The sequence below is a fragment of the Panthera tigris genome, chromosome D2, assembly GCF_018350195.1.
Source record: "Panthera tigris isolate Pti1 chromosome D2, P.tigris_Pti1_mat1.1, whole genome shotgun sequence".
Lineage (NCBI taxonomy): Eukaryota > Metazoa > Chordata > Mammalia > Carnivora > Felidae > Panthera > Panthera tigris.
The window spans coordinates 48,051,777-48,122,477 of NC_056670.1; the positions used below are offsets into that span (position 1 = coordinate 48,051,777).

General features: G+C 50.7%; 1 protein-coding gene across 2 annotated transcripts; it reads left to right on the forward strand.

The window, feature by feature from the left end:
• The first annotated feature begins 20,271 nt into the window (after nucleotides 1–20,271).
• On the forward strand, nucleotides 20,272–35,284 carry CXCL12 (C-X-C motif chemokine ligand 12). 2 transcript variants are annotated; one of them, XM_042960656.1, is made up of 4 exons: nucleotides 20,272–20,394; nucleotides 24,421–24,538; nucleotides 26,656–26,742; nucleotides 31,988–35,284. In XM_042960656.1, the coding sequence occupies exons 1-4, from the start codon at nucleotides 20,334–20,336 to the stop codon at nucleotides 32,001–32,003; spliced, it is 282 nt and encodes a 93-aa protein (XP_042816590.1). In that variant the 5' UTR covers nucleotides 20,272–20,333; the 3' UTR covers nucleotides 32,004–35,284. The 2 variants fall into 2 exon arrangements, with proteins under 2 accessions (XP_042816590.1, XP_042816589.1); XM_042960655.1 differs by lacking the exon at nucleotides 31,988–35,284 and adding an exon at nucleotides 29,409–29,990.
• The last annotated feature ends 35,417 nt before the right edge of the window (nucleotides 35,285–70,701 follow it).

Here is a 70,701-nt window from a genome sequence, read left to right on the forward strand (position 1 = left end):
TGAAAGAAAAAATTGGAAATAAAGATTTTTATCCAACATGTGAAGTGGCACAATATTATTTGAAAGTGAAGTTGGAAAATTTTAAAATGTGTATTGTAAACCCTAATGCAACCACTAAAATATTTTTAAAGCACACACACACACACATACACAGACACACACACACACACACACACACACATTTTATTTATTTATTTATTTATTTATTTATTTTTCAATATATGAAATTTATTGTCAAATTGGTTTCCATACATCACCCAGTGCTCATCCCAAAAGGTGCCCTCCTCTATACCCATCACCCACCCACCCCTCCCTCCCACCTCCCATCATCCCTCAGTTTGTTCTCAGTTTTTAACAGTCTCTTATGCTTTGGCTCTCTTCCACTCTAACCTCTTTTTTTTTTTCCTTCCCCTCCCCCATGGGTTTCTGTTAAGCTTCTCAGGATCCACATAAGAGTGAAACCATATGGTATCTGTCTTTCTCTGTATGGCTTATTTCACTTAGCATCACACTCTCCAGTTCCATCCATGTTGCTACAAAGGGCCATATTTCGTTCTTTCTCATTGCCATGTAGTACTCCATTGTGTATATAAACCACAATTGCTTTATCCATTCATCAGTTGATGGACATTTAGGCTCTTTCCATAATTTGGCTATTGTTGAGAGTGCTGCTATAAACATTGGGGTACAAGTGCCCCTATGCATCAGTACTCCTGTATCCCTTGGGTAAATTCCTAGCAGTGCTATTGCTGGGTCCTGGGGTAGGTCTATTTTAAATGTTTTGAGGAACCTCCACACTGTTTTCCAGAGTGGCTGCACCAATTTGCATTCCCACCACCAGTGCAAGAGGGTTCCCGTTTCCCCACATCCTCGCCAGCATCTATAGTCTCCTGATTTGTTCATTTTGGCCACTCTGACTGGCGTGAGGTGATATCTGAGTGCACACACACACATTTTAATAGGAGAGATAAAATAGAAAAATAGACGAGGTGAAGGTTTCTTTCAACTCAGTCTCAAAAGGCATGGGAGGAACCAGAAGTAGGAGGGAACCACTTGGTTAAATGCAAGTGTGTCCCTTAAAGATCAGTGTCCACAACCGCCTTTTTCCCTTAGCTTATATAAAAATCAGTACTTACTTATGTTACTACAGAAGTCATCTACTGATAGAATACTTTCTCTGAACAATTTCCATGATCTTTCTGTTCTGTAGCTGGTCCTTCAAGTCTATCATGGCCAAGTGCTTATAAAATGCCTGACATACTAGGTAAAACTCTGTTGACCAAAACAAAGCCTACATGCTGTAGGAGGTTTATTAACAATAAATTAAATCATTCTTAACATTATATGTTAGTTGGTGGCATTTATATTTTTAATCCATCTTTTGCTTCTCATAAATGAAAAACGATAAAACAGGGAAATAGACGTGGACAAAATTATCTTCCTACTGATGCAACATTAAATCCTGTAAATTCATGAACTCATTGATGGTTCATGACCACAGAAAGAGAGAGAAGAAAAAGAAAGTTCTTTCTTTGGCAGCGTTTTTCAGGATTATTGAAATAGAATTTAAAAGTCGTCTCTCAAACGGAGACCATCAATTTATTTTAGAAAAAAATGGATATCCATTTTCAGGAGATTAAATACCATCAAAAGGATGGGCCGTTTACATGCAGCCAAGACGCTGACTCTATCATAATGAGAATCTGGAACTCTGGTCACCATGCAAGCCATACTGAAATTTCAATACCTTCACCAAAAGAAGGAAAGTTCTCATGAGAAACCAAACTGGAAGCACTAAAATACAATCATGCAACTGTAAATTTTCACATGGAAACCACTTCTCCAGATGGTTGAGGCTCTTGAGGACAGCATTATGGCTCCAGAGGCTAATTTACTGTCTATATGAACTTGAAAACGGTTCTTCTTCAGTGAAAGTTAAACTTTCCATTCTGAACATCGGCCATTAATTACTTCTCCCAAGGAATTCCTGGACTTTTTCATAATAAAATCAAGATCACAAGAAAACACACCCTAAATGTTTTTAAATGTTTGTTTTAAAGAAGAAAAACTTTCCTTTTTTTGGAAAAAAAAAAAAAGGCTTTCTTTTTATAGTGAGGCGTTTTAAAATTTTTTATTAGTTTTAAATAAAAATGATATGTATTTAAGGTGTACAACATGATGTTTTAATAGACATATACATAATGAAATGATATAGTCACAATAATTAAACACATCCAACTTCTTCGCAGTTACCACTTATTGGATATGTGTGCTAGGAACATCTGAGACCCACGCTCAGTAAATTTCAGGTATACAAGACTGCGATATTGTCACCATGTTGTATATTACATCTCTAAAACTCATTCGTCCTACATAACTTGAACGCTGTACCCTTTGACCTAGTTTCCCATTGCCCCCACCTCCCCTGTTCCTGGCAACCACCATTCTACTCTTGCCTTCTACGAATTCAACTATTTAAAAAGATTCCACATACAAGTGAGATCATGCCTGTGTCTCTCTGTGTCTGGCTTATTTCATTTAACATAATGTCCTCCAGGTTCTCTTCCCCAAACAGTACTATTGGCTACAATAAAGATGAAAGTTAAACAAAGGATCAGAGGGTCCAAATGGGGCATTTATAACAAAGAAAGTGCATGCGGACTGGCAGGTAACAAGTGTGACGGGGATTCAGAACCTGACCGTCAGTTGTCTGTGCTACAGATCAGAGGCTTCCATTTATGAGTCCATCCTGCACCCCGGTGAGGTTTGTACCCCACAAACACTCCTGGCTCCCCTCCTGCCTTGACGGGCACTAGGGCAGGTGCTAGAGCCCCAGACATGAAAAAGACACTCCTCTTGCTTCGAAGAGTCCCATCTTGGAGAAGAAGACAGATTCAGAAGTAATTAAAGATGGCATTTTAAGGAAATTTTGCCAAGCCTCTGGCACCATATTTTTCAAATGAACCAAAGAACCCGATCTAGAAAAAAAGGGGAAATAATCGTCCACACAGGACTAGGCAAGTCTCATCTCATTCCACAGTCTCTTCAGACTAGCCCTCAGATACAGCATGGTTGGGACTGAGCTCAGGGACAGAGGGCATCACGAAACAAGCCACCCCAGGATAGCGCTTGTCTGCACAAGGGAAAAGCACTGTCAACGTCCCTAGTGCTGGAGGCCACAAGGACCGACAGCTGGTGCTCCTTTGAGACTGGAGGGTCAACCCCATTTTGGCTCCTCTTATCTAATGCCAATCTGCGTGGGCAGAGAGGGGCTAAAGACAAACTTGTTACCAAGGAGGGTTTTTATTTTCTGTCAACAGATTTCACAGGAGGGGTGAGGTCAGGAGACACCTAAATTTATAACAATAGATCACAGTTGACTTGCTGGAGGAAAAAAAAAATGCTGAAGTCAAATCATAGAAAGTTCTTGAGTCACAAGGCATTTTTCTAATTTGACTTCACATTGTTTTGAATCTTATATCATGATAATATATCTACTTTATTATTTTAAATTATACCATAAGACTAAAAACTAACTATATCCCTTCCTAATTCCTGGCGTTGGTTTTGAGGTGGAAGAACACAGACCATTGTTCAAAAGATAGAGGAAAAATTAAAAACACCCAGGAAACATTTAAACTGACCACCAAAGTTTTGTCTTACAGCAATAAATAAAATGTATAGACCTAACTCATAAAATAAAAGCTATCAGCACAGAGCCCACTTTAAATCCTGTCTTCCTCTCTCTGCCCCTCCCCTACTTGCTCTCAATCTCTCTCTCTCTCAAAACAAATAAATAAAAACTTCAAAAAAAAAAAAAAAGAAAAAGAAGAAGAAAAGGAAAAGGAAAAGGAAAAGGAAAGAAAAGGAAAGAAAAGAAAAGGAAAGAAAAGAAAAGCTATAAGTCAGGGCCAAAACAAAGTAATTCAAAATCACATGCATTCTACAAAAATATATAATTAAAATAAAAGAACTTAGAAAGATTGAAAGTAAAAAGAAGAGCAAAAATATTCCAGTTCAATGTACATAAATAGAAATCTGAGTGTTAGCATCATACATAGTTACACTCAGAGGATTATGTCATAGAAATATTGAATTGTATTCAATAAAAAAATGCTGTACTCAACATAAGTATTCAACATAAAAATATAAATATTTTATAATGATTGGTTGTCCATTTGATTTACAGTAAAAATAGAGCTGTCAAAAACTTACATTTATTAAATATTTAATATTAATAGAAATTAAAATCAAATTGAAATTTAAAATTAAATTAAAAGAAAAAAAAGAATTAAAAGAAATTAAAAGAAAAAGCCAGAACAAACAAAAGAATAAATTTGGCAAAACACAAAATCACTAGAAGACTTTACTGTTGCTCTTACTTAATTCTGTATGTCAAGAAACTAAGGATGAGTAAAATATACAGAATCCAAATAATGTAATTTATTTAATTGATTATGTGTAACACACATATGTTTACATAAACACATGTACTTAATTTATATATGACCGTGTCTCCATACCTTGTAAACAAAAAGTTTACCGCCTTTTCTATGGCCCATTTTGCTTATATTATTTCACAAAGAAAATCTCAAATAAAAAATGAAAACTAGCAAAAGCCACCTGCCATAACATCAATAGAGTTGAATTAGAAACACCTATAACGAACATTTAGTCATTACCTGTAACAAGGAACAATTTTGTAATTTTAAAAGCCCTTCCCTAAAATAATACTGTGCTCAAAATAGAACTTAAGGTAGATCAAGAAACTTCCTAAAACTAGCACTCCTTGTTAAAATATTTGGGATACAGTTAAAACTGTATCATAGAAAAACCTGTAGCCATTAACATGTGTAGTAATAAATATGACGATAGAAACAAGTGAATTAAGAATTCTATTTAAAAAATCCCAAAAAAATTAAAGTCGCTAAAAAGAATATTAAACATAGCATCATAAGCAACTTAAGAAATTAAAACATAAAAGCAGCATACAATTGATCCTGGTACAAAAGGTGGATCTTTGGGAGGAAGGAGAATAGAAATAGAATAGAATAGGATAGAGTAGAGTAGAATAGGATAGAATAGAATAGAATAGAATATTGACTAACCCTGTTAAGAAAAACAAAAACTAATTAAAGAAAAAGGAAGAAGGAGGCAAGGGAGGAAAAAGGGAAAGAAACAGTAAGACAAAGCACAAATAACCAACTTTGGGAGTAAAAATGCGCTGCTGTTTCATGCACTGAAGGTATCCCACCTATGGGAAAAGATGGTGGTAAATGAAAAAAAATGGTTATTTCGTAGACTTGCTGCCATGTTTGTATGAGTGCAGGCAACACAGAATTATACAAACATATTCATGACTTGAAAACCTGGATAAAGGGGCGCCTGCGTGGTTCAGTCGGTTAAGCAAACGACTTCAGCTCAGGTCACGATCTCGCGGTCTGCGAGTTCGAGCCCCGCGTCGGGGTCTGGGCTGATGGCTCAGAGCCTGGAGCCTGCTTCCGATTCTGTGTCTCCCTCTCTCTCTGCCCCTCCCCCGTTCATGCTGTGTCTCTCTCTGTCTCAAAAATAAATAAACGTTAAAAAAATTAAAATAAAAAAACCTGGATAAAATATCCTCTTTCCTAGAAAAATACAAATGATCAACATGGACTCCAGAAGAGATAAGAAAAGCCTAAAGAGCAAACCAGAACAATTGTCAAAGAACCGCACCCTGTAGAGTACCTGGTCCAAACATTTTTCTGGATGCACTGAATTTAAACTGATCCAGAGTTTAGACAGAGGGAGGAAAAAGTCTCTCAATTATTTTTTGGAAAGCTAACATAATTCTGACATCAAAACCTAAAGGAGACAGCCCCGAGAAAGAAAACTGCAGAAAATCCCCACAATATTAACACATAAGCCCTAAATGAAGTATTCATTTAAGTAAGAATGTGTACATGAGAAACGGAACAACACGCTAATGCCCAGCCAATTTTGTGAGCATCTTGCTTGGTCATTGGGTCCAAGTCTGTTTCTGATGCTGAGGGCAGGATTTCATCTGAAGGGACTGGGAGGTCCCGCTCACCATCATGAAGCAAGAGTGAGTACTCAAGAGAAGCCCAGGACCGAGGGCCTTCGGGGACAAAACGACAAAGTGTGGCCAAGCTTGGCATGCTTGCAGAGGGTGGGCTGGGAGCAAGAGTTAGGTGCCTAGGCAGGGTCTCTAGGCTAGCGTGGGTCTGAGAGGTTGGATGCCCCTGTGGAATGGTTTTGGGACTCTGCAGTAAGGCAGAGGTAAGGGCTGAGACCCCGTCTCAGGTGCAGCGGGGACTGAGGAACGGAGGTACAGGAGGGTGTTGGGGACCACAGTGGCCTGGGGTAGACAGAACCCTCCTCCAAGCAGGAAAAGCCAGGGGGCTGGCTCACAGCTCCTGAGCATGCAGATTTATCTTAGACAGCTGCAGGGCACTTGGGAGGGAAAAAAAAAAGTATAAAAGGTGAAAACATCAAAGTAGCCTCAAAGGACAAAAAGAACTGTGCCATGTTTCACGGGTTGCCAAGTCTCTTTGCAGCTTTCAGCCTGTTTCTTATCAAGGTTTGGACAATGACCACCCCCAGGGACAGGCCTCAGGGAGGCTGGGAAGTTACTGGAGTACACATCTCCCCTTCTCTGCTTCCTGGCCTTCTCCCCCCTAACCTCCACTATGCCCCCCACGCTATGACGGGTCACAAAATAAGCCACATGCCAGACCCCAGCCTCCTCTCCAGGCCAAGCTGTCCCTGCTGTTGGGGCTTCCCACCCCAAAGTCCAGCCCAGCCTGAGTGCATCCAGCTCAGGAACACCCCAGGGTCCCCCAAACCTATCAAAGCTGTGGTATTGCCTCTCCTCTTTGTCCCTCTGCTTTTTGCCACATTTAACTCCATGGATTCCGCATCCTCCTCAAGGCCCTGGAGAAAGTGATTTGTGTGAATGAAGAGGTAAACCAAGAAGGTTATATGGCAGAGCATGATTGATTCCCTGGGGCTTTATTGTAATAACTTTAATCTTCTGGAACTCATCTGGTATGAATTTAGGAACCGTGCGGCATTTCGCTAAAATTCCCCCTTAATGCAACCCTCGCTCTGCGAGCCTTGGTGGTTACAGTTTGCCATGTTTATGATTTGGCCCCAGGCCCCCTTATTAATGGGCCTTGAAAAGAGGGTGTGGAATGTGTAGGCGTCTTTAGTTGTGCTTTTCTTGGGGAGGAAACAAACAGAAATATCTACCTTGAAGCACTTCTGGGCTCTGCCTTCCTTGAAAGAGAAGTAAATCAACTTGTGTTTCCCAGGCGCCATTGGGTAGAAAAGTGTCTGGCACCTGAAAGGTCTCTGAGCTCCTGGTGTTTGCAGATCAGAAGAGGGGGCGAGATTTCTGAAGTCTTTATGGCAAGAAACTCAGGTACTTCCACTGGTTGGTTAAAAAAAAAAAAAGGCCATAGGTTTTGGGGACCGGTTGCCTCTACTTTATGTATTTCTCGTGGTCAAATCTGACCCATAAAGGACATCAGGAGATCTGGGTCAGATCCTGTCCCCCAGCAAATCTGTCACCCCATCTCTCTCCCTACATCCATCCCTAAGTCAATTCAACAATGGCCTTACAGAAGGGTCCCCTGTGCAGTGTATCCACTGGGTATTGGGGTATCAAGATCGGGAAAGCAGAGCTGTACCCCGGTAATTGCAAGGTAGCTTCTGAGCTTCACATTCAACGCCTCCTCTCCAAAACCGCCTGCCTGCGAATGACAATAGGCGCTGCATTCGTGGGATGAGGGGTCCATGACTCGTTACCCTCTCCAGCCAGAGGGCATTTGTAAATAAGTAGAAAACAAGCAAACGGAGACCTGCCCTTGTAACCTTGATGAAGCTGTGTGGTGGCCAGCCAAGATGGTAAGAATCGTGACAGCTCAAGGCGCAGCGTGCACACCATTTCACAGTTTACAGGGCACTTTCACATCTACCTACCTATTCCTTGCAGGGAACAGCTTCTGTCAGCTCTGTTTGTGAGGACATCGGCTCAGCACTGTGCAGTGACCTTCCCCGGCACACAGGAGGAGCTGCTGCCTCATAGAGGCAGGGAGTGGGACCCTCACAGGCTTCAGTCAGACAGCCCAGATTTTAATCCCGGCCACTCACCAGCTCTAGGGTCGGTTACTAACGTCTCCTAAGCCCATTTCTTTCTGGGGTTAACAAGTGGCCATAAAATTGCCTGCTTTGTGGAGCTCATGTGTCAATTAAAGTAGATAATGTATGCCTATTTCCCAGGAGGGCGCCCGCCCGCATGTAATAGATGCTCAATAAACCTACAATCAACTCCTCACTTCTTCCCACTGCTGTCTCATGCACTGAAGGTATCCCACCTATGGGAAAAGACAGTGGTGACCGGAAGAAAATGGTTATTTCATAGACTTGCTGGCCGTGTCGGTATGAGTGCCGGCGACACTCAGAGCTGGCTCTTGGGGCGCCTGGTGGCTGGTGTCATCCGTGCCCTCCTTGTCTGGCACTGTCTCCTGTGTGCTCAGAATTAAGTGGCCCTTTGGAAACTGGAGCTTCCAAACTCCGCAAAGCATGCAGGTGAGCTTCTCCCCAACACCACTCTACTCACCCTGGGTCTTGCCAGGCCATTTGGCCCAGAGGAAGGGCATTATTGTCTCTGACCAGACGTGCTGAGTATCCTGTTAGGTTTTGAAGAAATCCAGCAGTGAGGCAACGGGATGGGGGAAAACCAGCGGGGAAAGCCTAAGTCAGATTCTGATCCTGGCCAGCTCCCTGCTTCTGCTTTTGCTGGTGCCTTCTCAGGGCCTGGGTCTCATCTGCATTGCAGCAGCCGGGGCAGGAAGGGAGTGGGAGGGAGCTAAGAGGCAAGGACCCTCCAGCAGGATCAGGACAGCAGCCACACAACCCAGATCTGTTGCTCCCTGGCTGAACCGCTGTCACCGGGATCCCCGGGATTCCCAGGGGCCTGGACCTCCCTCGAGCAGCTGGGGTGGGACCTCAGCGGCTCTCCAGGGGCAACAGAGGCCAGTGAGCACTCCCAGCCCGTTCTCCTTGCTGCTACTTACCTCTCCCTGCCCAGACTGTGCTCCAAGACCAGACCCAGGGGCAAAACATGGGAGGGGGACCAAATCCCCTTCTACTGAGTTACTGCTTCTCTCGCACTTCAAATATGGGAAAGGGGAGAGAAAGGGAGAGAGAAACATCTAGTCTTCCCTGGGGCAAGTCCACCCCTCCCTTCCTTGGTCTATTCACAAGAACCAGTAAATTCCCCCACCTTGGCCTGAGTTAATTCATTTGGGTTTTAGTCACTTGTGACTCTAAAAATGACTAATACAAAAACCCTTGCAGAAGGTTTGACATTCTGCTCTAACGAGCTGGTGGAATTTTTACATCCCTGCTGTTTTCTTCTTTCTTTCTTTCTTTCTTTCTTTCTTTCTTTCTTTCTTTCTTTTTCTTTTCTTTTCTTTTCTTTTTCTTAAAGTAGGCTTCATGCCCAGCGCAGAGCCCAGCGCAGGGCTTGAACTCAGGACCCTGAGATCAAGACCTGAGCTGAGATCAAGAGTCAGTTGCTTAACCCACTGAGCCACCGAATTCCCCCCCCCCTGCTGTTTTCATTATAAAAGTTTCAACTTACATTTCATCGTAAACCCCACCAAACCAATAACCTGAAAGGTGTCCCATAAAATTCCACTGGTACCCTGAGGTTTCACCGAGGACCTATCTCCCTGGCTGGTCCTAGGTGGCTGCCACCCCCAGGAGCCACCTGTGGGCCTGGATGGATTCCTCCCCCAGCCCCCATCCAGTGACTTAACTGGCTAGGTTCCTCTTCTAACACAAAACTCTTCCTAGATGTGGCTTGGCGAGGCGAAGGGACGGACTATAATAAATGCCGTGATGGGACAGCAGGTCCCCCTTTGGACCTGAAGGACTTGTTTCTCTCAAGTGCTGGGAGTGCCACTGGCTGATGGCCACCTGTCAGCCACCCCATCAGAAGCTGCCCTCTGCTGGAGAAAAGCAGCCTTGCCCAGGGTTCTGCCTCTTCCCATAAGGGGCACTCGCTGCAATGCTGAGTGCCTCTCATCCCCCCTTGGCCGTGATCTGAGCTGAACCTACCATCTGTTAAGTAGTTCCCTTGGTCCTGCAGTGGTCCTCGTAGTGCCAGGCCAGACGGGAGACGTGGAGGGGACCAGCACGGGAGGTCAAGGTTCTTTCCTGGGGCACACTCCGTGTTGCTACCCACGGGTGGCGCTCTCCTCTGCGGAGCCCGGGGTGGAGAGCAGGCAGGGGGAGGTGTGACTGGTGGACCGCCATCGACTCCAGTTCCTTCTTTTTGCTTATCTGCAAACTAAACACATCTACAATCTGTCAACCTGGGGAGGTGGAGGTCAAACGTTGCACACATGAAGCATTTCAGCCTGAATAAACAAGTTCCTTTTGTGTGTTGGTCCCCTGTCATTCCCAGAATCAATCCGGCTGTTGACAGCCGGGGCTACCTCCTGGCCCCAGGTGTACTCGGGGGCAAGGGCAGGCACACACCCGGGCTGGGTGAGTGAGGCCTTAGAGGGAGGTCCCTGCACTTGCTGGGGGATGGAGGGCAGAACAGGTGGCCGGCCGGCCTCCCCCAGCCTGGCCCTGCCCTCACTGCTCTCCCTGGGATCCTGGGATTGGAAGGAAGATTGTCCCCGGGAGGCCAACTGATGGAGACACACACAGGCACCCTCTTCCTCCTACTGTGATGAGGTTCCCAGAAATGCACTCCCTCCCTGGACCTCAGCGGGGGCTCCATGCCCCTAAGCTTCCTTCTGTCCCCCCTACCTCCCCTCCCCCTTCCCTAATGCTCCTGGATAGAGACAATGTACCTTCCATTTCCATCTCCCATCACATCCTAGGTGGGCAGACAGGCCAGTTCTCACTAAAACCGCGTTTGCCCAAATCCCAGGGGTTGACGCTTACGGGAAAATAAGCTCCCATTTAAAAGCCTGTTAAGGGGCCAAGCTGAGAACAGCAAAGGGTGGAAGTGAGCAGTGTGGGCTCAAAATCTGTTTTCCTTGACATCAGACCCGGGGACTGAGTGTATGCAGTCACCTGTGTAGGGGCGCCTGAGCAGCTCAGTCGGTTAAGCGTCTGACTTTGGCTCAGGTCATGATCTCCCAGTTTGTGAGTTCGAGCCCCACGTCGGGCTCTGCGCTGACAGCTCCGAGCCTGGAGCCTGCTTTGGATTCTGTGTCTCCCTCTCTCTCTGCCCCTCCCCGGCTCATGCTCTCTCTCTCTCTCTCTCTCAAAAATAAATACACATTAAAAATATTTTTTTTAAAAACCTGCCTGTGTTAAGAGTGACGCGGTAGGCAGTGACTGTTGGGGGTGAATTGTTTTTCCAGTGTCTTGTTAAGGACAAATCTACTGGGGGACCCAGCAGGTGCACCTTCACCTTTGAATGAGCTGCTGTTCCTGACAGCACCCCTAGCCCTTTAGAGGTCATGCAGACGACAGAACAACAGGCCCCAGGACACCTGAGCAATGTCCCTTGAGTCTCCGAGTCCTGGACTCCTCCATAAAATGAGGAGGAGAGCCCCTGCCTGGCCACAGTTCAGTGGGAGAGACAAATGCACCTGAGTGCTGCTTCGTAAACCAACAAGAGCTATAAACCGGGAAAGACGTAAAATAATAATATTAGCAAAGTATTATTAGTGCGGTGCTTTTGAATTATTCTGTTCTAAGAACCTGGCATCTGGGTTCATGACCTCAGTCATGAGGATTCCAGGTCTGCTAAGGCGTGGTCAAGGGAGTCCGTCTTCAGGAGCCCAGAAAGCCATGCCTGGAGCCACCTGGGAAGGTGTTGGTAAGCATGGAACAGTGGGAGCCTTCCAGGATGCCTGGCCTATGACCCGCACTGTAGCTCCCAGCCAGCCTGAACCTCTGACGCTCTGCAGACCCCAGAGCAGACCGTGGACGTAGTTCCAAGGGACCCAGTCCTCATTCTGGTCTTTATAGTCCACTGTTCTATAGATTGATTAAACTGCCTCTTCTTGGCTCTCCAGAGAGCCAAAGAGAGACTTTACAGACCACTATTGCACACCAGCAGATGCACCCCGCAGAGGGTCAGAGGGTCGGGAGGGAGCAGGCCCTTCTGCATCCAAAGCGAGCAAAGACCAAGCACTTCCACATCTAGATCGGGGGCGGGGGGGAAGAAGGGGAACATGCAGGCCATGTCTTGAGCTTGGGCAAGTCCCTTCACTCTCCAGTTTGGTGCTTCGTCCCTGGGAAAGGATGCCTGTTCTCCTAAATTAGAGCTCTGATTTCCCTTCAGACTTTGAGATCTTTGTCAGGGCTCACGGACTCCATCTACCGAAGTTGCATGAGACAGTCATCCAGCCAAGCCTACCATCACCGCATAGGGGTATATCAAACAGGATGGGTGTCTCGAGAGCTCTGGGACAAAATACAGCTGACAACTGCACAAACCAGTGGCATTGTTGGACCAGGTACAAACGGAGGCCATCAGTCTCTGCGGACAGTGGCCTGGGTGTGTGCAGACCCTCACCCCATCCGGCCAAGACGGTACAATGTGCTTTTCTTGGCGCGCACGGGGCAGGGGTGCCTGACTCCTCCTGAGTTATGAGCGCTCAGGGTTTGGACTTCCTGCTCAAAAGCTCAACTCCAGTCAACTGGTAGACAGAATTATACCCACACTGACCTGCTGAAGAAGCCGCAGAAGTAAATATTGCCTCGGGTCAGAGCCGCTCCTGGAATCTCAGAAGTTTGGTGAAAGCTGCGGAGGCAGGGGTAATACATCACCACCGCCCGCCTCTGTTTACAACCGGGTAATGCCTTTTATGACTGCCTCTCTCTAGCCTGAATATTTGTTTTATTGCCCCTGTAGGGAGATTTTTCCATTTGGCAAAAATCTTCAGATGGTTTTAGTCATGTTAACAACCGCTCATTAAATGCAGAGGAGTAAACAGAGAAATAAAGGTTCATTTCTTTGCTATTTTGTCTTTCTTTTCCTTTTCTTTCTTTCTTTCTTTCTTTCTTTCTTTCTTTCTTTCTTTCTTTTTTTTGTAACCTTATGGAAGAAAATTATGAAATGAACGATAGGGGGTAAAGAGTGTTCACATGTTGCTCTCGGCTCCTTCCTGGGTGGGCATTCCCCAGGAAGCCCGCCCTGCTTTTCCGAGAGGTCATGCCTTCAGCGAGGGGAAAGCAAAGGTTTCAATCTGTTTCAAGGTGAGGGCTGGCTGGGTGATCTCTGGATTTGGGGCCCTTGATGCTTGATTATTCTTCCCCTGTGGCCCAGGAAGCAGAAGGCGCATCTGCTTCTGGCAGAAAAGGCATCTCAGGGCTAGAGCACATGGAAAGGATCGGTGGGGAGTGGTTGAAGGGGACGCCAGGTGGATGCGGGGTGGACATTTGGCTGGCTGGCTGGCTGACTGGCTGGCTGGAGAGATGGATGGATGGATTGGTGGGTGGATGGGTGAATGGATGGGTGGGTGGATGTTGGACAGAGGAAGGGATAGATGAGTAGGTGTTGAAAAGGTAGATGATGGGGGCGCCTGGGTGGCGCAGTCGGTTAAGCGTCCGACTTCAGCCAGGTCACGATCTCGTGGTCTGTGAGTTCGAGCCCCGCGTCAGGCTCTGGGCTGATGGCTTGGAGCCTGGAGCCTGTTTCCGATTCTGTGTCTCCCTCTCTCTCTGCCCCTCCCCCGTTCATGCTCTGTCTCTCTCTGTCCCAAAAATAAATTAAAAAAAAAAAAAAAAAAAGAAAAGGTAGATGATGGATGGATGGATGGATGGATGGAAGGAAAGTTGGATTACAGATTTATGAAGGAAGTATAGTACCCCTTGGTGGCACAGCCTAGGGCTCTGAGGCAAAACTTGGGTACTCTCCAGAGAAAAAGGGAGCATAAGTGATCAGACAACCTGGCTGCAAACATAGAAACTTCAGTCTGGGACCCTAAGAAGAAAAAGATTTCTTAGAAGCGGGAAGCCAGTGAGACGTCATGGATGAAGCCAGAGCTCCCAGCGGACATCCTGGATTTGCACTGCCAAAGAAAAAGAGAAACAAATTTACAAATTCTTTGTTGGATAAACTGTCCCCAACAAAACTACCTTTTAACCTCCCCAGTGGGCTTCTGAGCAGTGGGTCTGAAGGACGGGCACCTCTAAGGTGCCGAGCCATTCTCCCCAGCTGAGTCCAGCCCCCACTTGCAACCCCTGGGCCTGGCTGCCAGCAGGGCCTGCCTTCGCACTTGGCCTTGAAAGCCACTCTGAGCAGCCTCCGTGTGCGGTCTTGTCCGGTTCATCTGTGCTTCGAGACTACAGACTCCCAGCCACGGGGAGGTAAGGTGGAGAAAAAAGTACAAGTCCCTCCAATGGACAAGGAGGGCCAGCGAGACTGGAATCCTGGCTTCTCTGACCAGGGGACCAGCTGTGCAGGCAGCAGGCCCAGAGCCTCCTCCATGACCCACAGCGGGGCTCGGCCTCTTTTCCCATCTGCACATCCCCCCAGAGCAGGATACCGCTCATGCGATGCTCGCTCCTGAGATGACGGCTCCTCACAGCCCCCCACCCTCTCCCCATGCCACCGAAAACAGAAGGAGCTGGGCTTCACATACCTGCGCCTGGGCCAGTGGAAGAGGAGGGCTGGTGATGCTGGGGAGAAAGCTCGTCTCTTTTTGCCTCAGGCATGACCAGACTGTTTCTGGAAAATCAGGGTTGGGGCTAATGTGGTATTAAAATACTCATGGCAGGGGCGCCTGGGTGGCTCAGTCAGTTAAAGCGTCCGACTCCTGATTTCGCTCAGGTCATGATCTCATGGTTGTGAGATCGAGCCCCTGCTTGGGATTCTCTCTCTCCCTCTCTCTCTGCCCCACCCCGCCATTGTGCACACAGAGTACGCTCGCACTCTCTCTCTCAAAATAAATAAAAACAAACTTCAAAAAAATAAAATAAAATAAAATTCTCATGGCAGAAAGGAGAGAGATATGGAAAAGAAAGATCATCCCCATACTGCTTTAATGTACCATTTCACACCATAATAAGATTCTGTAGTAATAAAACTCAAGAAATCCCCTCACTGAGAAAGTGGGTGATTCCAGAACTTGCCTTTCCAATACCCACCCCCCTCTGCCCACATGTCCTGAAGGCCCAGGGAGAGAGCTCACAAAGAGGGGCTCCATTGTGTCCTGAACAGTATAGACTCTGGAGTAGGGTTACCAGGCTCAGCAAATAAAAATCCTGGACACCTAGTTAAACTTGAACTTCAGATGAACAATGAATGATTCTTTTCGGTATAAGTATGTCCTATGCAATATTTGGAACATATATACAAAGAAAAAAAAGAAAGGAAAAGACTCGTTGCTAATCTGAAATTTAAAGTTAACTGGGCTTTCTTCCACTCTTCTTTCAAACCTACTGTTCTATCCTTCACCAAGAACAGTCCCAGTCCAGAGCCAGGCTAAGTTGATTTAAATCCCAGCTCTGCCAAAGACTGGCTGCGATCTTAGCTCCCAAATCTGGGGAATGGGGTTAACACTGAACCCACCTCAAAGGTAGGTGTGAGCATACAGGGAGCGAAAGATGTATAGCACTAACTCACAGGTAAATGTCATTTATCCCAAAGAGCTCACACCTCCCATCACCCAGGGGTTTGTGGTAGAAGCTGGTGCACATTCCCAATTCTAGCCACTGCTGGAGCTCCAGATGCTGGGACCAGTCTGCCTAGAGGCAAGGGTAACAGGAGAGAGGGGTGGGGCTGGAAACAGCAGAATTAATCTAGACGTGATTAGATTAATCCAGTGATTTTGGTGATGGGTGCAGGCAGAATTGGGTGGGTATGTGAGAGCTAGTGTGGCTGCTGAGAGCACAGACGTGAACCCTCAGAGCCCTTGGGTCTGGCTTTTCCTAGAACACTAGCTCCACTCATCCAGTGCTCCTGGAGGATGTCCCAGAAAATATTACCCCTATTTTAGGAGTGTCCATGAGACAGAGTCTTTGGCTTGCTGGATGGGCACATCCACTATGGGAAGCCCTACCTGCGTATGTGGCCCCAAACCAGCCAGGACCCTGCTACAGAGCCCTTCATCTACGAGACCTGACTCAGCCTCCCTGGGGTCCTTCCCTCTAGGAGGAAACGAGACTCTGGGAAGAGCCTTTGGGATCCAGCTGAGGAAAACATGGCCAGCCTGACAGATGCTAAGCCCTGGCCCTGGGTACAGGACTCCAAGAGGATCCTTAGATGTCTGCCGTGAAAGAGACTCACATCCCTGTGCAGACTCCCATGGCCTTGCTGTTGTTCCAGAAGCCAGAAATGCTGGTCCAGAGAGTTGTGCCTTTGCCCCTGACCAGCTGTTTCATGTTGGTCAAGGCCTTCAACCACTCTGAGCTTTGGGCTTCGTGTCTTCGAAGCTGAGATCAGTAAGGCTTATTCCGCGAGTTCTGTCTTTGTGAGAACAAAATGTAACAAATTCAGAGAAAGTAAGCTGAAGTCCTATCTTCCTGAGGGCCTTCTCACACTTGGTAAATTCCAATCCCAACCTTGAGAGTTAGCGTACCTATTCCACAGACGCCAGCATCCAGGCTCTGAGGATTTGTCCTTCTCCCTGGGCCTCTTGGTTCCCAGGGTAGGGCACCTACTTGTGAACCCCGATGTGAGGTGTCAAAGGTGGGAGAGCAGAGGTGGGGGCGGGGTGTAGCACATACAGCCGTCTTCTGGTTGTGGCCCTCCAGGTCTACACTAGAAGCTGGGAGAAAGAAGACTCATTGGTTGGGATGGGAAAGCCATGGGTGCCCAGAGCAAGCAGGGGCAGGATCTCAAACATCCCCACACCCTGCCTAGGACCTGAGCACTCCTCGTTGAGGATTCTCTAGCCTCTCCTGGATGGCAAAGGTGAGAGAGATGTCATACCCTCCTTGTGTGATTTTGTTTTACCACTTTGGGACCAAATGGCTTGTTTTAAGGGAGAGGGGGGTAGTATTAAATAATACCCCCCAAAATGCTCTGTATTTAGGCAGCGTTTCCAAACTTCAGGTCCTTTTGTATCACCGTCTGGATTTGTGCTGTGTCTCCAACCCCCTATACTATTGCATACTACGTTGGTTTAAATTTACTTGCTTTTTAAAAATGAAACCATATCTTTTAAAAAAATGAAATCCATCTTGAACAATATCTGAAATGTCTGCTTTAATGTGCTAGCTATAACTTTTGTCTTGCTACTTTTCAAAGCAAATATATAAATCCGTATGTTTTTACAAATAATGTTTTCAGAGTACCACCTAAAGTCATCTGATCGTTTACACGCTGGAAACCAATGATTTGGTGCAAACCCTCCACCTTGTACTAAGGTCCTTCCCTGAAAGGCCAACCGTTGAACTCTGAAGGAATGAACAATCCAGGCCGAGGGGCGGAGGGCCGTGGGCAGGCACCTGAACTGGTCACTGGGGTCTAGGGATCGTCACGGCATAATTAGGCCAGGGAGTTGCACCTCAACAGCCAGACCCCTGCCTGCCTCCCACCTTGAACTCCACATGACTGTGGTGTTTCTGAAGAGCAGCGACTCGGAGTGTTGAGTGGGGAAAGATCTGGAAGATCTCACAGGGAGGGGGAGCTGGCTTTGGGCCCTGCTGGAAAATGGAGTTCCCTGGCAGAGAAAGAAAAGTGGAGCCTTATAACTGGAGGCAGCGGCATAAACAGAGGACACAAGAGAAAAAGTGATGGGCCCTGCTGTCTTGAATTTGGGAGGACCCCCCCCCCCACCATGGCTGAACACGGAACTCAGGGGAAAAGGCACAGTCTAGTAGCCCCTGGCCTCCAACAGCATTGGCAGGGAACATTTTAAAATTCAAATAGATTGCCAACTGAAAACCTGGAGATTTTACCTAAAATGCAGATTCTTGGTGTCTCTATTTAAAATCCTAACTCACTCCCCTTCCCTCTGCTCCATTTTCCCATAGCATCTAAGTAAGAACCTTCTATAGAATATGTGCTTAATTACTTAGGTTTTGTGCAGTTTTCTTCTCCCCTCCATCCCCTCTCCCCCTGGGGATGTACCCGGACTGGAGGTTGGGGTTTTTGTTTTTATTTTGTTTTGCTTCCTTTACTAAAGTACTTCAAATACTTATCCAGTGTCTGGCACATAGTAGGCATTCAAGAAGTATTTTAATAAATTGATAAAGAAAGTGGCCGGTTCTAATGTGTCCCACACTAATGTCTATCCTGGGGTCGGGGGACGGGGGCAGGGCCAGGCAGGAGGCCTCGGTTTTCCTTTGTCCCAGCCCACGGGAGCCCCTCCGGTGACCGGCTTGGCTGCGGGGACAAAACCAGATTTGAGGCAAAAAAAAGAAGCAAACGAGAAACTGGAATTTGCTTTAGCAGGTGGGCTCCACGCGGCTCCCGGCAGGCTCTGAGTTCCAGGCTCCAAGTCATGCCAACTCCCGCCTTCTCTATTTTCCACGCAACACTTTAGTTTCACCTCGCTGAGCAGGGATCAGGGGAGAGCCTGAGCTTTGGTCAACCCGGACCTGGGGGTGGGGTAGGGGTGGGGGTGGGAGGTGCCAGGGTGAAGCGGGGTGGGATGGAGAGGATGTTGGAGACTTCTCCACCAGAGGGCGCCGGAGCTCAGCCGGCGCGCTCTTTCTCCTCCCGCAGCCAGCCAAGGCTCACCAGTTCCGCGATTACCCGCCCGGCTCTCCTGAAAAGAAGTGGGGTCCCAGGAATGCCTGAGGACTGGCTTGCCCACTGGAATGTTAGTTCCTTAAGGGCAGGGACCAAGCCACTGCGTTTCCCGGCTCTACGCCCAGTGCCCAGCAGTGGACTCGGCTTGGAGTGAATGAATGAATAAATGTTAAGTTCACGGTGCATCTAATCGGGCGTGAAAGTAGTCTCGGAAAGACACTCATCCTCACCACCGGAGTCCAGGAGTTCTTGCAACTTCCTGCTGACTGCGGCCCTTGGCCGGGAGCTGCTGAGCCCAGGCCCCGCCGGCCCCTGCCCATGCCCCCGTGGCCCTGACTACCTGACTGTCCAGGGAGACAGACATGTCCCCGCCACAGCTCCTGGGATGCGTGCGAGGATAGAATCCACTCCAAGGTCTAGCCATGCCAGTAAGCGGAAGGTGGCTGGAGCGTCCTGTGGTCACTAATGAAGTCCCAAATTGTGCTCCTCTCACCCCTGGGCCGCCTGCCTGCACCCCTCCCTGCTAGGCTAGGGCGGTTTCAAGGTTGGGGCGCGGCCTGCCAGGAGTTCAGACACCACCCAGGGACGACTCTGTGGGTGTCGTTTTCTGGACCAGAAAGGCCCACGCCAGGAGTACTGCCCTGGGGTAGAAGGGAAAGGGGCAAAGGGGAGTTCTCACAACACTTTGGGTCAACACTTTGGGTCGCGCAGGGCATTCATTGGGAGAGGGAGAAAATGCAGAAGCTTAAACAATTATTCTAGCTTCCATTTATTGAGTATTATGTGCCAGACTCAAGGGTGAGCACTTCACACCTGAGTGAGGAGTGCCAATCATTTCCCCCAGTTACACTGTGATCAGCCCATTTCACAGTTGAGAGAACAGAGGACAGAGAGCTAAGTCAATTCACGTTTGCTTAGAATTCACGTTGAATTCACGCAGCCGGCAGGGCAGACTATTTTGCTGCCGCGGCGCATCATTCTATTTTAGAGTCGCAATTTGACAAGTGAGGAACCTGAGGCTTGGCTATCAATGATGGCGTTGGCTTGAGATGGCAGTCGCACGGACTGCCCAGACTGGTCTCCTTCCCTTAGGCCTAGTTTGCGGGGGGCCCAGCGCAACGCGAGCCTGGCCCGGTGGTCACCTCGAGCTTCTAGACTCAGAAAACGGGGCGCTCTTGGCTACCTCCGGCCTCGGCACACATCGACTCGTTTGGTTCTCTTTGGTCCCCCTTCAGTTCCCGCCTCTGGGACTCCATCTCTCCACCTGCTCAGTGGGCACAATAACCAACATTTAGCCGAGCCTCCCTGCGCGACTGCGTTCCTCGCTGCAGGTCGAGCCCTACGGAGCAGGGCCCAGCGGAGAGGAGAAGGTCAGAGGCCCAGGCACACCGCAGCCCCTGGAGCATCCCGGGCGCGGAGAGGGCGGGAGGGGACGGGACCGGCGGCGGTGTGGGAGGGGGACGCGCGCCGGAGCCCCCCGCGGCCTCCAGGCGGCAGCTCCAGGCCCGCCCCTCGCCGCGCGCCCCGCCCCGCCCCGCCCCGCTCTCGCCTCTAAAGTGCCCGGCGCGCGCCTCCCGCCGCCGCACTTTCACTCTCCGCCGCCGCATTCGCTCCGAGTCCCGCCTGCGTCCGCCCGCCGTCCGCCGGTGCCATGGATGCCAAGGTCGTCGCCGTGCTGGCCCTCGTGCTGGCTGCGCTCTGCCTCAGCGACGGTGAGTGCGCTCGGCTCCTCTGCCCACGCCCGCCCCGCCCCGCGCTAACCCAGCTCGCGCCGCCTGGTACCGGGGAGGTCGAGGCAGGCCCCCTTCGCGGGGCGCGCCGCCCGAAGCCCCGAGCGTAGCAGCCACCACCCGCCCTGAAGCTTCGCGCTCCGCATCTGGGCTCGGGGTCCCGAACGGTGGGCGGCCGCCAGACCCGAGCGGCTGCCCGGGGTCGGACCGGACAGGATAACTGGCTGGGAGCGCGCCGGGGGGTTGGGGAGTGGAGCGGGGTCGGGAGACTTCGGCGCCGGGCTCTGTCCCCCCTCATCCCACCCCTCACCCCCACCCAGCCAGTGTCGTCCAGCGCGCGACTCGGTGTCTCCAAGCAGAGGGACTCCGAGGCCCCGCTGCGCCGGGTGCTGGAGAGGCGTGTGCGAGACAGCGCATCGCGAAGCGGGTCTCGCATCGCGACGCGCTCGTGGTGGCGGTGCGGTCGGGTGCTGCTGCGCGGCGTCCCCTTTAGGCGAGGCTGGCCCTCTCTCTGCACCCACCCTAGCTCGGTTTCGCGGGCGAGCCAAACAGAGCAGCTGTCGGGTTTGCGCCACCCGCGCGGTCGCGCTTCTGCACAGCTCCGCGGTCCGCAACGACGCGGCTAACCCGGGCGCGCGTCCAGCCGCTGCTTCCTTGGCCTCTTCCCGGGGTCACCGAAGAGAGGCCCAGGGGCCGCCGGGTCGCTCGTGCCCCTCCCCTGTCCCCCAAACACACCTGCAGACAGGCGCCTTTGTCACCGGCCAAGCCATCGCTCTTCCCTCAGAATGAGCGCTGCAACAAAGTTCAATCGCCAAGGCCTTAGGCCACTGGGAAAGGTGGTGTCCTGTTTCACTGGGAGAGGGAGAGAGCTTTTTTTTTTTTTTCTTCTGAAGCTTAAGAGAAACCTCGCTGTCCTGTCACAGGACACCACTGCTGCAAAACAAAATAAACTGTTGGCTTGAAACACACGAAACAAGCTGTGTTAGTCAGGCCACGCTGTCCTTTCTTGGCTGCGAAGTTGCCAACAAAGCCTGCACAGGCTTGAAGGACACTTGGTGTGTTCCGTGGGGCAGCTGCGGGGCCTGAGCGCCTGCAGCCCTAGGCTGGGCTCCAGCCGCTGACCCTTTGCATCGTCCCAGGCAGTGGCCTGGGAGCCTGTGTGGGTAAGGTGGGCATGACTGCAGCCTCCAGGCAAGAGGACCAGGGCTAACAGGAGTTCATAGCTGACTGCCTGGAAAGTGTTCTTTAAACGTGTGGCAAGTTGCTGGACAGAGCTGCAGAGGGACTGGATGGAAGGCAATTTAGATTTTACCTCCTAAGCCGAAAGAAAAAGTATGTGAGGCTGAGTCTCCTTGCGAAGCCCTGGGTCGTGGGGGATACTCTGGCTTGAGCATTAACAATTTGAGTGTCTGGTGAGAGTGGAGGTGTCATTCTGTGCCTCTCAGGGAAATGGTGCTTCCCCAAGCTGTCCCACTCCCCTGGGGAGCTGCAGAAAGGACAGGAATGCAGGGATCCAGGTGTAGCTGGCCTGGAAGGAGCACAGAGGGAGCAGGGGCCCCCACTGACAGACTCATCTTGGCCCTGGGAAGGGTTGGTTGTTTGTCCCTCTGAGTTGCCCTCTTAGCAGCCAAGTGGCCAGATCAGGGTCTCAGGCTCTAGGTCTGTCTGGTTCTCCTTGCATGTATAGGCTTGAATGTACCTCTTGACCTCCTGGAGCCTGTGGACCTATACCGACTTCAGAACTGCACTTGGAGATACCCTTGTTCAGGGTCAGGCTCACTCTCCTGCCCTCCCTCCACCTGACTTCAGCCAAGCAGCTGGGCCCCTAGATGCCCTGGACTTCCAGGGGTTATATGCATCCAGGCCAGGCTCCATTCTGAGGCCCGGTTGGAGAGGCTGGCCAGGGCTCCTGTCTCTGCATTGGAGTGGAAGATTCTCTTGGAACTGCTCCTGAACAGAGCCAAGTTCACCGGGTCCCAAGCCGGTAACATCTAGGCCAATCAGGTGTCAGGCCTATACGCAGAGTCACATCCAAACCAGTTGGAAAAGTTAGTAATGTTGACAAAAAGCTGGAGGAGAGGACCCCAGGTGAGTTCTCTAGTAAGAGCCCTGGGCGCTCTGTCCCTTTAAAAAACCTATTGAAATTCCCCACTTGATAGGCAGGCAACTGGGTCCTGGGAGCAGGAATAAGAATTGCCTTTGAAGGAAATGGATAATCCCAGGGGGTAAAAGGGGGGAAAGGAGAGAAGAGAAAGCCTGTGTTTTGAGCTCTGATTCAGCTCTGATTTCTGGCCTGATCTCCACTACTTGGTTAGTGGAGCCAGAAAAGCTTCCCAGACATGGGAGAGCAGCAGCCCCCACCAGCAGCCCCCCACCGGCTGAAGCACTCACACTGTGTCCCTTTCAGCCTGCTGCGCTGGGGTTGGGACCCTTCCTGTGTCACCACCCAGCCCCAGTTCCCCAGTCCCTAGCCAGCTCAGGAGGACACATGAGCATTCTAGGGAGACTGGAGACAGGACACTCAGAGGGGGAGACTTCGGCTTCTCCTTTACCCAGACCACCTAGCCCCCAGCCCCGGGATGGCTTTCCCAGGCGATCTGGTTACAGGGCAGCATGCGCAGTATGGTAGCATGTGCTACACTCAGCATCTACCACAGGGATTGGGTGTAGTTGCTGAAAGCCAGGCGCCAGCAGTGACTTTCTGGAGTCAGTTCGGGTATACATTTGAAGGCTGCTCCAGGGACCCTTCCAGGGCCCTGAGTCACTGAGCACCCTGAAGTCAGGCTTTCTCCTTACTCGAGTTTAAGGATTCGACTTTGATCCTAGGGGGCCGGGTGGTCTGCTTTTCCCCTGACTTGGCTAAATAGGCTGCTGTTTGCAGGCCATGCCATCTCTCAACTGAACACAGCTTCTGGAAAAATTAAGTCCTTTACAAGGTGTCCTGCAGCTTCCCCAGGTCTCTTGCCCCAAAATGCAGAACTTCAGAACCACCGGGAGGCCTCTAGGAGCTCTGTAAACAGGGAAACTTTTTTTTTTTTTTTTTAATCTCTGGACTAAATATTCTCAGACATACATTTAATCCCTGATGAAAGGATCCACAAATTCAAATAATTTGGGGTATTAAGTAGGGCTTGGATAAAATCTGCAGAAAAGAAAAAAAAAAAAACCCACAAAGATCCCAGCCCCCCAGGGCTTGCAATTCTAGACTTAGAGGGTGAGTGGTGGGTTCTGCAGGAGCCCTTTGCTTATTTAAACTAATGAGTGTCAATTATGGCATTTTGCAAATTGGTGAATTGGCAAACAAAGAGGTAATACAACCCAGGAGGCTGGAGCATCCCTGCACAATGAAAGCCACTTTTGACTCCAGTCCTGATAATCTCCCTGCCTTCAGGGGAGTGCCTGGGAGAAGGTGGACCCTTGGCCTGCCCTCTAGGGACTCCCAGGTAGGAAGCCTGCCAGGATTCTTTTGTGGTTGCCTGGGTTTAAGATGTATGTGAGGAGAGAAGATTGCAGGTGGGGGGAGGGCAACATTCCCAGGGGAACCGCTGCTTCTGGAGCCTTCTGCTTCCCCCTCCTCCTTCCCTGAGGGAGAGGAGGGGGAGGGGGGTGGGGGTGGGGGGAGGCTTTTCTAGTTGGCCCTGGAAGAGTTTATTTTGCAAAGAATAACTGGGAACCCCAGTACCTTGGACTGAAACAGTTTTCTCCTGGGATTAATATATTTTAAGACACCGAGCAGGGGGCTTCTTTTAATTCCCCTGCCCCCTAGGATCCAGCTCTCTGAAGGTCCATTTGCCCTCTGGCCCTATGGAGGCTCGGGCCTTCGCCCACCCAGAGCTCACTGTGCTGCCCAAGAGGTCTTAGCAAGGATGCACCCGTGACCCGTCCCATAGCTCTGGATCCTGACATCATTCCACCACCTTAACCCTTGGCCGCAGACACATCCACACATATATCCCCAAGGTCTGGCAGGATCATAACAAACTGCGTTGCTTCCATCACCTCTTCTAGGGAAACCGGTCAGCCTGAGCTACAGATGTCCTTGCCGATTCTTCGAGAGCCACGTTGCCAGAGCCAACGTCAAGCATCTCAAAATCCTCAACACTCCGAACTGTGCCCTTCAGATCGTGTAAGTCTCAACATCATCTTCCAGGAGTGTTGCCTCTAATGGGCATAGTAGCACCTAGCTCAAAACTTGTAAACGCTGGAGAGCCGACCCGTGCTGAGCCACCAGCCTTGAACTTGGCATAATTAGAGGCAGCTGTGATCACCACCAGGCCTGTGAGTAAGCTACCAGGCAGGAGTTTCAAAAGCCACTCTTACCCTTGGCACCCCGCTGTGCCCCTAAAGGTTCTTGTTTCTTTTTTCCAAGTTTCCTCCTTTAGCACAGGAAATGGCAGTACAGTTGGGTGCCTCCAGACTAGAGAAACACGGGCTTCACCAGAGTTTCCTCTGAAGTCCAGTAAATTAGCCAGCCCTTTGCTAGGAACAGCTGTCTGTCCTGGCAGTTTCCAGGCTTTGGTGATCTAAATCCATCCTTTATCACACAGCAAAATCTCACGAGACCCAAATTCAGGCCAAGCCTCTAACCATTGGGTGAAACTCAACATTCTCAGCTCACTTAACGGCGTTTTCTCCAACACAACCCACGAGTTTTTGCTTTGCTGGCGTTGAGGGCAGCTGTTGATATTTGATTTCATTCATGTGCGGAACGAGGCAGACTGAAGTTACACCTATACAACACACAAAAATTGCTCGCCTGGGCTGCGGGAGGCGGGGCGAGGTTCCGGAGAAGAGAGCCGCTCTCGCCATTCATTGCTTGGCCCTCGGGCGCTCAGACGCACCCATGCTTGCACACAGCGCCTCGTGGTCATGTGGCTAGACGCCGAGGTGCTGAGGCTCAGGGTCTCTCGTGGGGAGCTCACCTCCCGGAAAGCCCCAGTGCTGAGAACGGTGAGGGGGCACAGCAGTTGGAATGAAAGCTGCAACTGCCAGAAGGCTTTTCCACCCGATACCAACTGTTTTTAAGTTTGATTTTGTCTCTTTTTGCTAGCCTTTGCTGCCTCGGACGTGTTTGTCATTTCCAGGATGTTTTAGACCCACTAGAAGATGGATGTTTTTTTCACTTACTTTCTTAAAATCAATACTGCCTCCCCTTCGAGAAGTGTTGTATCAGACATTGAATTTAGCGCCATAGACCTGCTTTGCGGTTCAGATTACACAGGTCCACCTGCTAGGAATGCACCTTGAAGTTGAAGAAGCCAGACATGATTCGCTGGTCTGGGCAAACACAGGATTAATTCATAAGCAGTGGCAGCCAAATGTAAACTCCTTGCTCTGAACCGCACTCTTCCTCCGCGTATGTCAGTCACTTAACAGGCAGGCTGCGTGACTCCCGGCGGTGTCCCCAAGCCACTGTGCTGGCCTTAGTTGTCCACACAGAGCCGTGTGTGGCTGGGCAGGGAGTCCTCAGGCTGCTTGAGATGGCCTGGTACCCAGGGCTTTAGGGAGGGGGACCTGGAGAGGGAAGTGTGAGTGGGGCAGAGACCTGGGAGGAAGATGCCCTTTGAATTTGTAAAAAAACAAATGTGACCGTGGAACGTTGAGGGAGCTTGTAAACCCTCTCTGGAAACCATTTTCTGGCAAACTACCTGCACCGTCCCTCCCTCACTGCCCTGTCACCTCTCTTCCCCAGACTACCGCAGTACCTCTTTGCAGGCCTCCTACCTCCAGGCTTACTCTTAAGTCTGTCCACCACGTACTTTCAAGATGATCCATCCAAATAAGAATCTGCCTTTATCGCTTTCCAATGTAAGCCCCCACGATCTTACAGAGAAAGTCCCACTCTTTTGCCCTTTACACCTGGCCACCCGCTCCTTCCTCCACATCCTCTAAGCAGGTGCCCCTTTGGTGCCTTTGCTCTTGCTTTTCTCTCCCCCTTGATTTCACTTGCCCAGCTCCCTCTCCTCCTTCAAAGGCTAACTCAGATGTTCCCTGTGGTGCATTCTCCCTGGACTCCCCTGGAAAGCCTCTTCTCGCCTTCCCCTAGCTCTGCGGCAGGACTTGCCACAATGCTAGGAACATGTGTCCCCGGCACACCCTGAGTTCCTCCCAAACCCGAGCCCGCCGAGTGGGACACGTGGCACCGGGGAGGGCCCTGACGCGGGTGTCAGAGGAGCGGGTGCCCAGATCCCAGCGGCGCCTTCTCCGTTCAGCCACACACTGTCGCCTCTTCTGTTTTGGCAGGGCGAGGCTGAAGAACAACAATAGACAAGTGTGCATTGACCCGAAATTGAAGTGGATTCAGGAATACCTGGAGAAAGCTTTAAACAAGTAAGCACAACAGCCAAAAAGGACTTCCCGGTAGACCCACTTGAGGAAAGCTAAGACCCGTGTGGCAGATGGAAGGGCAAGGTTGGGGGAGGAAGGCCTGCATGGGGGGGACCAGGAGTGCCTTGGGGGTAGCGCACTGACCTGGGAACAGGCTTGAGGTCGGCCCGGCACGTAGACACCCGCATTTATAGCCTATGGTACGATACCGCAGCTTATGTCCACCCGAGCCCTATACCCTTGCGCACTGGCTGTTCTGTAACTGGGGTTTTTCTAAGAAATTCTATTGTACCAGCAGCATTTCCCGCTGTCGGTTCTCTCGTAATCCTCATAATCACATCATTCCCATTATCTTTTTTTTAATCAATGACGACTTCACGATCTGTATTTGGTTTGTTGTGGAGCTTTTCTTCCTTTGCCCCTGGGGCATCTGGGCACAGTCAGGTGACAGGCCAAGCATGGAGCTCAGAAAAGCATCCTTCCTCCAGACTCAGAGGAAGACCGTGGGCGGCTCCCGCAGTGGGTGCCCGTCTTAGAATGACAGCCCAAGGTGACCCTCTGATACTGACCGGTGCTAGGCCACGGCCACCACCTCCACCCTCTCCTTCCAGCTCAGTGATCGGATCTGTAGGCTCCATGTAGAGGCTACTGTCGCTGGGGACTGTGCTCAGAAACCCTGTCCCGGTCATTCCCAGGCCTCTCCCTGCCTCCAGCAGCATGCTTTTATCTTGCTCTGCTTCCCATTTCTGTACATGCTCAGTGGGAGGAGAGGGATTGCTGGGGCCCCCGCCCTGCAGCCCTCTCCTCTCTTCACCCTCCCCTCCTGCTCAGGCCCTCTGTGAGAATGTTCTTTGGCCTCTGCCTCCAGAGGGGGGCTGGCCCTCTCTGGGGGTGGGTGGGAGATCCTGTCTCCGCCTTCCCTGAAAGGCAGGTCTTTGCAGAGTCCGATGCAATTTTCAATCTGAACTTGTTTCGAGGAATTTGGTTCTGTGATTGCCTCCGAAGCTTATATATGCCACGGAGGCTCTGTACACCCTGAGGTGTCTGAAATCCGAAGCGGAAAAACAAATGAATAAATGAGCCTCTTGCCACTAACCCCTCCTCCTGAAACCACAGCATGGTTTCAGGCTCCAATCAGAAATGTTGGCAAGGTGACATTTCCATGGTAAATGTGATCCACAGATGGGCCTAGTGGTATTTGTAACTTTCTGCAAGGCATTTTTTATATATTTTTTGTGCACATTTTTTTATGTTTCTTTAGAAAACAATTGTATTTCAGAATATATTTATAGTCGAACAATTCATATATTTGAAAGTGGAGCCATATGAACGTCAGTAGGTTACCTTTCTCTATTATCTTAAACTACTGGCAATTTGTAAAGAAATATATATGATCTATAAATGTGATTGCAGCTTTTTAATGTTTAGCCACAGTGTATTTTTTCACTTGTACTAAAATTGTATCCAATGTGACATTATATGCACTAGCAATAAAAATGCTAATTGTTTCATGGCATCAGCCTCCTACTGGATGTGGGAATTTCTTTACCTGAAATAAAATCCATTAGTGGTTAGACACGGGGCTCTGATACCTTTCTGGAGTTTATGAAGATAAGGTGGCCTGCTGGTCAGGTGCCTTGAATCCCTCTTGCCAAGTTCACATGTGAGCATGGGCCTGGCTCAGGAGCAAATGAGAGCTGCAACTCAAGTTTTTGAGCCTTTTGTTTTTTTTCTTTCTTTCTTTTTTTTTAAACCCAATGGAAACAACAGTGCTAGTTTTCTGAAGAATAATATTTGACTCACTAATTCCTCTTCCCCTTCCTCCTCTTCCTCGGTTCTCCTAACACCCCCACGTAATCTCCAGAGACTCAACTCTCATAATATGCAGCTTTCACATTCTCCCATGTAAAAATCCCATAATTCCAGGCCATGGTTAATAGAAAGCCTGCCCAGGAGCAGGTGGCCTTACCCCATAAATCATTAAATACCATTCAGCTTGAATCATTTTAATGTGACAGTCATGAGCCAGTTGTTCTAATCAAATTCTGCTAACCAGCTCTCTCCCTTGCTCTCCAGAACAATCCCAGTCATTCCCTGGGGGACGTCCCCCAAGCATCCAGAAAGGAGAAAGTGGCATCAGGCTGCCTTCTTTCTCCTCTCCTGGATGGCCATCTGAATGTTGGGTCTCTAACCTCCAAAGCATGATTCAGTTTGAAGCGCAGGTTTTTTTTTAGCTCGAGCAGAGAGTTTAGCTCTGCACTGAGAAGGAAGGAAGGCTGAGTAGATGGGATTGAGGTGAGTTAGAAGGCCAAGTCCAACCTGGCCCTGGACTTCACATCCTTCACAGCCTATCAGATGTGAGTGCCTTTCCGGGTTGGAAACCTCAGGCCATAGCTGGAACCAGGGCCAGGTTGGCAGGTTGGCCATGGCGATAGCCAGGTCACAGATGTTCTGGAAGGCTGGCCAATATTTCTCTTGGAGTCAGGGGGAAAATGTCTGCTTTATTTTAAGGAAGTACTGGTGGGCCGTGCTTTGCCCGGGGGGCCTCCAGGCCTAAGACAGAAGACAGGGTTGAGACTGATCCCCAGGCCAGCGTGAAATAGTGTGCAGACTGAGACAGACCCCGGTCCCTTTCAACGTCATTAATGGTTCTACTGATTTTATCTAAGGGGGCGCAGAGAAGAAAAAATGGGGAAAAGAGAAAAGATAGGAAAAAAGAAGCGACAGAAGAAGAGAAAGGCTGCCCAGAAAAGGAAAAACTAGTTCTCTGCCACTTCGAGATGGACCGCAGTGCGCGCTGCTCTTGTCTCTCCGGCGCTTTGTAAATTTGCTCTAACCCTCCTCCAGGGCACACGCCTTGCCTTCCGTGCAGGTGCTCAGACCTTCCTCGGAGGAGCGGCGCTCCTCTGGCCACACTGGCTCCCGTGTTTAGGCGCTTTTTAAGGCCCTTCCTGGTCTGCTAAGTTATGAAGAAAGTAGTTGTGCCGAGACTGGGGTTGTGGTCTGGGATGAGGACACTATGCTCAGGACTGTCTCGAGCGGCCCGGGGTCTCCGGCCTTGCCCTGGGCCGCTGAACCCCCACCCGGCCCTCCACTCCCTCTCCCAGAAGGGCCGGCTCACCGGCACACCGGCTCACACACTCACAGCGTGCCTTCCTGCTGAGGCCAGAGTGCAGGCCCGGCCCGCACAGGGCCATCTACTAGCACAGCAGCGGCACCTCGGCCAGCGAGGGCCTTCTGCCCTCCCCTTGACCACGGCGGGTGCTGCCCGGCACAGCCTTCGTGGGGCCCAGCTAGCTATGGCCGTGCCTTTTACAGGTGGTAACTGACTCTTTCCCAAGGGGCCCTCCACCCCTCTGCCACCTGGGGTGGGACTTCTCCAGCACCCCGTCCTAGGCCTGGGGCTGTGAGAGCGACTTTACCCCCGAGCAGGGCTGGTTTCCGGACACCAAGGGGGTAGCAGCTCCGCATTCCCCGGGAGCAGCTGTGGAAAATACTTCTCAGGGAGCCTCTTGTCCGGGCAGTTCACTTTATAGATTCTTTAAACGGGTCCCCGATGTGGAGGAACTGTGTGAAGGGCCTGTCCCCACCCACCTGCTGGGACAGTCTCGGTGACCTTGTGCGATTAGGTTCCGGGACACAGCTGCCTCAGTCCTCACTCATGGGAAATATGTGCTTAAAGTGAACATGGTGCTCTAGAAAGCTCTAAAACTTTCCTCATACCACCCAGAGATTTATGTCTAAGATTTTTTGCCAAGTCTCTCTAATCTGGACCGGAAGGAGGGGGATCACATGGGAGAGCAAAGCCCAGATTTCAGTAGTACTTCGAAAAAGGACACCTCGAATGTCTGGACTGTGCTCCCCATCCTCCTGTCCCATGTAAACACTCCCCCTGCACCCCAGGCCCCTGGTCATGATTCAGTCTGTGGATCCAGAAAGATGAAGTGGTTGGAGCACTGGACAGATGGAATCAGGAGAAGAAAACCCAAGGCGCCAGCCTGTTAGACTCACCTGGAACACTGTGTCCCCTCACGCTTTAGCGTCCTCTGGGATGGCAGCACAGAACCTTGTGGCCATTCCTTTTCCCCATCAGGGAAGTGTCCTGCTAGGGTGCTGCAGCCCAAGTCCTTTTATTCCCCATCCCTCTCCCTTTTATGTGGCTGACTCTCCAGCCTGCACCCCTCTTGCCAGCCCTGGGGATGGCAGGCCTGCTCCGGGGTGTCCGGGATGCCCTCCCGCTCCCCACCTGCCCTGCCTCCTAAGGCGTCAGGATGTTTGCCGGTCTGCCCAGGGCAGCAGGCCTGGGCTGGGGCACCTGCGCTGGGGTAGTCCTACCTTTCCTAAACCGCTCAGGAGCCGGTCAGGCCCGCGCCCCATGCTCTCTGTTCCTCGTACAGCGGGAACGGCACGTCTCTGTGCCTCGAGAGGGGCAGTGGGTCCCTTCTGAAGACCACAGGGGGCTGTTTGCCATCTAGCAATGGTGGGTCAAGCTATTGCTGCCCTGAGACGACAGACTGCTCCTTGCAGTGCTCAGCAAGACAGCGCCTTCCACTCCTGCTGGGGGAGCTGGGACTGTGGGGACTAAGACGGTTGGCCCCACATTCCGAAAAGCAAACACGCTCCATTTCTGTCCTCCTGTGACCTCACTGGCCCTGGGCCCTCGCTGTATCTGACAAGCTGATGTAGCGCCAGCCCCGCTGAAGATGGGGGGGGGGGGGGGGCTGTGGAAGAGTAGAGCCGGACTCCGTTCTGTTTTGGGTTGAAGCAAGTGAACGGTGCCAGCACCGTCCCGGGGCCAGTCGGGGTGGGGTGGGGGTGAGGAGGTAGATGGAGGTGGTCGGTGGTACCCTGGACGGCCAGGCAGCCTGCTCCGGGCCTGGTGCAGGACCGGGCCACACTGAGGTAAGGGGTTGTCAGCCCTCCATCCACGCTGGGGCTAAGGCAGTGCGCCCTGCCCTGTCGCGTGACCACCGTGCCTCGCCGTCCGTCTGCGTGCCCTTGTTCGTCTGCCGTACCCCGTGCTGGCTGCGCCCGACTTTCCTCTCCGCTTCCCATCTTCCATCCATCCCTCCGCTTCAGCCCTGGCTGCCTCTCTCGCCACCCTCCCCCTTCCCAGGGCCTCGGAAAGGAGGCACACGGCCGCGATTTGGAAGTCAGGAGTGGGGGCCCTGCTGCAGCAGGGCTCGGCGTCTTAGGCTTGCTGCCTGGCCTCCGCCTTAACGGTGTCTCCCTCTGTTCTTGTTAACAGGAGGTTCAAGATGTGAGAGGCGCAGGTTGGGTCAGACGCCTGAGGAAACCTTACAGTAGGAGCCCAGGTCTGAAACCAGTGTTAGGAAGAGCCCGCAGCAGCTTTGCTGCACCCAGGCAGGGCCCGGTACATTTCCGAGGGCTTTGTTTTGCACAGTTTGCCTTTACTATCACCATTTGATTATGTAGCAAAATATATGGTGTTTATTCTTCATTTAGTTTGATTATCCAGTGTCGCTGGTGACAGATAGGAACTTAGACTGAGGCCGTTATTTTACTTGCTTTGTTATAATATCTTTCCCGTGGAGCCCCTCACCCAGCTGGAGGTTCCTGAGTTTTGTATCTCTCTGAGCTGTGCAGGCTGAGACCCCAGATCATCCTGTTGTGGGACGGAGAGCCCCTGGGACGTATCAGAACCAGGGCAGACCCTAGTGAAGGCTGCCCCGTGCATGGGTGGGGGGGGCTGCAGGGTCAAGTTTAGAGAGTCAGACGGGAGCTTCACCCTTCCTCGGAGTGAGAGCTGGGGCCTTCCCCACTGGTGAGCATCGCAGGGCTTCCCCAAGCTGAGGCAGGCAGGAGGATGAGGCCAGGGCAGGGAGAGATGCACCCCTCATCCTGAGCTCTTCCCTACATCCCATCATGCTGTTGTCATTCTCTGTCTCATCCATCATCATGTATCTCCAAGACTGTCTCCATCGCCCTGGAAAAAGACTGTCTCAAGACCAAAGCTTTCATTTAAACTGGGCACCAAGAAGCAAATCAAAATGTGTCTCGTGTCACCCGGTGCTGCAAACACTGTGCACATCTGTGTCTCGTTTGGAATATTGTTCGTTGTCCAATCCTGTGTTCTTGTTCAAAGCCAACATCCTCGGGGCACGTACTGTCCACCCCTTGGATGCAAAGGCTCAGGGTAAGGAGAGGTCTTTTGACCAGGTTTCTGATTAGGGGTGTGATCCTCTTGGGTGGACAACCTGGGTTTTCCCACTGATCACAAACCCAAGATGGATCCACAGAGCCCAAGGGAATTCGGTGTGCAGCAGAGTTGACCCATGAGGAGGCCAGGCCTTTATGCTCCTACAGTTGGTATCTCAGAGCCACGGGGAGTTTTTGCTCCATTGCCTCAAGCGCGTGATTGTTTTGGCGAGAACGTGAAAAGAATCCTCAACCCTTTTTTTTGGTTTTTGAAAAGCTGATCCGTGAAATAATGAGTCCTGGACGCGAAGATTCCTTCCCAACTAAAATCTAACCTCCCCTTTTTCCCCACTTGGCAATCCCAGCATCCACCACCTTGTACAGTGGCGTCTGGACTTCTCCACTGCTGTTACCTTGTGCTTCCAGAACGTCCATCTTGGCTTTCACTCTTAGACAAGGGGATATTTGGGAAAGTAGGTTAAAACCCTGACGTGTAGGGTGTTTTCCTTTACCGAGACCAGTTTGTAGAGTTGCATTAAACAGTTTAAGTGCAGCAGGTAGGCACTTGAGGGGTTTTTTTGCTTATTGTGTCGTTTCACATTTCATCTTACTAATACTTTGCTTTTGGTTCAGTGTCCCAGCAAACATTTTAAATTAACAAAATGGAAGAAAAGCAGGGCAAAACAAGGAAATGTATCAGTTGAGAGGACCCTGTAAACAACATGCAGAAAGTATATTCTAACAAAATAATCTGGAATTGTAGGTGTTTTTAGATTTAATAATCTTTGTGTTATCGGTAACATGTTAATATTTGCGTAAATATTCCTTTATATCGGATCTTCGTGGTAGAAAGCCAATCCCTCTGCCAAACGAAAATTGGTATCTTCAAATAGCAATATTATATTGAATAAATAGAGCACAGGGACCTTTATTAGTTAGAAGTACAGAACGGTTTCAAAACTGTCTTTAGAAATTAACTTGACACTACAGGGCTCCTGAATTACATGTGAAATGATTGCTTTTCAGTGGGATAGGCTTTTTCTAAGTCATCCAAGATATTTAAAACTCTCATGGAAAATGTGGAGCCATCTTCTCCTGGAATCCCTGAACCAGAGCCATTAAATCTCTTACTCCAAGAAAATAAACGTGGCCCTGAATCTTGACTACAGTTAAAGGGCCCTGAATCTTGACTACAGTTAAAGAATTGTTTGTTTCTCCCCAAGAGGGGGGAAAATAGTTAAGAGTAGAAACTTCTAGGAAAATTATCTGCCTAACAATTACTCTACTTGCAATCTGCTTCTAAGTGGAGGCTGCCCAACTAAAGCAAATGTGCATTTAAATAGTCTATTTGCAAAGGAAAAGGCTCGCCCATCCCCTTTTGCTTTAAAAACAAGTCTAGTGCATCAGTTGATTAGGGGTCACCCAGCTGTTCCTCCTCGTCCAGTGCTGCTCTACCTGACCTTCCCTTGGGCTCCGTGTAACCTCTAAGGTCGTGCTCCCTTGCCAGCCTTTGCATCAGGACCTGGGCAGCTGTGGGGCCGGGGTGGGGACCGGGACCCCCAGAAGTGCTGTGTGTTTATATCTGAATCTGCGCCCTGTGTTGTTTGCACTGTTCTTTGTCCAGCCCCGCCAGGTGCTGAGACCCCAGCGAGGTGGCTCAGGAGTAGGGGAGCAGGTGGGGGGGCCCTCTGCCGGTGGGCCTGTCCTCCAGAGAAAGGAGGTTCAGCTTTGAGCAGACGGCCTGAATAGCCAAAGGTTGCAGTTCCCCCTGTGTGAAGACCAGAGAACTTCTAAGCTTTTTCACTGGATCCGATTTGACCTTCCTTTTCTGACTGCTGCCTGATGTTATGGCATGGGCTCCCCACTGGGAGCTCATCACCACCCCAGACCCCGGGCGGGCAGGCAGGCAGGCAGGCAGTGTTCCCTTCTGCAACTGGATAGGAATTGTGGGGTCCCTGTACACATCTTCCCTGTACCTATCTTCCCTGACCCATTCCCAGGGAGCCCTGTCCCCGGGAAATGCTCCCTGGAAACCTTCAAATCCCCTCAGCAGACCATTGACATTGCTTGCCAAGTTGAAAAAAATACCACCCGGGAAACTTGTTAGTCTGTAACCTCGCTGGATTCTCAGTCTCTGAGCAGTGATGGGTTCAGTGTTAAATGTGATAAATACTGTATTTTGTGTTGTTTAAATTACATCTCCCAGATAATGTGAAAATGGTCCAGGAGAAGGCAGCTTCCTGTATGCAGTGTGCTTTTTTTTTTTTTTTTTAATAACAAATAACAACTCCTTCTGAGAAACAACAATTTCTACTTTGAAGTCATATCAATGAAAAGATGTATATGCACTTACAATTTTTCTAATAAAGACATGTATTCAAATGTAGCGGCCAACAGTTTGGAATTAGTGTTGCCATTTGGAGTTTTCCAGACTTGGTTTTTCTTCCTCAAACCCAACACAGAGGGGTTGTGTAATCCTAGCTGCACTGGTTAGTGGAAAACAGGCCATTGTAATCACGCTAATCATAAGTAAGAATTCTGCGGGCATGCTGGTCTCCGCTGGTCAACTGATCCTTAGTGGGGGGTGGGGAAAAACACTCCGTTTTCTCTGAATGCCCTTGGTTTTGCTGGAATCCCTTCCCACAGGCAAGCCAGTCCTCTACTCCAGAAGAGATGGTTTCCTGCAAGGGCCCTCATATTTGCCTGTCAGCTGGGGGAAGGAAGCCTCCACTTTGTACTTCCCACGTCTAGTGGAAGACAAGAGCAGCCCATCCCTAAAGGCGCTGCCAAGGACCCAGAACCCTGCGTTATTTTCTGTCCTGCCCTGGGGCCCTTCCTGGAAGCTTACTGAATCTCTCCATGGCTGCCTGCCAGCACTGTCCATGATACTGTGACTAGACGGTGAGCCGGATAGGGTTCTGTCCCCACAGAGGTCAGCCTTGCACACTTTCTCTTACGTTCTTTCTCGTCTACGGCCAACCACACTGGCAAAGAAGAGCCAGCGCAAAAGCCCCAAATGTCCTCTAGGTCCTCTTGCCCATCGGCCCAGACATGACCATGTTATCTCTGTGCTTGGAACCGCTCGGTTATTTATAGGGTGAACGTGATACGGTTGCTCAGTTGCAGGTGGACTGGAGGAAGAAAGAAGGATTCGAGGAGCCCACGGCAAGAGGCAGCATGGCGTCCTGGGCCGAGCGTGGGTTTGCAGATTTGCAGAGCAGCGCTGGAACCCTAGGCTCTCTGCTCACTCTGTGACTTGAGACACATCACGTGTCCCTGAGTCCCAGCCCCGCAGCTGTAACCCCAGAAGCTTAGTATCCCCAGGAGCTGTGCAGACTAGACATTAGACAGGGGTAGTGTATGTTTCCTTCCCTCTCTCCATGTGCTGTTTCCTGGGGGCCACCTGCCTCTACTTAGACCTCCCCAAAGCTCAGATACTGGAAGCGATCTTGAAAGGGCAGCTTCTTCCTCTTAGCTGACAGATGGGGAGAAGCCTCTTGGTTGGGTCTTGTAGGTTCCCTGAATGCCTGTGAGTGCTGCTTCCAGCACACTCCACGACTCTTCTCCACTGGGAACTAACACCCTCTGGGGTTAAGTATTAAGTATTCGGAATGATGGAGTGTAAAAAAAGGAAAAAGTCCACGGTCTACCGTGTTTCGCAGGGCTGACGGCCCCCCGACAACACCTGCCCTAAGCCCCGTATTAGGTGGTGTGGATGCCATGCTCCCTGACTTCATGGAGCCTGCAGTCTGAGGGACTGACTCGCGATTACATGAGCATCTTCAGAATACACGGTAAACGTGTATTACGGGACACATATACCAAGGGCAGGTAACATGGGACAAGGTGCATCTGTGCTTCAAGGAAGCTCAGAGCACCATCAAAGTCTCTGAACAGAAGTGCTGGTGAAGCCAAGACCTCGAAGATTCTTTTGGGGTGATCTACTGACCCCTGAGGACTGCCGCTGAGAGCCCATGGGGTGGAATGGGAGCTTATTCTCCCGCAGGTGCAGCTCCCCTAGGGGGCCGGGCATGCACGCAGGGGGAGCTGGATTTCAGCCCCCTCACTCCCCTCGCTGCATCCTTGCGTGGAGCACAAGCCACTCAGTGCAGCTGAGAAGAGCTGGGCCCCCCACGGAGGTTGGGTCCAGGCAGCTGGGAAGCCTCCTGAGTGGGGACCTCGGCACAAATGATGGATGACCGATCCAATGTTCTGTCCCAGGGGTGCAGAGCTGTGACTCAGAGCTCACCAGGTTCTCGGGGTTTCTCTGCCTGGGACTGAGAGCCTTGCACTTGGGAGGGAGAGTGTGGCTAGCCAGGAGTTAGTGAAGCAGAGGGAAGCCACGATGGGTGAAACAGACTCAGAGAGAGAAGTGGGGATGAGAGCCAGGTAGCCGTACACGGAGGTGAGATGCGGCCATCCACAGAGGGGCGGAAGTGGCTGTGAAGTTCCCTCGTGAGGTCCAGCCACACACCCTGCACCCTTGGGTTCCATCACCTAAATCCCCCTGGAGACCTAGAAAGGATTTCTGCTAATTACTCCCATCACTGGGGGCAGTTAAGCTGGCATAGTGGGCAAGGCAGGCTGGGAACAAGGAGGATCGGGACACCGGCAGGTGCTTGCACAGAAGCTACGTTGGAGATCGCCTCGCCAGGTGTCTTCTCTGAACCCTCTCCCTGGCCTCAGCTGGCACTCCAAGGAAAGACCATTTAAGCTTGTGCGTGCTGCCATATTGGGATTGGTAAATGACCCAGAGGCATCCCCTAAGCCCCACCCCCCTCCAAAAGGTGCACAGATTCTGTTTAGAGCCTATACTCTTCCGGCCAGAAGGCACCCACCAGCGCCAATCCAACTAACCAGGAGTGGGTCCTCTGTGCTGCCGGGACCCTACCTCACTCCCCGGTCCCATCAGCCCCTCCTCTTCTTGGGTGCTCATTCCACACTTTCTTCTCTCCCTTTAACTATTCATCTTCCCCCGCCCTCCGCAGTCGGCTGATGGTCTGGCTTCTAGATCAGAAGGAAAGACAACAATGAGGGAATCCGTGAGCTCCGCCTCTTGTCCACCGCCTGCCCAATCTGTTTCCACAGCCACCGCTCTCACCTCGCAGGAAGCCCCCTGCTCCCCGGCCACCACGCACCTGGCCGTGGAGCCAGCACTTCTCACCTGCCCAAGGACACCGATCCCAACCCCCCCAACACACACGCTCCTACACCATGAATCTTTCACTCTACATCAGCACGCCAACATGCTGTAAGATCTCCCATCGAGGCAAAACAAAACAAAAATAAAACCAACCCTTACGTGGTATTTTTCGACCCTTAGTCTCCTCCGGCTTCTGCTCTCTCCTGCTCTCCTGCTCTCTGCTTCTCCTCCCGCGGAAGTTCTCAGAAAAGTTGTCTATATTTCCTGGGTCCGCTTTCTCTCCTCTCTTTCTTACCTTTCTTGGACTCACTCCCAACTAGAACTTGGACGCCGCCATTCATTCCACTACAACTGCTCTTTGTCAAGGTTGTCACCGGGCTTTTGGGAAACCCACAGGTCAGTTATCGGTTCTCAGCTTCCACGATCTCGGCAACCTTGACGGCACTGATCACCCTCCCTGAAACACACTTTCTGGTTGGCTCTCAGGAGACCATTCCTGACTATTTCTTCAGCTTCATACCTTCTCTCTTTTTTTTTTTTCTGTTTCCTCCTCATCCTTTGGCCATCTAAACGCAAGAACACCCCTCGGCTCAGTCCTTAGAAGCTCTGTTTTCACACCAGGTGACCTCATTCATTCCCCTGGCCTTGAACTCCATGCAACGGCTAAGGAATTCAGACGGATCTCTCTCCTGGGCTCCAGGTTTGTACACCTGCTCCTCCTCTGAAAATAATCATTTGAGAAGTGAAACTCCTGATATCCACGTTTACCCCAACCGGCTCACCTCCATTTCTGCAAAGGACCATTCTATTCTCTTACAACCCCGAACTAAACCATCAACAAACCCGGTTAGTGACCCTTCAAAGCACATCGAGCATCCGGTCACTTCTCACTGCTACCATCTTGGTCCAAGGCCCCACTGCCCCACCCTTGTGGCCTGCAGTATCCCCTCGAAGCAGCAAGAAGGGCCTGCCATGTTGCCTGTCCATGGTGCCCCTAGACCAACCCTCCAGTATTTTTGTGTTTTCTTTCAAGTTTATTTATTTTGAAAGAGAGAGAGAGAGAGCATGAGCATGGGGAGGGGCAGAGAAAGAGACAGAAAGAGAATCCCAAGCAGGCTCCACACTATCAGCACAGAGCCTAAGGCAGGGCCCACTAACAGTGAGATCGTGACCTGAGCCGAAATCAAGAGTCAGACGCTTAACCGACTGAGCCACCCAGGTGCCCCCCAAACCTCCAGTTTTTAACCAACAGAGGTTTATACCCACTGGCCCCTGTCACCTCTCTGACCACACCCCCTCTCTGCTCCAGCCACACTGGGTCCCCCTCCCTTGAACAGGCCAGGACTGCCCCTGGCAGGGGACTTCTGTGCCAGGTGGCCTCTGCCCAGGTACCCCATGGCTTACCCTTCCCTTCATTCAGTCTCTGCTCACCATCCCCTTGTCAAAAAGTCTTCGCAGACTGCCCCAGCCTGCACAGTGGCCCCTCCCTGAGCGAGGCCCCTGTATCCTGCTCAGCCTCCCCGCAGCCCGGTACCTTCCGCCATGGTTACCTGGGCACTGCCTGCTTCTCCACACCAGAAGGTTAATACCATGCGGGAAGAGAGGCGCTTGGTCTGTTTTGCTTTGTGACTGGCACACGGAAGATGCTAAAGACATAGTTTGGGGATGACTGCCTGATAAATCAACGGGATGTTAACACATTGGAGCCTTTCTTTGTGTGTCTCTGAAATGGAGATAGCCGTACTCACCTTACAAGGTTGTGCGTTCGTTTGCACACTCAAGGGCACACGGTGAAGTCATTCTTTAGACCCAAATTCACTTCACTCCAATGTGCATATATCAGTGATCACGCACACACGTTACCTGTGCCTCTCCCTTCCACCTGGAGTCGTGAAAAACTATAATGGTTCATTTCCTGTGACCCAGGTTAAAGAATCATCCCTGTCCCCAGGGGCACCTCCTTCTGGGTGCTCCTCGGCCCTGTGGTGACCTGCACACACTTCCTGTGCAGACTGTAGGGGTGTCAGTGCTGCCTGGGGTCCACTGAGCCTGGACTTTGCAGCCAGGGGCCCAGGAGGAGGACAGCTACAGCTGGTGTGGTTCCCGGGAACAGGATCTCTGCTGTTAGTGCTTTATCCCAGGCCTGGCTTGGGGCAACGGATGGATGGTCAGACCTCAGGACACAGCCAGGGCCCTAGAGGAGCATGAATCCAGAGACACCACCAAGTGGGAAAGAACAATCAATAGGCCTCAACTACCGGAAGCCGAGGCTGTGTCTTTCCACAAAAGGACCCAGCTTGGAAATGACAGAATGGCAATTCTGACCTAGGTCTGTTCGGTTCCAGGAGTGAACCCTTAGCCATTAGGATTCCATGCTTCTCTTCTAGGCTTCTCCATGCCTTTCCCACTGGCCTGCCCAAAGGGAGGCTTCAGTCCAACCTGGGCATGGCTGGTTTGGCCTAAAAGCAGATGCTCACAGAAGGATGGCTGGCCCTCTGGGGAGGAGGTCAGGGGAGAACTCAGGAAAAGCTGGGGCAGCAGAGGCAGTGTTCCACTTTCCCAAGCACCATCCAGGCTCTGCCACGCAGCTGGGGAAGTTGTTCCGGAGGAGAAATGACCGGTCTTGGTCAGTCTGGAAGGCCCCAGAGGCAGCCACAGACTCACCTTGTCCTGGCCTCTTCCCAGGCATTTCCTTGAGCATCAGCCCAGGTCACATGGGCTTGTAGGCCGTGAGGAAACAATCATTTGGGGCATTCCTGAGCTCCAGGGGAGGCGGCTCTCCTTCCGGCCGCTCTGGGAACCTTCGCACGCCATGTCCAAACGTTGGCTCTTGGGAATGAGGCCTGCCAGGGACCAGCTCTTTCCAGTTCTTCCTCCCTGTGGGCCTGCCCCCCGTGCTCAGGTGGCCAAGGGGAACTGGAGGCTAATGCATTCACTGCGCTCCTCCTTAAGTAGGTAGGACAGAGTTCCCAGTGAAGACAAACAAACACCTTGGTCAGGTGCTTTCCATTCCGCTGACATTTCTGGAGCCCACAGAGGTGCTTTTCAGATACCTTCTTCTTCAGTGCTCCCCACGATCACAAGACAACAGCCCTCTCCCTTGTGATGGACACAGAGACAGAAGTCCAAAGCAGTCATGGAATCACCACATCTCAAAGCTGGGACATGAGAGGCTGGATCCGATCCTCGGCTGTTTGGCTCCAGGGTCCCTGACAACTCCTTCTTACAGTTTGCAGAGCCCCCCAGGGAGAGGTGGTGGGCAGGGGTTGCTGAGTTCAGGTTGGGGTCTGCTCTGTAAGGCCCAAGGGTACGTCTGGGGTTTAAATGACAGGAAAAGCTTGGTCATCTCAGGCTGCGAAATCGGCATAGACTGTCAGAAGCATCGATTTTTTAAAGAGTGGAATAGCATCAAATAGCAAAAAAAAAAAAAAAAAAAAGAAGAGAATAGTATGGAAAACATCAGCATAGGTCGTACCTACTAGAAAAATTTGCACACATGTATGTGTGTACATGTGTGTGTTTTATAACGTCAAATCCAATTTTTCTGTGGGTTATGCTCAAAGAAGCGCACTGCCCTTGTGCACATAAAACTCAATAAAGAATGTGGCCTTGCCTCCCTGAGTGGTAGGAAAGAAGTTGGAAGAGGACACCAGATTTCTTTGATTCAATAAACATTTTTTGAAAGCGTGAATGTTTCTAAAATCAGCGTATATTTTACAACCACCGTGTATACACCTAATGGCATTTTTTTCTTCCTTAGCTTTAGGCTTTCCAGGTAAATGATGGTATTTCAGAACCAAAGCCCCATGACCATAATCGCTACCCTGTACTGAGCCTCCCGCTCTGTGCTTCTAAGTGGATACGGAAGGTAGTCCTTCACAAGTAAAGCACCTGACTGACACGCGTTACAAAGATGTCGCCGTTCCCAGGCGTGGACTAGGGCAGGGAGGCCCCCACGGGGCAGGGGAGCACCTGCCGTCTACGTGCACGTGCTGGGCTGCAGCCCTGGAGTCCAGGCACAGGTGTGCCTGACCCCAAAGCTCATTCTGTGTGCCCTCTGGAAATGGCTGGGTATGACCCATCCCAGGAAAGGCATCCTCGCTCTGTGCTTTTCTAGAACAACAAAGCAAGATTTCACCCACAAGGCACTTTCCCTGTAGCTGCCAAGGCCCATGTTCTCAAGTGGCCTCGTGAGAGAGCCCGGTTCCAGTGTGGCGGGGCTCACGAGGCCCCTGCTGACCTCCCCAGGCCTGGCCCCTGTGGACCTGCGTGCTGGGTCTGCACCCGGGCCACAAGGAGCAAGGGCCTGGAGCCTGGAGTCCTAGGAATGAAGGACTTGAACCCCAAAGTTCTCAAAGAGAGGAGCCTGAGCGGGTCATTCCTTGGACAATCAGGCGTATCTGTGATACTCTTCAGATGCCCTTTCAAAGTCCTTAAGGAGTGGAGTGACCATGCAGCTGGATGTGCCTAGACAGCCCCAGAGGGTGCCTGTCGTCCCAGCAAAATGACCAAAGTGCCCTTTCCCTCTCCGAATGAACTAGTTTGAAGGATAAATTCTATAGCCACCCGTATCTAGTAAAGAATAAGCTTGTGGAGTCCGCTTGCTAGGCTCATGCCAGAATGAGAATGTGTCCTGCTCCTCCCAGCCCTCTTCCTCCTCTGTCTCCTCCTGTCCCTCCAGGAAAGCCTGCACCAGCCTTGGGTCCATGTCCCCACCTCCCGCCCAGCCGTCCCCTCTTCGCCTGAACCTGAAGCTGCTTTCTGGGGCATGCGAATCCCCAGCCTGGCCCGGGGGGTGGGGGGGCCTCATCCTCTCTGGAGGCCAAACATGAGACAGGGAGGCCAGCCCAGGAGAAGAAGGATCACTGGGCCAACAGTCCGTGCCCCCGCCGCCATCGCAGACCACACAGGAGATGGGGGGACGTCACTGCGTCCATGACATCATTCAAACCGACCTACTCGGGAGAAAGCGAGTGACTTCTTAGGGCCCCCCAGGACCAATATCACAGGGGTACAGACCCCATCCTCTCCATCTGCCTGGCTTCTTGTGTTTGAAGGCTAGCAACCGGGACTTTGCGGCTAGGTCAGCTGGGTGGCCAGGGAGGACAGCACTGACTTGGGCTTTGCAGTCAAAGCGCGCAAGCGCGCAGGACTTTCCCTCCTTTCTCAGGGCTGCCGCCCAAGCTCTCCATTTGCAATCAGACCCGTGTCTTGGTGAGGTGGCTGTTGCTCCCGGGGATGTCCGTCCCTTCAGCTGTCTGTGCGGAGGATGCTTCTTTGCTGGAGGCCAGGCTGGGATCAAGGATCTCCTCTCCATTCCTGGCTTCAGCTTTCCCCCAGGCCCATCTCCCATGGTGCTCCTGCCCCGTGTGGCCGGAATTGCTTGAAGCGCCCAAACGTAGGACACTGTCATGAAGTCAGAGCTCAGGAGTCATTCCGAGTTCAGGTGCTTAGGGGTCTGGTCTTGGCCTTCGGACACACAGACCCATAGTCCACCCACCCCGGGCTCAGCCTGCTGCCTCCATTCCCTTGCCACCTTCAGCGTCCTCCTAGGTCCGAGCTCAGCCCTCCCACAAAATGCCCCACTCATCCGGGGTTTTGGGCCCTGTTCCCCTTGACCATGGGTCTATCAGCAAGGGCCCCCCAGCTCTGCCCAATTTCATGGAAATCTAAACTTCTAAGTCTCCATCCTGGGACCACCACGAACTCAATGCAAGGAATTTTAATTACCTGTTGAACACAATATTGAAACAAGTGCCTGGGGATGTAAAATTGGCACGTGCTCCAGCCTCTAGACCCGCAGCTTCAGGAGGGCTGAGACAGCCGTGTCTCTGGGCTGGACCGAGGGGCTCCTTTCAGCTGCCCATCCCTGCGAAGTTTTGCCTCGCAGGTCACATCTGATTATACGTCCGCGGCCAAGGACGCGGTTCGAAAATCAGTGTTGCTCCTTTACCTGTGAACCGAAAACCTTACGTCTGGATCTCACCATGTCCTGATTTTGCTGATGGCTCACAAACCACAGGCCTCCACAGCCCTGAACGTATGTGTCCTTGGGAGTTCAGATCCCCAGTCGTCCTCCCTTCCCAATTCCTCCAGTTTCAGCAAATTCGTTCCACCAGCTGTCCTGCCAGGGGGGGCCCGGCACCGGCAATGCCGGTGCGGCGAAGAGGGACCCCTTCTCAGAGCAGCCAGATGGCCTCCTATCCAAAAATAAATTAATAAATAAATAAGGTTTCCAAGTAACATAAGACGGACAAGCACCCATCCGCTAGGGTCCCTGAACACCCACCCCTCAACCTGGTCCCCCCCACCGGAGGGTGTTTAGAAGGATGTCCAGAAATGTCCAGCGTGGCTTGGAAATGATTTCCATTTCCTCTTCTCCCCCCACACACCGTGGGCTGTTTTACAGAAATCAGATCAAAGTGGAACAAATTTGTGAGGTTCCCAGCACTACAAGGCACCTTCCTCATAGGTCTTGTTCACATGTTCACGCCCTTCAGCATCAAAGTAAAACAAAACAAGACCGAAAAAGGCATCTTCGGCGGGTTTGGGCGTGGAATTATGGCGGGAACGAAAGACATTGATGAGAAATCTCACCTTAGGGGCTTGGCCCAACCCAAACACTCGATTAGCCAGGAGGCTGTTGTTGCCAGCCATTGGGAACAGCGTCAGCCTCGATTTGTGACTCTTTGGGTGTGCCCCCCACGCTTAGTGCAGTGAGGGCAGGTGCACGGACCCTTGTGACCCTCTGGACACAGCGAGTGGAGGTCATCCATGGGGAGAAAAGCTACGCAGTTTTCATGAGAGTCTGGAAGTAACAAACAAACAAGCAAACAAAAGAAATGAATGGGAAACAGAATGCGTAAAATAATATCACACAAGTAAATGTAAACCTTGTGCGAAGGGCCTTGATAATGGCCTTCAACTATTCAGGATTTTAGAGTCAACCCACTGTTTTCCTCACAGAAGATTGGAAAGTATCTCAAAGAGAGCAACGTGTTAGATTCTGGAGCAAAACATCAGTCTCACCTTGCTTTGGGGCTTCCGCTCCTGTGCCCGGTAAACAGTGAGGTTTCTGTAGGCACTAAATAAAAATGTTCTGCACGCATCGCACCCCTCTTTTATTTGAAACCCTCCAAGAACTTCCCAGGGCACCCCTCTCCGCCCCTGAGTCCCCTCCCCACCCTCCATCACATGGGCTCCTTCATGCCTCCCCCAGGGGCCTGGGGCCTCTTTCCTTTGTCCAAGGCCTCTTCCCAGACCTTCTTTCTACCCCACGATGCCACCTAGCCTTCAGCTGGAACCTCCCCCCTCCTGGGATGCCTCCCTCATAACTACTTTTTTCCACCCAGTTTCCTTCACAGCCCACAGACTTCTGCGCCCCCCGTGAGGCTCCTGCTTCCCTCTCAGCCGTCCCTGCTAAGACACCCCCTGAGAGCAGCTGGCCATTCGACAGTCTCTGAAAGCCTTTGCCCATCATGCAGCCCGTTTTAAGTTTGTTTACCTTCTCTTTGGCCAAAACCTAACTCACTATACCAAGAGGGAAGACAGCAAAACTGTCACATGTTAGCTGTTTATGTTAGTGCCCCCTTTCGGTTACTGTTACCCACATGCCCTGAGGAGTTTTCATTGGTCCAATTAGCATGAATAGGGTGGCAAGCTCATATTTCTCTAAACACTTTCATGTGGGTTACATTTGCAGTGTATGTTAATATATGACATAAGGCATAGTACTCATTGTATTAAAAAAATGAAACCGTTTAGTTTAGCAAGTTTAATAGAGAACACTGTAACTCCCCAGGACTACAGACTGAAGCGTGAGGAGAAATGGAATACAGCGTTTTTAGCACGCTTGTGCGAAACCCCCACAGGACTTGCTCACAAGTATCTATCTTGTTTAGCACTTCCTTCCCCATAAATGTTTGGAAAGGAAATCATTGCCTTAGCACGTTTTCAGCGATTATATGAAAGAAGAGAGAAGGCAAATCCGAGAAGGGGATTTAGCAAAAGAAACAGAGAAGCAGACATGAAAAGCAAGCGTAGAGGCAGCAGAGGACTCCTGGGGGACATCCTGGGCCAGGGGCCCTCAGCCCAAGCTGCACATCCCAGGCTGTGACCAGAGAAACCAGTCTTGGAGATGAGATGTAGGCAGCAGCCATTTTTTATTCTGTAGGTAATCTCATGCCGGGAGATCACTGCTCTGGACCAGTGGTTCTCAAATTGAAGAGATTAAGAGAATTGCCCCCCAAAGCTTCTTAGGACACGGATTTCTTGACTGTACCCCCAGAGCTTCAGATTCAGCAGGTCTGGGTGGTGCCGACACAGATGCGTCTCTAACAGGTCCCAGGGGACATGATGCTGTGGGTCCAGGACCACAAGGTGAAGGACAGCCCGTGCTCTGGAGCTTGGGGCATGCAGCCTTAAACGTTAAAAGTACTGGATGATACGCAGGCAGTGACCACGTACTGTCCTGGGGGTGGTTGGGCAAGAGAACCGTGAGATTTCAAGATTGAAAGATACTCCTCCCCTGGAGTGTTAACCCTGCCTCTCGTTCTCCCCCTCCACACGCACCCTTCCCCTCCAGTGCAGGGAGCTCCCTGTCTCCCAGGGGAGTCCAGGATATTTCTTCCAGATTGGGTTGTTGTGAAATTCTCCCTTAGGTGGAACTGAGTTTTGTGTGCCGTGTCTTTTATTCATTGGTCTCAGCACGTCTGAGAGTGAAGGCAACATCATCCAGGTGATGGGGAGCCCAGGGGAGTTATCGTCTTGATTTCTCATTCAAGTGTCTGCCCAGTGTCTTTTTGGATGGGGTGCAGTGCCCTTCCTGGTTCACGGCCCATGCCAACCCATGTCGTGCACGCTTTAAGGCTTCCGGAGCCCGGCTCCCCTCCAGTGCCTCTTCTCCTTGAACTCTGTTTTTGTCCCCAAGGAGGGAAGTCCCTGGGACACCTTCACTTCTAACTAGCCCTCCACAAAACGAAACAGGATGGGCAGGAAGGGGAGGGAGGGTCATGAATTTGGGCACCAGAGGACATGTAAAATTTGGCCCCATTTCTGTCACTAGCTGTGAGGCCCTAAAAAAAGCCCCTCCGTGCCCCTGAACTCCAGTGACTACCAAAAGCCTTTGTGGCCGAATTTGAGGTAGGGGCTGTACCACCAAAGGAAACCTCTCTCAATTTTGGACTCACTGGCTCCTTGAAGCATTTTTGTTGTTGTTGTTGTTTGGTTTTTTTCCTCACCATGTATAATAAAAGGCTTTGTGGGGCTGGGTGGGGTTGACCCTGTGCTTTTCTCGAGGCTGGCCTGAGAGGCCTTGGTGAAGGGCCCTGGTCAGACTGCCCTTCCTGGGACCAGGCAGTGAGCACTGACTCCAAATGCCCAAAAGCAAGGCATCCTGGACCCATCTGGTGTGTTTTCCCCTCCCAGGCTTCCCATTCCACCTGCCTTAGGACCTTAAGAATAAGATAGATAGATAGATAGATGATAGATAGATAAGGAATGATTCCACTCGATGGGCAGAAGGTGAATCTACCCAAGTCCCAGGCACTAAAATCCTCAGGGTTGGGCAGTACTGAGATCCCAATGCTGACATCAAGATGCTAAGAGGGGCACCTGGGTGGCTCAGTCAGTTAAGCATCTGACTCTTCTTTTGGGCTCAGGCCATGATCCCAGGGTCATGGACTTGAGCCCCAAGTCGGGCTGCACAATGAGCATGGTGCCTGCTTGAGACTCTCTCTCTCTCTCTCTCTCTCTCTCTCTGCCCCTCTCGCCCACTCACACTCTCTCTTCCTCAATCAGAAAAGAAAAGAAAAGAAAAGAAAAGAAAAGAAAAGAAAAGAAAAGAAAAGAAAAACAAGATGCTGAGAATCCCATATGCATGCACACCCTCTATGCTGATTTCTCAGCTAAGCTGCAAACTCATTCAATTGCTTGCATGCCTGTCAAAGGCATCTCAAAGTTGGCAGAGACAAAACTGAAGTCTTGATTTTCACATCTACCTTACCCTGGTCAAGTAATTCCCCTCCCAGTTCTCCTAGCTCAATAAGCCACGAGGCGTCACCCCCGAACCCAGAAACACCAGCGATTCCTCAGCAGCAACCCCACCCACCCACCCCCATTCCCATCCAGTGCATCAGCAAAGCCAGATGGTTTAAAAGCCAACTCAAACTCAAATTCTCGAAGCGTTTCCCATAGCTCTCGGCCTCCACACCTGATCACACCTGCCCTTGCCTGTTGCCTCACCTGGCTGCCCAGAGAGTTCTCAGTGCATAGGCAAAGAGAGCAAGGAGCAACCTGGGAGGGGCAGGAGGGGCATCCAAAGGTGGAGTTCTGGAATCAGTGCTGGAGCCTTGATGGAACCAGCCTCCCGTCCATTCCACTTCCAGGCTGTGGACCCAGCCTCCATGTTCCTGCCTCCTCTTACCCCTCATTAATGTCTCCATTGCTCTCCTTCCATTAATGGGACCCCCCCCCCCAAGTGTATCCAGAACATTTCATTCTACTCAGTTCCTCACAGAACCGAGGGCAGCCAGCTGCAGGGGCTTCGGTCCAAAGGAACAATCTGGCTTTAGTGAGTGTCCCGGCGACTCAATCCCTAAGCCTGTGTCTAGAGACATTGCCACCGAAGGAGGTTACTTTATGGGAGGGGGTTCAGGGGGACTGTGTGGAATATCTTCTGTCACCACCGCCCCCCCCAGACCCAATCCCACTCTCTTGCACCTGATCTCTGCCCTGGGGTCCCACGTGACCAGCACGGCCACCTGCATCACCAGCAGGAGATGAGGACGGTGGGAGAGGCGAGGTCAGGATATTTATTCCCTGGAACCTTCCCACCAGGTCACCCCCGTTTCTGCAGTTGGAGTTCTGTCCAAGGCTACATCTAGTGCATCTAGTGACTGTTCCCCCTCCCTTCTCTTGGAGCGTGGGGAGGGGGGGCGCGTGGGGGAGGAGGTGACACTGTGTCCTGTCACACCTTTGTAAGGAGTCTCCTTATTAAACTCTTCTGAAGTGACCCTAACTTGACCATGCCATCTGTTTTCGGCCGGGACCCTGACCGCTACACTCACTTTCACATTGTATTTTCCCATGATGCCTGCATTTCGTATAAGCCCGTGTTACTTTTGTAGTAAAAGCAAAGAAGCAAAAAAGACAAAGAAGAAGGAAAGACGGCGCTCAGCGCGCTGCACGGTCACGGGGCTGCTCTCTGACCTGGCTGACTCTGGCCCCAAGTGTCAGCCCCCACGGGGACACGGGGCTGACGCAGCCCCTGCATCCGTGCCTAAAAACACCCAGCGGGGATTCTAACTCAGTACTTACGATGCCACCAAAAGGGTTTGTTGAGCACAGCTCACCTCCCGCCCTGGAGTGAGATTCTTATGACTTTAGTCTGCGTTAGTTGCACAGTTAGACCTGGGCAGACCAGGCTCTGGTCCCAGCTTAGCCTGTGTGACCCCAGACACGTCCCCTAAACTCTCCATGTCCCAACCTTGTCATTGGCAGTGTACTGCCTGTGGGGAGAAATAAATGAGATAACATATTTAAAACGTTTCGTATAATAAGCACCCAAGGAGTGCTCAATGACGTGGGGATGTCATTATAATTATAAATGCTGCTCCGTATATAGAGCGATCAATGAGCACAGGAGAGTGGGTTATGATGTACCTGCTTCCAGTCTCTTTTTCACAGGGCGACTGGGGCAAGGAGGCATTTTTGTCCCAGTCTGGCCTGGGCCCTTCCTTGCTCTGCCTTGGTGTGGCAAAGCCCTCCTACCCGGGCCTTTGTCACTGTTGGCAGAAAATCTGCAGTCTGTGTATCTGCCACCAATGCTCACTCCATGCTCACTCTTGACGTCTGAGGAAGAGCTGTATGAGTCCCCACCAGAAAGGCGGAAGACACTTCCTCGTCCGTCCCAGGTGGGCCGGGAGCAAATGCTTGCAAGGGAAGTTTTCAGGATGGCACTCAAGGGACAGCTGGGATTCTGCAGCCTTTGTGTCTCGCTCTCACATCGGTCCTCTCCCTTCTGCTCATCTGCGGGAAGATCAAGATCACGTTTGCAACATCTGCGTAGCTCGGGGGGAACGGCGGGTTCCCTGTGGCACCAGACCCTCTACCCCCTCTGATGGGTGTTCAACTGCTCCTGCCAGCCAGTTTGATCTTTAAAACATAGATGAGTTCAAACTCTTCTCCTTGAGTGAAGTTCTTGATGTGTGTGTGTGTGTGTGTGTGCGCGCGCGCCTTTAGAATAAAATCCAAACACCTCTCCAGAGCCCACAGGCAGAAGGACTTCTGCCTCTGGTTACCTTCCAATGTTCACCAAAACCACCCCTCTAGCCACTTCCTGCCATCCAATCTCCCCAGCTGCTTCTCTGTCCTTTGACCAAGCCCAGCTTGCGCCCTCCTCAGGACATTTGCACTGTTCTCTTTGCCTGAGGCACCGGCCCCTCCTTCTTCCCACAGCTGCCCCCTCCTTACCCTCAACTTAAGGAAACTCCCTCAGAGAGGCCTCCCCAGATCACCGCAGGCAGACCACCCCTCCACATAAGCCTCTGCCCCCATGCCATTTAGGCAATTAGGGGCCAGAGGCATTTCCTTGGTAATTTGTTTTTGTATTCGTTGTCTGGGAACATAAGTACATGAGGCAGAGCCTTACCGTTTTCCACAGGCGTCACCAGGGCCCTACAGGGACAGAGCACATAGTAGGTGTGTAATGAATATGAGAGGACCGGCTGGATGAATGATCCCCAGGTGCCTTTCCAGTTTAGAGACACGGGGGTCCTAGTTCCAGGACAGAGGGGCCAGGAGCAGCCTAGGGCTGCTAAGGGAGGCAGGGCTCCCTTACAACAGGGCTAAGGGAGGCAGAAATGCCGACACATCTTTGTGCTGAGTGCAGGCCAGGGGCACCCCTGACCAAGGAGCCTGGGGTTTGAAAGCAGCACACGCTCAGAGGCAGACATCCAGGTGTGGGGAGCGTGGGGGACGCACGGGCCCTGGGGACTCCAGCAGGCCCGGACGGGACCGGGGGTAAGAGGCCGGGCTTGACACCAGCCGGTGGGATCCTGGGCTTTGCGGCTAGGCGGCTTGCCCAAGCCACAGCTGGCCAGCTCGGCTGGGCCTCCCCGGGGATGGAGAGCTGTGTAAACAGGAAGTCCACTGCCTTTGATAAGCCCTAAGTCCTTGTAGGTCTCTTTGTCCTGAAGGTTTTCTCTACTAGGTTGAGGTCTCATCTCTGGTACAGGAACATGGATTTCACACTTTTCCTCCTTCCTGACATAATCACCATGCAGGAGTGGGGCGGGGAGAGACAGAGGGAGAGAGAGAGAGAGAGAGAGGAGGAGGGGACGGAGGAGGGAGGGAACATGAATACAAGAGAGAAAAAGGCCAGAAACAGAAAGAAGGCGAGGGAAGGGAAGTGGAAGGTGAGACATGGAGGAAGAAGCAAAGAGAGAACCGAGTGGTTATATAATTGCTCTAAACTAAACCAACTGAACAGAAGGGAACTTTTGAAGGCACTAAACTACACAGTCTCAGAGGCTGGAGCTTGTTTGCAAAACGCCCAAGTCAGAAACACTCCGCTTCCAGAAACGGGTCTCATCAGAAATCCCCTCTTCTAGCACGTGTTCTTCTCCCCCAGGAAGGCGGCCAGAGCCGGAGGCAGTGAGGGGTAGGGGAGGTGGGTCTCATGTCCCTCGTCCCCGAGGAACCAGCACGTGGTCCTCCGGGCACCCGCAGCGGGCCGCCCGTTGTTCCCTAGCGCACTGGGGCCTCAGAACACAGAGAGCGGGTAGGGAGTTCAGTTGCTGCCGTGCTGGGCCGCTCATGCTGGAAAGAAACACTTTTTGGAAGGGAGACCCCCATCGCTAGCAGCTGGTTGCACGGCCTTCAGTATTTTGAACCTCAGTTTTTCATCTGTAAAATGGGCGAGAATGAGAGTGCCAACCTCTCCGGGTCACTGACAAAGCTCAAGAGGAACGAGGCAAGGGCAAGTTATCTGTAAGCAGCATGGACGTGCCCACAGGGAAATGGGGCAGCAGAGCTGTCTGCTGGTCACGCTCCTCTACTTTATGGGCACCTCCGAGCAGGCGGGTGGGTGAGGTCACATGCCCAGGAGGCCCAAGAAAACCTGGGTGCTCCCTGCCCAGGCTTTCCACCTGTTCCAAGCACCCCACGTGGGGCAAAGATGTATCTTCCGGCTCTTCAGGACGAACTTGTTGCACATGAAACAAGGCATTTGCTGGCGCGTGCTGGGCCCTGTGCCGCGTGGGGGGGCTGTCATGATGAGTGACAACAGCTCCTGATTATTGGCCACTTACTTTACACATCTGTCTCCTTTATTCTTCCCACAGTTCCGTACGGAGGGTGTCATTCCCATTTTACAGACGGAGGGCCCGAGGCTCAGTGAAGTTGAGCCAAGTCCGAAGGCCATTTCATCATTAAGTCGCGGAGCCTGTTAGCATCTGCTGACTCCCCAGTCTTTGCCCAAAACCGCCACGCAAAGCTGCCTCACGATAAGGACGCGTCCTCAAGCTGGAGGACCTTGGGGAGTGGGTAGAAAACAGGCGTGACAATGAGCCAGATTGTGTGCAACGACCCTGTGGGAGGGGGACGAGAGTACAGTGCCCAGCTGGCACAGCCCCACAGGGCAGGGGACATTTGGCCCTTTGGGGAGAGAGGCTCCAGGAACAAGGGAGGGGAAACCCTGGCTCCTTGGAGAAGAGACAAGGAATTTGAAGGCGCAGAGGCAGGGTTCATAAAAGGTGGTGCCGGGGAAACAGGCCAAGATGGGCCTGTATCGTCCCCCACCTGACCTCAGGGGCCACGCCAATGACCCTGCATCCATGTGTGCACAGCCTAAATCCAGTGTGTTGGAGGCTTCCCTGGCATCTCCTCTAGGATGATGGTCACAGGCAAAGTCAGCTCGTGCTTACCCGGCATGGACGTGTGCGGACCTTGGCCGCAGCACTTTATGAGCAGCCCTTTCCATTCTCCAGACAACCATAGGAAGGAGGGACTATTATTCGTCACTTTCGCAGATAAAGAGATGGGAGCTGTCACGGTTCATTGTATGTGTTAACTTAAAACACATGGCCATGGCGCCCAGTTGTTTGGTCAAACGCTAATGTAGATGCTGCCGTGAAGGTATTTTTTTGGATGTGATTAACATTTAAATCAGTAGACTGAATAGAACAAGTTATCTGCCATTGTGTGGGTGGGCCTCGTGTAATCAGTTGAAGGACTTAAGAGAAAACATTGAGGTTCTCTGAAGAGGCAGGATCTGCCTTTAGGCTGCCTTTGGACTCAAGACTGCAACGTCCACTCCTGTGGGAATTTCCAGCCTGCTGGCCTGTCTTGCAAATTTTGGACTTGCCTGTCCCAACAATCATGTGTCTTGCCAAAGCAAACTTCCCTTTCCACCCGGCCCTCTCAAGAAAGCTGGTTACACTAGCCATGAATCAGGAAAATAGCCCAGAAGCTTCTTCCTCAGGTGAGCTGAGAGCTGGCACTCGCTCAGAAGTGATGCACAGCCCCTCAGCTGAGGCTTCCAGGTGGTGAGGTATCAGCCACCCGGCCAGTCTCCCTAGGGAGACCACAGAACCCCCTCCTCCACTCAGGCTCAGAGGCTGCAGGGCCTGTGTCCCAGGTCTGGGACTCTCTTCCCCTCACCCGAGGTCACGGAGTTCCTAAAGTGCCCACGTGATGTCCCAGATCCTAGCAGCACACTCGGAGCCACTATTCTCGGGGGAGGGCAACAGTGATCTCTACACTACATTTCCATCACTGACTCAGAGATTGGCAGGGATTGGGGGTTCTACAAGAAAGGTATTAGAAAGAGGCCCCGTGAATGAGGCCACGGAATTTGTCCATTCATCTCTCAACGAATTTAGAAGATCTGCTCTAAAGCGACTGCCTCCCAGGAGCACAGGCTTTCCTTGTGGGTTCTCTGGGAGGCTCACGTCCTGCTTCCCAAAACTTCTGACTCCTTCAGTTCTTCCTGGGGGCCTCTGTTCCTGGACCAATGAGAGCCTTTAGTCCTTGGCTCTGCCCAGGGGCCGGAGTGCCTGTAAAGAGCTCCTTGGATCTCTGCAGTGAATATTGCTGTTTTCAGATCGCCCAGCATCCATTCCCCCTTCATAACGGCACAGGGACTCTGTCTTACAGAATCTTCTCTCTCCTTCCCTGATCCCACCCACAGCACCTTTGCTGGGGCAGGGGGTCTGGGAATTGAGGGCTACCTTCCCAAGATGGGCGGAGGGACGCCCTGTGGGAGATGTGAGCTTTCAGTGCAGAGAGGCAAGGACAGAAAATGTAGCAGGATGCGGCTCCTTCTGGCACTGGTATCTGAAAGAGAAAGCTGGGGGCTGCTGAACCCCCAAGGCAACTCTGGTCCTTGTTCTGCCCTTTTTTTTTTTTTTGTCCTGAGCTGATTCTCCATTGTTTTTTCCATCTGCACGTCGGATACATACCCTCCAGTAAATGTCCCTGTTGCCTGAGTGGGGTGGGGAGAGGTGGGGACAGGGGATACCCGTTTCTAGTCGGCATCTCAGTCCTGAATGACTTCGAACACGCTAACAGAAACTTCTAAGTCAACCAATATATAGGCCGGGGATTATATGCGCTTAAACATACAGGTATGTTTTGTTTAAAAATTAAGAAAATTACTTAATTAAAATCATTAAGAAAATTACTTTTAGTGGCTGCCAAGCAGGGAAATGTGTGTGGGCCACGGTGGGAAGGGTAGCTTAGAGCTCCTGAGACTGAGGGTGTTTGCAAAGGAGAGCCCCCCAAGAGGTCCTACCCAGCCCCCTGGGGCAACTGAGCCACAGGGCAGTAAGCTGTCCCGTCCCCCACCCCCTAGGGGAGCCTTCTGGGAAGCTGCGAAAGAGAATAAGGGGTTCTTAACTGTCTTAACTGTCTCCCCAGCCCCTTCTCCCTCCTCCCTCCACGCTCCACCTTGCAGAGCTCTGCTGTGCTCATCGGTCCACGTGAATGGCTCTTTAATCTCCACTCTGTCCCCATTTCATGTCCAAAATTCAGTCTCACGTTTCCTATTGCCACCTCCAGCCTGATGCCCCACTGACCCCTGAGACTTACAGAAATCTGGTCTTTGTGCATCAAGTGATGTACAGAGATAGGGAGGGACACATCAAAGGCAAGAACCAAGAGGAAAACGGCTTTGGAGAAGCAGTGTTTTGTTTCTGTTCTACTCCCCTATCTCCCGACGCATCACCTGGTTCTTTGCGCAGGGCGGGGGGGGGGGGGGGGGGGCGGTGCCCAGCGGCTGCGCCCTGAACGAAGCGATTGACATCCCCGTCCACCCGCTGGAAATCGCACAGTTGTGAAACCAAGGAGCCCCAGTCCTCCAGCCGCCCTGCTCCTTCTCCTTCTCTGAACCGCATCTGCAGCAGTAACTTTGCTGTCCCCCTCTTCAGTTTTTCCCTTCAGCTCCCCTCTGCCTGTTACATTCTCCTGACGCCAAGGTTTTATGGGATGTAACATGTGCTCACGTGTCCTGCTGCGTGTGCCCGGCCCTGTGCTAATCGCCTCACATACTCTTGATCTCAGCTCAAGTCATGATCTCATAGTTCGTGGGTTCAAGCCTCACGTTGGGCTCTGTGCCGACAGTGTGGAGCCCGCATGGGATTCTCTCTCCCTCTCTCTCTCTCTGCCCCTCCCCTGCTCATGCTTTTTTCTCTCTCTCTCAAAATAAATAAACATTGAGAGAGAGAGAGACAGAGAGAGAGAGATTGAGAGGGAGAGAAAAGCATCCCTAGGGAGGAGAGCCCCACCTTACCAGCCCCTGCTGGAGGTCAGTACTCCCAAGACCTTTCATAAGAAATCCAGAACAGAAATCAATAACTGCCCTTCAAATTTGCACTATGACTTTATTCAGTCATAGTTAAGCAGTCAAGCAATTTTGGTATTTTAAAATCTTGGATCCATTACCCCCGCTCATTAAAAATAATCGTGAGCTTCAACATTCAATACAATAATTAAGGGTTCACAGGCAGGTTCCTGCCATTTCCTTTAAGCCCTGAAATCCAAGTTCCCTCCTTCCCAGTTTATTGAAATTTGAAAGCAGGATCTATTCTGTCAAATTCCGGATGATCCTGTGTTTAATCTCCACTTTTTCAACCCAGAGGGTAGTTGGTATGCATCTGACCATAATTGATATTTTCATTTTATTTTATTTTATTTTTAATTTATTTTTGAGAGAGAAAGAAAGGGGGGGGGCATAGGAGGAGCAGAGAGAGGGAGGGAGAGAGAGAGAATCCCAAGCTTGGGACTGTGGGGCTTGAACTCACAACCTGAGCCAAAATCAAGAATCAGACACTTAGCAGACTGAGCCACCCAGGTGCCCCTGAACAATTGATTAATTTTAAAAAGTGTAGGGTATGTATTTTGTAACCACTGAGAATGCCTACCTCCCCCTCCAAAAAAAGAACCTTGGGTTTCTTCCCCCAAAGAGCCCCTGGGACGTCTTAACAATGTGTAGGAAGTTCAGAGGAATCTGTGTTAGTTTGATGCTTCAGAGCCCTACTACCTTGAAGGAAAGAAAGTGAAGAAACTTAAATGCAAAAAAAAAAAAAAAAAAAAAAAAAAGTTATGTCTAGAAGCTGTGCCCTGAGGCTTAGTAACTAGGACAGGAGGTTAGGTCTAAGATGATAGGTCTCGCTGGGAAGCTGGGGCTGGGTGGCTCCTACACTTGGGTGCACCCATGGTTGCCACCCTATGCAGAGGGACTCTTGACTGCCTGTGGGCTCAGGGCCGCCCCGTCCTCTGCCACTGGGACCTACAGTCGCTGCAATGTGGGCATGAAAATGCTGGACCCTGAGCAGTGCAGAGAAGTCACATGCATTCTAAGGACTGCAGATGGTCTACGTGCCCCAGGATGTCAGGAATCTTCCAGGAAACCCTCAGATGCATGGTTGCTGGATGCCTAAGGCTTTCAAGTTCTCTCTTGTCCTTCCTTCTGCAAGGATGGTCTGAGAGACATGATTAACGCCAAGATAGCCTCTTCGTATTTTTGTTTAGCTGCATTTTTCCCATTTTTCTGGGTTGGCCAAGTTAATTTTGGGATCTTGGTTCTGTGAACCAAAGCATTTGAAATCCCTTCCAGCTCCGTGCAAAGTCTTGAGCCGAATGCTTACAGTTGGCGAGTGTCTCAAATGCCCTTTCAGCAGTTTACTGTTCTTCCTGTCTTAATAAATGGCACTGAGAAACTGAGTCTGGACCAAGGCTCTGAGATCCACCCAGAGAAAAAGGTGGAATCAGGATTCCCCTTCACGCAATCCATTTCACGGTCTTCCTTGCCTCCCTCAGCTGAACTGTGATCCGTTTATGCCCAAGTAGAAAGGAGCATGACTTTGCCTACCACATTCTTTCTGTCTTCCAGTTTTATCGATGTTTCATATGTTAAAGATACACCAAGTCGGTAATGACAGCTTTCCAAGCATAGTTCCCAGAAGAACTTACAAGAGAAAGGACCCGGATGAACACTTCTGCGTCAGAATGTGGACAGCCAGGTTTTCCATCCCTGCCCTCCCTTTCCTTCCACAAAGTGGCCATGGCTCTTTACACCAGCCTGGGCAGTGGGAGCTGGGACACAAACAGCCTGTTGCATTCCCTTTCCTTCTGAAAGAAATGCATTCTCCTCCAAAGCGATCTTATTATTCTTATACGTTCCCAGTGTCCTTCATTACAGGTGGCTCTGGGCCAGTGCAGGACTCACCATGAAATTCACAAGAGATCCTCCATAGATGGAAAGAATCCCTCACTAACTCCGGTAATTATGACATTTCTTTCTTTTTCTTAACAGAGTAACCCCCAATGTATTCTCGGTGAAGTTATTTATCAAATAAAGACTCCATAGCCTGCACATAATTGGATTTTTTAAGCTTTAAACTGATCCATGCTATACACCTGGTTTGTTGAGGGTTCAGTGGCACATGAGAAGATGAAATAAAGAGGACTGGGGAGTTAACGCTTGACAATTGAGATCTCTTGGGGTGGCTCAGAGAAGGCTAGATTTCTGGGGAAGAAAAACAAAGATGAGACAGGAAGAGATGAGAAGCCTCATGATTTGGCTTAATGAGAGCTGTTTTGGGAGCGGTGGCTTTTGGCCATACCAACAAAATCTTCCCCTAGCTAATCCGAGGACTGCATTGGAATTTCTCTCCTAAAGATTTTAGTACTCCAGTTCTGTACTGTTATTCTCTATCAAACCATCCCCCCAAATGCAGAGACATAATAGCAGCCCCATTACACTGTGCTCACAGATTGTGTAGGTCATGAGTTTGAACAGGGCAGAAGGGGGTGGTTCATCTCCCCCGCATGATCTCTGGGCCACAGTTGGGAGGACTCGAATGGTCAGGAGTGATGTTAACAGCTGGGGGCTGGAATGGACTCATCTGGAGGTGCTTGAACTCAATGTCTGACACCTGAGCCGGATGGCTGACACGCTAGGCTCTGTTGTGACTGCTGACCACCGTGCTTCCTCCTTACCACGCTAGCTGCATGGTAGCTGGATTCTAGGAGAGAGCACCTGTGATGGTTAATTTTATGTGGCAAGGTGACTGAGCCACGGTACACAGATAATTGGTCAAACGCCAATCCAGACGTCACCGAGGGGTGTTTTCTTTTTTAAGAGGAGACTGACATTTAAATCAGTAAACTGGATAAAGCAAACACCCGCCATAATGTGGGTGGGTCGCATCTAATCAGTTGAAGGACTCAAGAGAAAAAAGACCAACCTCCCCTCAAAAAGAAGGGATTCTGCCTCCAAACTGCCCTGAAACTCAAGAGTGTGATATCAACTCTTCCCTGGGTCTTCAGTCTGCCGGTCTACACTGATTTTGGATTTGCCAGCCTCTGCAATCATGTGAGCCAATTCCTTACAATACATCCCTTCTCTCTCTCTCTCTTTCCTATATCTGTCTATGTATCTAGTTCTCTTTCTCTAGAAAATCCCAATACTAGGGGCCTGAGAGGGACAATCTCAAGGGACTTATGGGAAGAGATGAAGGCTGAAGTATCCAAGCCTTCTCTGGCTGAGCCCAGAGGTCACAGGGCATCCCTTCCTGTGCTCTATTAGTCAAACCCAGATTCATGGGTGGTGGTGGGGGGGGGGGTGTAGCCCACCTTTTGCCAGGGGGAGTATCAAGGAATATGGGTCCATGTCTTACAGCTGCACACTATAAAATCTACAATGGCCCTTTGAGAACTAAGATCATAGGTGGGGAAAGTTTCCTGAAAATTGCCTAGGAAGCCGGGTGAACAACAGTTTGAAGAGTACATCTGTGCCAAGAGCCCTGAAACCATGGCACGGCCTCTGCCTGCATTTCCCTACTAGAGGCAAGACAGGGACAGTCAGGGTCACATTTGTCCCAGGTCTCAGGTAGGAACAACTGCCAGGTGAGCCGCTGCCTTGCCCTGAGCTTTGGGAGGAGCCTGTAGCCCATGGACCCTGGATCTGGATGTCTGGTCGACCTGGGCAGTTTGGAACAGCACATACGGGCAAAACCTGAAATTCGAATGTGGGTTAGATTGGTAGGATGGTTGAACGATGAGCCGTAAGATGGCTCCTCTCCGTGTGTTTACTGCATGCCAGGCTGTACTCAAAATTCTTCCACTGTCTCCTTTAGCTTTGCAAATCAGCGCAAGTCACCCCAACACCTAATGGCTTGAAGCAACACCAATCATTTCATTATCCATTCCCGTGGTTCTGGGCGGCCAGGCTTGCCGAAGAGGGTAGGCGTCACTCCCGAGTCTGGCTGCTGATGTGGGGCTGGACGGAACCTCAGCCGGGGCTATCAGCTGGAACATCTGTAGTGGCTTGCTTCTGAAGGGCAGCCGGATCCCGAGAGAGAGCCCCCTAACAGAACCAGGCAGAAGCTGTACAGCCTCTTCTGACCTCACTTCCGATCATGGAGCATCGCTTCCACTGCATTCTGTTTGCTACGAGTGAGTCACTGAAGCCAGACCGTACTCAACAAGAGGAGTGTCAAAGCATTTTCAGACATGCCTAAAAACCATTGCACACAGTATTTATTTTTCTCATTTGGCAAGCGAGGAAACCAAGGCCTTAATAGGCTGGGTTGACCGTGGTCGTTCACACAGATAGTAAGAAGCTGAGGACAGACTTGAGACCAGTTCAGCCAGTGCCCAAAGCCTGTGCGTTTAACACTGTGCTGCCTGCCTCTGTGTGAGCCTGCATCCGAGCGGGGCACACGAGACATAGATGTGTAGGGACAGAAATGTTATGATAGGCACCAGAAGAGAGAGCCTGGTAGGCTATTCCACAAGCAAGGAAAGAAAATGAACATGTCCCGCTACGCGGGGTCAGAAAAGGCTTTCTGAAGCAGGTGGATTGGAGCAGAATGGGGGAGGGTGTGTGTAAGATAAGGATGCACAGAGAAGCTGGGACATGAGCAGGGACAGGTGAAAGGACACAGGCTTTCCTGGCAGACACAGGATGAGTGGGTAGGCAGAGGCAGGTGCACACCTGGAAGCCCTGACTAATATGCCTGACTGTGCAGAAGATTCGTGGAAGAAACGCAGGGGACGGGACCGGCCACCCGATTATGAATGTGCTTGAATGCCAGGTTGAGGCCTTTCGCTTTCATTTCAAGCCGCGCTTCTCAAAGTGCAGTCCCCGGACCGGCTGCAGGGGCAGCAACAGCATCACCTGGGAACCTGCAAGAAATGCACATCCTTCACACCACGCCAGACTTACTGAATCAGAAACTCTGGGCCTAGGAGCCAGCAAGCTGTGTTTTAACAGGCCCTGTAGGTGATTCTGATGCAGGCTTGGGTTTGAGACCCTCCCAGGTATCTGGGAGTCTCTCGGCAGTTTTGGGCAGAGGGTGCTCTGATCTGTGCTGCTCTTAAAGCAGATCTCCCAGTTGTGGTGTGTCGGGCAGGCTGAAATGAGAGAGCGGAGGCTCGTCTCCAGGAGAGAGGTAACGCACAATTGGATTAGTGTAGGGGGAGAGCCTTCCCTGATGGCCTCCCCTCCAGGCCTCACAGGCACAGTTGACTATTTAGATTTCTCTAAATATTTGAACCACGTGGCCCAGGAATCTGAGTATAAACTGAGGACCCAGGGGTCAAGTTACAGACACGGTTTCCTGTTACGAAATCAAGCTACTCTCTGCAGTTTGCCTGGGGGGGTGGGGGGGTGTTGGGGTTGGTGGGGGGTGGGGGGGGGGAAGGGCGGGAAGCATTGCTTGGTCAAGCATTTTCTCTTGACTTCCCAGGCTTCATTACAAGGTCTCCTGGCTCTGCCTGAGGCCCGCTGATATTTCTAAATCACCTCTGCAGAAGAGATTTAATAATATGATGTATGAGATAGGGTTGAAAATTAAGTATGATAATTCCTGCACGCTCAATATGCATTAGTTATGTTTATTATTATCATCCCCACTAGCACCATCATCACTCTGCATTCATTAATTTATTCACGGCACATTTGCTGTGTACCTACTGTGTGTAAGGCACTGAGAACACAGTGGTGAAATAGACAACCCCTGGCTATCTATCCTCCACTGTCCGTTTGATCTCCGAAACAGACCAGAACATAGATCTTAGGGTTTAAAGATTCGGGTTTGAGCTCTAAGTTTTATCAAGCATTCACTTTATAATCTTGGAAAACCACATCTCTGGGCCTGTTTATTCATCTGCAAATGGAATGAAAAGACTTGCCTTGCTTCACAAGATTGTGTGAGGATCAAATGAGGAAAAGGAACGAAAGACTGTTCTTTACTCCTTGTGAATAGTATGTTCTAGGCGCCCTCAGGTGCCAAGAAACTAATGCTTCTCCCCCTTCCTCTCCCAGCCCCTCCACATCGAGGCCACACGCATTCTGGGTGCCTCTGTCTCCTGTCTCTAGGTCCGATTCCCCACCGCGGTGTTGCAGATTTCATGGTCTCTTTTTTCTGGGACTGTGACTAGCTGCTCCTCCAATAAAGGAAAAGCCAATTATGTAATGAATCAATTTGCCTAATGACTAATTAGTGAACATATCAAACACACAGAGTTGTCAACAACTTGTTTCTTTTGGCTCTTTATAGAGTGTTTGGCTGTTCTTACTGGATGTGACGATTTTATCAGCTCATGGATATTTTAAGGGATGTTCCATTTGTGCTGCTGCAGGGATCCTGGAGGGTACTGAGGCAGAGAGGAATTCTCTGATGGAGGAGAAGCAAAGGACGGTCAGCACGTGGTCCCGCTTGGACTGCTTGACTCAGAGATGGAAGGACTGGAGGGAGCAGGAAGATATGGAGGCAGAGACCCTGGGTCCCTGGAGCCCCGGAGCCCAGGAGCCCCAGCTCCCAGCCCCCTTAGGCTCTGCCAATCCATCTAATATAAATCACTGGAGACTTCAATAAATAATTTTTAAAATGCTTTTGGGAAATCTACAAGCTGGTCATTGAACAAAGTAGCCATCCAGTACCCAATGATCCAGGCACTGATTCACATGTAGTCAACTGGCCTTTAAGGACTTGTTAAGGCCCGGACAGACCCTCCCAAGTGGATTTCCAATCACTTCCAAGCACAAGTGGCAGACCCTGGTCTCTGATGCACTGCGATCAGAGTCATCTCTGACAGTCACATGCCCTCTTACTTTAACTGGAAGCCCAGCACATTTACCAGTGTCCTAGCACAGGCCATCAAGTGAAAGGGACAGGGTCTGCTTTCCAGAATCCCAGGTGTGGTACTCAGCGCTATCGGAGAGGGTCAGACCTGGAAATGTCTTAGTAACCTATTTTCCCTCTAACCTTCCTCGAAGTTACCACATTCCCTACCTGTTTCAGCCACTTTTCTTTTCTGAGCCAAAAAAGAAGGTCAAAGAACTTTCCCCATTAGAAGATGTCTTCTCCATATGCTCAGCTTCCAGGTGGGGCCCAGAGTGACTGGATGGCAGACCTTCACCTTCTTTTTTTTTTTTTTAATTTTTCTGTAATGTTTATTTATTATTAAAAGACAGAGAGAAACAGAGCGTGGGCAGGGGAGGGGCAGAGAGAGAGGGCGACACAGAATCGGAAGCAGGCTCCAGGCTCTGAGCCATCAGCACAGAGCCTGACGCGGGGCTCGAACTCACAGACTGCGAGATCATGACCTGAGCTGAAGTCGGACGCTCAACCGACTGAGCCACCCAGGTGCCCCAGACCTTCACCTTCCTCTGCTGCTCACCATCTGTGGTTGCGTTAGCTGTCCCCGGGGGCCTGCACCTGTGCGATGCATCAGCTGCGGTCCCACTGAGCATGTGCCCTGATGCCGTAACGTCCTTTCACCAGGAAGAAGGTGGGCTTCCCAGAGTGGAAGTGACCACCAGGTCCCAGTGGGCTCAACATGGGTAAGGCTGAAATTGTCCCACTCTCCCCCTGCACTTTCTTAGGAAGGGGAGAAGAGAGAGGAGGACCGAGGTCTGGGAGAGAAGTTCACTGCTGGGGTTCTGTCCTCACTTGTGACATGTGAACTGCGTGGGAGGACCCAACCCCCGACCAGAGTAGCGGGCAGTGAAGGTAAACACCTCACAGTTTTGTTCACCAGGAGGAACTTGCCTCAGGCCTATGCCCGAAAGAGACAAAGCTGGATTCTTCCTGCAAGATTCTGAGCCGCTCCATTAGTGGCCGCTGGGTCTCTCTGTTGGGTCTCTCTAGGCCCATTGCCCCAGCAGGAGAGTCGGCTGAAATGCAAACCAGATCAGATGTCTCAGGCCCCACATCCCATTCCAGAAACCCCTTGTCCTGAAGATAGTTCCCAAAGTCCCCAGTTTGGCACATATGGCCCTCATTATCCGAGTTCTGTCTTTGTGTAAAACCTCACCACCCACTCTGGTATTTCACTAAACTTGCACGTTTTCTCACATGCTGGGCCCCTTGGACAAATGACTCTCTTCTTGTCTCAAGGCTACTTCTTTCCAAGCGTATGACTTGGCTAGGGCTGCCGTGGCTCACGGTCTGGGTGGCTTAAACAACACATACATGTATTCCCTCACAGCCCTGAAGGCCAGAAAGATGGAGATCAAGGTGTGAGCAGGGCTGGGTCCTCCGAGGGCCGTGAGGAAAGTGTCGGTCCCAGGCCCCCGGGCCCCCGGGCCTGGCTTGCAGACGGCCGCCTTCTCCCTGTGCGGTCACACGGTCTCTCCTCTGTTCGTGTCTGTCTCCCAACCTCCTTGTCTTATGAGGACACCAGTCATTTTGGCGTGGGGACTTCCCTAACAACTTTGCTTTAATTACTTCTTTAAAGACCTTATCTCCAAATACAACCACATTCGAAGGTTCTAGGAGTTAGAAGGTCAACGTAGGAATTTGGGGGGACAATTCAGCCGGTAACACCAAGCCAAAGTAGGGGGAGTCATTGCTTTGGTTTGAAGGGGTCAGAGGGGGGGTGCTCAAACTGGGGCAATGCTGAGCAAGCCCAGACAGTTGGTACCCTGGCCTTCAGTCCCTGCAGGCCTCAGCGTGCACAGGGTGTGACTTCTATTACATACTCTGTTCCTTGTTCTTCCGAGTCTCTAACTGCTTAGTAGGAACTCCTTGGGTGAAGGGGCCATTGCTTACTTATCTCTGCAGGTACCTAGCATATATTTGGTGCTCAAATATGCAGAGGAATTAATAAATGTTCCCTATGTTCTGGATCCTTCCTTTCCTCGTGTCTCTTCCTGGAATCCCTTTCCCCCTTCCTTTTACTTGCAGTTTTTCTGTTTTGTTTTGTTTTTATGTTCAGCCCTCAACAAAAGCCCAGCTAGAATGCAGAAAACCATTCCAGATTCTTCCACTAGAGCTCACAGGGAACGTTTCTCCATCTTTCGTGCCTGGCCCTCCTGACCCTTTGTCCTCTGCCTGGGGCTTAGTTTTGTGGAAGGAGGCTTGGCTATGACAGTGTCTCATCTTTTCCAAAGGCTTGAGTGCAAGAAGCTCACTCAGCCCCTCCCTAAGGAGACATGCTCACCTCAGTTAAAGCAATGCCTCCTGCAAAGCTCATCCTTATGAGCTTGGTTTACCTCAGTCTACTCAGAGCCTGAGGAGTGAGGCCCAGAGAAGGTCAACACAGGGGGCCGGGCTGTGGTCAACACAGGCTGCTTTCCGGGTTGCAAATCTGCTGGGGTGGCTGAACTTCGAGTCAGGTGGTATCTGATCCACCTCGTTCTCCTGCCTTGCATCCTGCTTCCCCATGGGCGTTGATTGGAGCCCCCACTGGCCGGGGGCTCCTGAGAGTGGGGCCACCAACTACACCATGCCTTTTTCATGGTCCAGGCAGTGCCTGCAAGATCCCCCTACTGTCTCCTGGCTGACTTGTGATCACCTGCTCTGTGCCCATCTGGGACTGGAAGGCGACTGCACCTGTTTTAGGAACAAGAGAACTGAAGGCTCTGGAACTATAGCTGAAGACCATAGACGGCTCTAAATTAAATTCTGTGCATCACCATAATCACAATAGTTAATCTTTCTTCTGTGCCAGATCCTACGCGAGGGGGGCTTCCGTGTATTAATCCATTTGCAACAGAGTACAATCCAACCAGGCTGGTTCTCTTGTTACATTGCAGGTGAGGAAACTGAGTCACAGGGAGGTTAGACTACCTCCTCAAAGACACAGACCAGGCATGGTAAACTGAAAGTTACACCCACATCACCTCTCCAGCAGTCTCATAACAGATCTTAAAGTTTGTGCGCCCCTCTAAACCAGTGTTGAGAGAGAAACGCTCAAACCGAGAGTTTACAAACACACACACTGGCAGGATTGGGCCACCCAAGCCCATCCAGTGCGAGCACTGTGCGTGCGCCGGGCCAGGGGCTCACCCAGATGGGATGCGTCGCGCAGGTCAGGCACACCCGCACACTGCCGCCTCCATGCCTCCCCTTGGCCTTCGCCCTGCCCTGTCCTCCCTCCCCTCCCCCTGCACTGTCCCTCTATTCCGTGGTCATGCTGGCCACACTGTGGCCTGTTTTCATCACAGCTGTGGTCAGGGCCATGGGATTTAGCAGGGAATTAGCCTCTAATTGTATCCTGTGAGTCATGAACATCTCGCAGCTAATAATAACTCCGGTTAACCCCTGCACAAGAACTCGGAAATCTCAGAGCTCTTTTATCCAAGAAAACCCAACTGATCCTTCTCATCACCTCATCGGGAAAGCAGGTGGTTTTGCCGATTCTCGTCTTCTTGGCCAACTAAGGGCCAGGCAAAAAGACAGAGGGCGGTGGCTCCTTTGCTGGGTGACTGGAAACCCAAAGCCGGCTTCAGTTGGGGCAGAGCCAGTGGGATCTGACCAAGGCAGCTGCCTCTGTTTGGACCTTCAGAGAGAATATAGATGGGACAGATGCTTCCCCCACAGTGTGGGTTATTGCAGAAGGGACAGAACATAGTCCCGGCAAAAGAATCTGTAAAGAGACAGAGAGGAAAGAGTCGAAACAAAGTACAGAAAGGAGGCACTGAACAGTGGGCACATGGAAGTGATTGGAGCCTTAAGAGATCGCCTTACACCCCAGGGAAATCAAGCAGGTGGTGGTGCCTGGGGCTCGAGGTCGGGTGGGGGGGGGGGGTTGAAAGTAATTATCCTCGGTTTATTCTTCAGAACGGCGTCATTTATAGCTGAGCCAGAAGAAAGCAAATCCACCCTTTCTGATCTTTGGCCTCCTTGATGGCACCAACATTGGGACCTGGACGGTGAACTGGGCAGCGAAGACAACTAGATTAGACAGTTGGGTCCCGGAGAAAGGCATGCGTGTTCAAAGGAAGGCTGCAAATGTCTTATCTATGAGAATCTCACAGCTGCGAGTGTCTCAATTTGCCGTGTGTGGAATGGACCTCTGAGACTCCAAGGGTTAGGGACTGGCTCTGGATCATCATGCAGATGCAGGGGCAGGGCTGGGCTTGGAATCCGAGGTCTGCCTCCCAGCCAGGTGTCAGGCAAGACCCCTGCAGATCAGGAAGAGCTCCTCATCTTGAAATGCCCTTGGGGTGGGGGCCAACTTGACCTTGAGCATCTGAGTTCAGCCTCTTTTGGACAACTGTATACACATCTTTCTCTCCAGCCCGGCCTGTGAGCCACATGCATAATGTAAGGCATAAGAAAGCGATTTTTTCCCCTTTTCCTGAGGAACATCAGGCTTTGTTTATCTGTTTTCCTTTTTCTCCCTCTTGTTTCTTTCTCTGTTTCTTCACTTACAACAGATCAGCGCCAGGCACATCATAAGCATTCAACAAACAGCTGCGAAGCGGGTTACTTTCTTCTTCGGTATTTGATTATGGAATTAATATAAGATCAACTGCAGGAAATCTCATAGAAGTGTAAAGTGTAAGGAGGAAAAATAAAATGTCTTTAAATTTCCACAATTTCGATAAATACACGCTAACATTTAAGCGTATCTTCTCCCAGTCTTTTGTAGATGCATACCTTTACGCATATGGTTAACAAAGTTGGGTCATAATCTAAACACAATTTTTGTGTATTTATCATTTTATTTATATATACTTGATTTTTACTTATTATTTCAACAGGATTATCTTCCTCACATTATTCAAGTTTCTTAGGAAAAAATGCACCTTACACTTGCTCATAATGCCATCATATGATGGGTCGTAATTTTCTAACCCATCCCTTCTGTAAACAACACTGCGATAAATAGCACCACGCACAAACTGCCGTGTGTCCCTGGGGCTCTCTTTAGAGTCATCCCTAGAAAGCAAGAGAGTAGGGCAAAGGGCACGAGCAGCTCGGGAAGCTCTGGGCACACCGCACCCCCGGGAAGCTCTGGGCACACTGCACCCCCGATTGTCCCGAGGACATTGCAGGTGGGTTTCTATGACTTGCGCATAGCTGTGTAGCTTGAGAACACTTCAGGCATGCGAAGTTCCATGAGTGCTTACCAATCTGTGCCTCCGGGTCATTAAAAATGTCCTAAAATAAGAAAAGGAAGGTGGAACAAAAACATGGAATGCAAGAGAGGACAAAGGCAAAAAAGCACACATCAAGAATCTGGCTTAAGGACAATGGACACTTTGTCAGCACTGTGGCCCTCCCAGGGCATAGACAGATGTACCCGTGGTGAGTGCACGGCCACTTTCGTACTGAATGCCTATCAGGCAGTACAAGGGTGCCTGTCTTTCTTGTAGGCTGGATAGCTCAGTCAGCATGAATATTAAAATCAATCCCAGTGGCTCTCCTTTGCTTGGAAAATGGCCATGGTTTTCCCTCTCACCAGATGGAAGGGCCAATTTCTCAGACTTCCAATCTGAGTTGATCTTTCAGGCTTTATTTCCCACTTATCCACTTGTGCAGGTTTGAGACCCCAGCTGAGATGATCCGACCATCTCCCCCAGTTCTTCCTTTCTGACCTTTGCGGAGCCCAATCCTTCCATAGCTCCACTCGGCTCCTGTAGAAGTTAAAATTGCTTCAAATCTGGGAGTTGCTCAGGAGGCTGGTTTTAAAGGTCTCACGTGGGGTCTCTGCCATGTCAAGAATCAATGGATCAGATGAGCACCAAAATGTCACCCATCTAACACGTCATCTAGTACCAGAAGAAAGGCACAACTAGAAAGCACTCTCCGGCCCGGTTTAATTGAGAAGGAAACAGGGGGCAACCATCCCTAATGGTGCCTAACACTGGAGGGCAGAGGGGGATGTATTAGCCTGACTTCACCTTGGCTTTGTTGCCGCAGGCTGAAGCAAGGCACACAGACAGTTCTGTCTTCTGATGAAGACGTTCCTCAACACAGCCGAGACTTTCTATGGAGTGAAATTCAGCATTTGGATCTAAGTAGTGCCCAACTGAGTTTTTGGTCAATCTGACCCAGTCCCAAATGGAAACAGCTGCACCCAAGTGTAAGTGGGCCATCACACCCTCAGACTTCCTATGAGCAAAGCGTAGAGAGGGAGGAGGCTGCTTGGTCGACCCAGTTTCTTTCCTGTGGGGGAGGAGCCCTGGGAACCTGGACCTGACTAGGGGTGACAGGCCACAAAAGCTCAGGCCAGGCTGGGTAGCAGAGACTATCTGACCAATGCGTTTCACCAGAGCTGGGTCAAGAAGGGAAAGGTCCAGCTATATGCAGAAGAACAGATATCAGGGAGAAAAGATCAGAGCAAAGGTTTCAAATGGGGAGGGGGGTAGTTAGTGGAGGGGGGGGGTGTGTGGAACAGCACATCCCGGAAATGTCAAGGAGACTGGAGCTCGTTCATCTTCTTCATTTACGTTTTTCGAGAAAAAAATTCAAAGTTATAAAAATCCAAAAGGAAACATACTCCTATGATCCAAGATTAACAGTTGTTTTCAATATTGTTTTGTTTGTAAGGAGAGCAGACGGTCTCAGATGAACTAAAGTATTTTGGAACCTCTGTCTTGTTTCTTGCCTTTTCGTCTGTGGCAACCACTGCCATAAGCGTGGTGTGTGTTTTCCAGTCATTGCCTTTTATATTTGTACAAACATGTATTTTCATGTATATAGTATTGGGCGGGGGGCTCAGTGTATGGGCGAGTAATTTAAACAGTATCGTTCCACATGCTTTATTCATCATTTTGCCTGTGGTCTCAACAATATTGTGGAGATCTATCCACATTGACACATATGAGGTAGTTCATTTCACTTACCATCGGTGTCCGGGTTCTGTCATATGAATGCCACACAGATTTATAAAGCAATTTACGTGAATTTATACTCCTACCGGTAGTGAAAGAGATGTCAAGTTGCTCCACATTCTATCCAACCCTCTGTCTTTCTCATTGGAGCCATCCTGGTATGTGTATCTCACTGCGGTTTTCATTTGCGCTGGTCCGATGGCTCACGCTGCTGACAATTTTTGTACGTTTGTCACATGGACGTCCTCTTTTGTGCAGTATCTGTTCAAGTCTTTTGCCCATTTCTTTTTGGGATGTGTGCCTTAATTCTTACTAATTTGTAGGAATTTGTATATTCTGGATACGAGCTCTTTTTTGTTTGTTTGTTTTCTTTTATGTGTGGCAACTATCGTGTCCTGCTCCAGGTATAAATTTGGGAAACTGATTAATAGTCACATTGGTAAGAATTGAATGCATGGGAGGCCAATCTAATGTTTCCTGATATACTACTACCAGTAACAGCTGCCTTTTTCATTTCCTTAATTTTAGATTGCCAAGAGCAGGCATTTTTAAGTTGAATGAGGTCCTATTTATTGTATCAGCCTTTATTTTATGATTGGTGCTTTTAGCTCCCATTTAAGGAATATTTGCATTTCCCAAATCATGTGATATTATCTTTTATTATCTTATGGAACCTTTGTTTTACTTTTTATATTCATAGTCATAATTCACTTGGGAAGTATCTGTGTGTGTCTCTTATGTGAGTAAGGGTCAAGGTTTATTTTCCCCTGAAAGGAACTTCCAGTAGATCTGGCACCATTACATAAAAGGGCATTCTTTACCATTGCTCTGTGCCTCTACTTGATCATAAATTAAGTACCCATATTTAATTGAATCTATTTGTGAGCTATTTTTGCATATATCTATTTGTATGTTCGTTCCTAATACCACACTCTTAATTATTCATTTTGTAATATTTGATATGTAGCAGAGCGATTCCTCCTACCTGGTTCTATTAAAAATTACCTTGGCTGCTCTTGACCTTCTTGCATTTTTCACGTAAATTTTCTTCCACTTTGTGGATTTTTATCAAAAATCCTACCTG

Excerpts from the sequence above, each read along its gene's own strand:
- CXCL12 (XM_042960655.1), top strand. The coding sequence starts at position 20,334 with ATGGATGCCAAGGTCGTCGCCGTGCTGGCCCTCGTGCTGGCTGCGCTC. Across the intron at positions 20,395-24,420 it reads TGCGCTCTGCCTCAGCGACG|GGAAACCGGTCAGCCTGAGC; the intron begins GTGAGTGCGCTC and ends CACCTCTTCTAG. Across the intron at positions 24,539-26,655 it reads AACTGTGCCCTTCAGATCGT|GGCGAGGCTGAAGAACAACA; the intron begins GTAAGTCTCAAC and ends CTGTTTTGGCAG.